Source organism: Lactuca saligna, chromosome 4, assembly GCF_052625555.1.
Source record: "Lactuca saligna cultivar CGN05327 chromosome 4, ASM5262555v1, whole genome shotgun sequence".
Taxonomy (NCBI): domain Eukaryota; kingdom Viridiplantae; phylum Streptophyta; class Magnoliopsida; order Asterales; family Asteraceae; genus Lactuca; species Lactuca saligna.
This window is the reverse complement of record NC_136420.1, coordinates 215,705,137-215,777,225: the sequence shown is the minus strand read 5'-3', so window position 1 is coordinate 215,777,225 and position 72,089 is coordinate 215,705,137.

Here is a 72,089-nt window from a genome sequence, read left to right as displayed (position 1 = left end):
TTTCAAAACTGTACAAGGTGCAAATAGTTCAAGTTTTTAGCTTTAAAATGGCTACTTGCACATCTCCATACGATTTTTCTACAATTTATGGTGATTTTTACAAAACTGCCTATCATTTCAAACAACAATCCGGACCAGTCTGTGATTATGGACTTTTTCACCCAAGTTAGAGGTCATTATAAATTGTGATAAAAATTATGAGCAAACTAGACACATTTTGTGAACTCTCAGAATTTACGGATCTAGTTTTCGACTTCGTATGATTTTTCTATGATTTTTCCAAAACAGGGCAGAATTGCTCAATTTTACCAACAGCATGTAAATATCATAACACTTTGTATTACGTTGAGCAAAGTGTATAATCATAAGTTTTAATGTTTGAATGTGTTTCCTAGTTAGTTTATCATTATGAACTGAAACTAAGACATTCATATTAAATATTATTCATTCATTTTGGAACACGTATTATTAAACTATAAAAAGTATAGTTTGATAAATTCACGACACTAATACATTTCCATAAAAGAATTCATACATATTACATACATTTTAGATAAACTATAATAGGTATAGTTTATGATACATCACTCTACGCACTCGTACAAGAAGGGTACATTCATACAAGAAATATTTATATTCACACACATTTCACGTAAACTTGTTATCCTATATTGTGAGTTTCTCTATTTTTCTTTCTCTCTCTCTCTCTCTCCCCGTACGTCCGAGTGCGGGATATAATTCCTGGTAGTTATAATCAGAATCTCCTTGAGGGAGAACGTGATACTTGTATATAGATCTATATTGGGATTGACACCCCACACCTTGCTGCTAGCTACAGTTGGACCTGCAGGTCTACGGGTGACAAATGTCATTTTATTTTTCGCGACACTGAGAACGTCGTGGCAGGTTCACATAGTCATAGTATGATTATAACGGCTCGCATAGGGAACAATCCATAAGTTTACGGGATTTTATTTTTAAAACCTAAATGAGTTTTATGTCGATTTAAAATCACCTTTTATCTCTATGGGTACAAATACAAAGTGTCGGGTCTCTATACAAAGTTATTATGATATTAAAACTATACTCCCTCTAAAATTGTTAGACTTCAACTATAGTCGCTGAGCGTATATGTTGAGTCATATAAGAATTTAGTCTTGATTGGCCTAGAATTGGTGGTGCCCGCCTCATCTCCTGTTCCTCATTGGGTTGTGGACCTAGGGCAGACCCACTATATTCAACGTTTTATCTAATTTAACCCTTATATAACTTTTATACGCTGGACGATTATAGAGGAACTCTACGGGTTACTCTAGGGTTCATTAATGCATCATGTAGGATTATTTCTATTCATACTTAACTAAGAAAATATTATATTTTCTGGAAATCAAACTATATCGATTTTACAAGGAAAAACGGTTTCTACTTCAAACAAAACTCTTATGAACTCACCAACCTTTGTGTTGACACTTTTTAAAACTACTTGTATTCTCAGGAAATGAGTGAAACAGGAAAACTTCATCGCTTTGAGGATGGGACGTTAAACCGTCAACAATTTATTTTGTCATCATAATGTAATTGCTTATGAAACATGTAAACATATACTTTGGTGTAACTTTTGCAATTATATATATATGGTGGTTGTTTTTACTTTGAGCACTATTATACACGTGGTTGTGATACTGTACATGAAGTCCTCCACCCCCGAACGTTTCCGCCATCCTTGGTTTGGGGGTGTGACAGATTGGTATCAGAGAATTGTTTATAGTGAACTAAGTATATCGAACCACATAAGATATACAAACTATAAATGCATTGGGACTAAGGTCTCTGATTTTATGATTCCAAAACCACTATACCTTTAAGAATAAATAACTTTTGTTAAAAGTATACATGCATGCATACATACTAAGGTCAGCATCATTTTAGGACAAAACAAAAGTAATGATTGTTGGATATCACAGGTAAGCCTGGGGATGTATGGTCAGTCTTGGGAGTGGCATAGCCTGATCAACTATGCTGGTCCGAGGAGTGATTAGCATATGCCCAAGAATGGTTGTGATGTGGCAACAAGTCTAAAAACTTACCAACACTACCACAATGAAATACCATAGGGGTATTTTGGCATTATTAAAATTACATCTGCGAGAACTAAATAGATCTTCATCAATAGGTCAATAGTTGCTTAGTGGATACATTAAAATTTTATGTATCCAGGACGTCATAAACTTAGAATCTATGGATCTTTGCTCTACTTCCTGTTCTCGTTGGATTGGGGATTTAGAGTTAGGGTCGCTTATTCGAAGGTCTATCCTGTCCCGAATACATATAATTAGTATGCACTAAACAATTTGTTGAAGTACCTGATAAAGATCATCGTATAATTAGCTAATTAGTACGTTTGCTTAATTATTTCTTATATCCCCATTTCTCGCGAAGATATCATGGCTCGATTTCCATCCACACGACGACCCATACTACCCTAACCACGATAATACCAAATGGCTCGGAGAGGAGCCAGAGAATGATTACCCAACCCCTGTAGATGGTCACCAAGCTGACGGCTATGCTGATGGTTCTGACTCCGACCCTGAAGTGGAGAACTTAACCCCGATGACTCTTGTTCCGAATCCTAACCCTTGTCCAACTTTCAAGGCTTGACGCCTCCTTGGGTAGAGTGCTTGGAAACCTGGAGCGAAGAACAAGACAAACCTATGTCGTTTAATAGAGAACGAAGTTTCTACAACATAAACGAAGGAAGCTCAGCAAATAGGATTTTTCCAATCCTGGTCCATAGAGTTGCCCGGAATGAGATTCAGGGTAGAACAACTCTCCATAGTATCGCAGAGGTTGATGCAAATGCAAGAATACATACAATCCGCACCAATCGCCTTGAGCACACTCATGAAAAATCTAAGAGAGACCACAAAACCCACAAACTCGTAAAGTTCATTCATATGGACTTCCCTTATGAATTATATATAAGGAATTCTTAAATCGAAGAATAATGCAGAAAAAATCAAATTCTATAACAACTGACTTGTCTTTACTAGTAGAAAGTTACCATCTGATCATTTTTCTTTTTGCAAACTCGTGACAGAACGATGCCACCAAGGAAAAGACCCAGACCTTTGGGCAGCACAGCGCCACCACCTCCGACGCCACCTCCCCAGTTTGATCCCGAAATGTTCCAAGCTGCAGTAACAGCAGCCGTGGTAGCTGCAATGTCACAAATTGGCACAAATAGCACTGGTGGTGCTGGATCTGGAGCCACAAACCCTAACCACGGGGATAGTGCAGGACGCACAAGGGAATGCACTTACAAGGACTTCACAAATGGCAAACCCGATTCCTTCGATGGAAGTGGGGGTGTCCTCGCACTAATTCAATGGTTCGAGAGGACCGAAGCAATCTTTGAGATTTGTGCTTGCCCCGGAGCGAGCAAAGTCAAGTACGCGACATTCACCTTCACCGGAAGAGCTCTCACTTGGTGGAACGGCAAGGTTAAGTCGCTTACGCTTGCAGTGGCTAACTCGTTAAGTTGGGAGGACTTAAAGAAGATGATGTTGAAGGAATATTGCCCAAGAGGTGAAGTGCAAAAGCTGGAGCAAGAACTATGGAATCTCAGAATGGCAGGCTCCGACCTTACAACTTACACCAACCGATTTTGTGATCTGGCACTCCTTTGTCCCGCTATGGTCACCCCGGAAGACAAAAAGTTGGAGCGTTACCTCTGGGGATTGTCCCCCGAAATTCAAGATAGCGTGCTCGCCTCAAGACCAACTACCTTCGACAGCGCCAAGGAGTTAGCACAATAACTCATTGACCATCATGCCCACCATGACACTATGACAACCACCCTTACCCAAGCAAGAGGAGGGAACAGCGAAAGAAAATTTTGGGACAACAAGAAGGACTAATCAACCCAAGGCCTCGCTAAGAAGCAACAGATCCTTGCTGTTCATGCTGCCACAACCCTCACCACGCCAACTCCCATGAAACCATACGCTGGAATACTTCCAAAATGCAACAAGTGTAACTTCCATCACACTGGGGCTTGCCGAAAGTTGCATTGCAAAAACTGCGACAGAGAGGGGCACACTGCTCATTTCTATAAGGCACCAGCACGACCCATCAACCAGGTACCTGGCTCTGGAGTAAGCCCAACCTGTTACGAGTGTGGAGAAACGGGACACTTTAAAAGGGAATGCCCAGGGACAAAAGATGCTGGTGGTGGTGGGAGGGTGCTTACAATCACCGAGGGAGAAACCACTCCGGAACTGCCCGCAAATATCAGTACGTGTTTCGACCCATCAACCAGGTACCTGGCTCTGGAGTAAGCCCAACCTGTTACGAGTGTGGAGAAACGGGACACTTTAAAAGGGAATGCCCAGGGACAAAAGATGCTGGTGGTGGTGGGAGGGTGCTTACAATCACCGAGGGAGAAACCACTCCGGAACTGCCCGCAAATATCAGTACGTGTTTCTAACATCGACATTTAAATCCTGAATTTCTTTATATGCTAAATCTAGCATCGATTAAAGCATGCATAGTAGCAATCATGTGGCATCGGGCAAGATATTCCTCACCATAATCAAATTCTTGTACTACGAAAAGTTATCCCCATCTTTCCTCTAAATTCCTGGATCCCCATTCGAAGTGCAAATTTCGGGACGAAATTCCCTTTAATGGGGGGATGATGTGACAACCGTCAAATTCTGGTCAATTCAAAGTCAAATAAAGTCAACAAGTCAAACCGGTCAGCTCAACTGACCCTTGTGTACTTGGACTTACGTTCAGTATTTACTAAACAACCCACTATTCTAATAAGAGAACATAAATAGAAAAGTACGTACAACTAGATCTCTTTAACCTAAAAACTGTAGTACGTGGCGAGCCAAACTGATAAAACAATGATGCATACTCATCGGGAGTGTGTAAGATCCTTAAACAAGGCTTAACAGGGTTTACGAACCATACATTGCGATGCCGGACACTCACAATTGTCACACATGGATCGTCTCTCAATCGTTTTCACTCTATCTCTCTCTATGTCAAATCTCTCCCAAATCTCTCCAAGTATGTGAAATCTCTCTCAAATATCTCTTTATATGAGAAATCTCTCCAAGAATGTCAAATCTCTCCCAAATCTCTCCAAGTATGTGAAATCTCTCTCAAATATCTCTTTGTATGAGAAATCTCTCCAAGTATGTGAAATCTCTCTCAAATATCTCTCTGTATGAGAAATCTCTCCAAGAATGTCAAATCTCTCTCAAATCCCTCCAAGTATGTGAAATCTCTCTCAAATATCTCTTTGTATGAGAAATCTCTCCAAGAATGTCAAATCTCTCTCAAATCCCTCCAAGTATGTGAAATCTCTCTCAAATATCTCTTTGTATGAGAAATCTCTCCAAGAATGTCAAATCTCTCTCAAATCCCTCCAAGTATGTGAAATCTCTCTCAAATATCTCTTTGTATGAGAAAAATCTCCAAGAATGTCAAATCTCTCCCAAATCTCTCCAAGTGTGAGAAATCTCTCCCAAATCTTTGGAATCATTCAGGTCATTCCGGCCCTTAACCGGGTCAAAAACGGCTTAAAACGGGGCGAAAACGAGAAAAATAGGCTTTAGGAACCGAAACCGGAATGAGAGGCTTCTTAGGACCAGAGACCGAGCCTCTGGTGGCTAAGAGACCAGAGACCGAGCCTCTGGTGGCTAAGAGACCCGAGACCAACCGAGCGATCGGTCCCTCTCGGTGCCTCTCGGTCCGCCTCCACTCTCGGTGCCTCTCGGTCCGCCTCCGCGCTCGGTTCCCTTTCTCTCCTCTCGGTTCTCTTCGCGCGCTCGGTTCCTTCTCTCCCTCTTCTCCCCTCTCGGTTCCTTCCCTTCTGTCTTCTTCTTCTCTCGGTTTCTGCCTCCCTCTCTCTCGGTTCAGCATAAGAGGGCCGAGCCTCGGCCATATTTCGCATTTTTGTCACTTTTAGCCCATTTTTGATATATTTAACATTTTAAGCCCGTTTTTCGTGATTTTAAAGCGGGATTTTCTCCAGAAATTATATTTTAACATTATAAACTCTAAATATTCATAATTTAAACATATTTTGATGAAAATCATTATTTAAATAATAAAAATCAAGTGGGTGAATTATTAAAGGTGGAGTGTTGACTTTGCCTTATCCAAAGTCACAAGCAACCACCTCACACCCACTCTTTGACTAACCACACCTCTCCACCTTACCTAGGTCACATCAATGTCTTTTCCACTCAATTATCCCTCCTTCCCACGTTTTTGAGGGGTGATTATTCATCTTCTCTCCTCACTTCTCTCATTTGCTCTCATTTCACAAGAAGATCAAACTCTTTCCTCTCTCACTTTCTCTCTCTTGAAATTCGAGATTCAAGGGCTGATATTGAGTTTTTCCCCCACATTTGGTAAGCATAATCCATTCTCTTTATGATTATCTCATTTATTTCCACTCAAATCATGGATATCTTAGACAAACTCTCTCATAATTGTGTTAGATCTTCGAATCTTCAAGTGATTCTTCAAGTGTTCTTGGGTTGAACACTTTCCTTCTTCAACACTTACCTACTGAAATCACTCAAGGTGAGTTCATACCCCTACATTTTCATGTTTTCTCAAGTTTTCAGGGGGGGAATACAAGTTAAAACACTAAGAACATAACTAAATTTCTCTAACAGCCTTCATCAGAAAAGTTCAACTCCATTCACGGACTGTTTTGGGCATCTTATATATTTTTGTTTTCAAAACTTTACAAGGTGCAAATAGTTCAAGCTTTTAGCTTTAAAATGGCTACTTGCACATCTCCATACGATTTTTCTACAATTTATGGTGATTTTTACAAAACTACCTATCATTTCAAACAACAATCCGGACCAGTCTGTGATTATGGACTTTTTCACCCAAGTTAGAGGTCATTATAAATTGTGATAAAAATTATGAGCAAACTAGACACATTTTGTGAACTCTCAGAATTTACGGATCTAGTTTTCGACTTCGTATGATTTTTCTATGATTTTTCCAAAACAGGGCAGAATTGCTAAATTTTACCAACAGCATGTAAATATCGTAACACTTTGTATTATGTTGAGCAAAGTGTATAATCATAAGTTTTAATGTTTGAATGTGTTTCCTAGTTAGTTTATCATTATGAACTGAAACTAAGACATTCATATTAAATATTATTCATTCATTTTGGAACACGTATTATTAAACTATAAAAAGTATAGTTTGATAAATTCACGACACTAATACATTTCCATAAAAGAATTCATACATATTACATACATTTTAGATAAACTATAATAGGTATAGTTTATGATACATCACTCTACGCACTCGTACAAGAAGGGTACATTCATACAAGAAATATTTATATTCACACACATTTCACGTAAACTTGTTATCCTATATTGTGAGTTTCTCTATTTTTCTTTCTCTCTCTCTCTCTCCCCGTACGTCCGAGTGCGGGATATAATTCCTGGTAGTTATAATCAGAATCTCCTTGAGGGAGAACGTGATACTTGTATATAGATCTATATTGGGATTGACACCCCACACCTTGCTGCTAGCTACAGTTGGACCTGCAGGTCTACGGGTGACAAATGTCATTTTATTTTTCGCGACACTGAGAACGTCGTGGCAGGTTCACATAGTCATAGTATGATTATAACGGCTCACATAGGGAACAATCCATAAGTTTACGGGATTTTATTTTTAAAACATAAATGAGTTTTATGTCGATTTAAAATCACCTTTTATCTCTATGGGTACAAATACAAAGTGCCGGGTCTCTATACAAAGTTATTATGATATTAAAACTATACTCCCTCTAAAATTGTTAGACTTCAACTATAGTCGCTGAGCGTATATGTTGAGTCATATAAGAATTTAGTCTTGATTGGCCTAGAATTGGTGGTGCCTGCCTCATCTCCTGTTCCTCGTTGGGTTGTGGACCTAGGGCAGACCCACTATATTCAACGTTTTATCTAATTTAACCCTTATATAACTTTTATACGCTGGACGATTATAGAGGAACTCTACGGGTTACTCTAGGGTTCATTAATGCATCATGTAGGATTATTTCTATTCATACTTAACTAAGAAAATATTGGATTTTCTGGAAATCAAACTATATCGATTTTACAAGGAAAAACGGTTTCTACTTCAAACAAAACTCTTATGAACTCACCAACCTTTGTGTTGACACTTTTTAAAACTACTTGTATTCTCAGGAAATGAGTGAAACAGGAAAACTTCATCGCTTTGAGGATGGGACGTTAAACCTCAACAATTTATTTTGTCATCATAATGTAATTGCTTATGAAACATGTAAACATATACTTTGGTGTAACTTTTTCAATTATATATATATGGTGGTTGTTTTTACTTTGAGCACTATTATACACGTGGTTGTGATACTGTACATGAAGTCCTCCACCCCCGAACGTTTCCGCCATCCTTGGTTTGGGGGTGTGACATATAACAACCAAGACTTACAAAGAACACCATGAGTTGTTATTCGTCTTTTGGGGTCTTTAATAAGCATTTTCCTAACCAAATCTTTAGCACTTTCAGAGATACTAGGTCGTGGATCTTAGGAAAAGTCGAGTTTACCCTTCAAAACCTCTTCAAAGATCTCATTTTCAGATTCTATCATGAAGAAAAAAAGAACATAAATTCAGTCATGGTTATCCAGCTTCATAATGATATCATGCCAAAATATAGAAGGGAGAATACCCACGAAAGAAAACATATTGACCAGTCAAATTGACAACATTTCCCCTTCGCTGCAGCAGAACCAACCGTGGGAGAATAGCAACAACTTCCAAATAAATAGAAAATGCCCAACATATCTGCACATTCCTAATAATATTAAAACTATAATCACAAAATAAAAAGATTTAACTTGAGTGGAAAATCCTAATGCTTACTCATTAAATAGACCATGAACATCAAGATCATTTCCCCTAGCTTTAGGCCAGTGTTGTACCTTCCAACCACATGCTCCTTAGCTGCAACAACAAACTTCAAATTTTCAATAACAACTTTACTGCATAAACTAGGAAAAAGATGAATTATAACCATATCAATAATATATCTTTTGTTGGTTATCTTTATCATTTATAATATTGATAATTCTTGACAACTTAGTAATTGAAAAGATCATTATTTATCATTTTCCTCTTAGTTGCTGTAACTTTTGGAGCTTCACTTAATGTGTTGTGAATACATGGTACTCTCTAATCATATAACCTAAAATACCCTTTGCATAATTTCTAATATTGTTCTTTATTTAGTTTTCAAGGTGCGATTAACAGGGGAGCAATCTCAGCAAACCCAATTTACTTTAATCTGAATACAAATTAATCAAACAATGTAACTTTGTCAATCCATGGAAGTAACTTCATATTCAAGTGGGAGAGGTAAACCAACAATCAGATCGGAAAATGATCGGATTTCTAGACTAAAATCCTTAGGAAATTGTAACAAATATTTTAACAATTTGTATCAAATATTTTAACAATTAAGTTAGAGAAAAGGTTTTAATTATGAAAACTATGGTGAAGAGCGAAACACAGAAGATAACTTGACAAGAGGAAACACTCAAATATAGAAGCCAAGGAGAAAAATATACCTGCAATGGTAAAGACACAACATTGAAGGTCGATTTCTAGGGGTTGTACTTGAGACAATTGTGATGCCAGGAGACAGCATAAATACTAGAAATGAGAAGGGAATTGAGGACTTACATTAGGGTCTGATTTCGAGGAGAAATTACAATCATACCCCTTAACAAGGTGTGGTGAATGCACGTGACTTCACATGTGATCATCGTGCCTCCACCGGTAAATCAAAGTTGTATCCGAGCATATAATTCCTGGTGTGCATTTGTATAATCAGAAACTTCATATATAGTATTGATGACTTACTCTATATGTCTAGATTATATTCAACTCAGGAGAATAATGGCAAAATGATTATGGAACTCAAATATATGATTTGCAATAAATTGTAAGACTTCCATATGAAATATATCCATGCCATGATTTCAATTGGAAAATCAGGATTGAAATAATCAGTCGACTACACATGATGACACGATAAAGAAAGTACCTGGTAAATGATGGGATTCACTGCAAGAAACAAATAACATAAGCTCTGCATTGAAGTAATCAGATCATAGAATGCTCACCTCCTACAAGTAAACCAAAGGAAATGTTCATAACAAGATACCTAAACACACACACACACTCAATCACTAAAAGACCAGACATATAAGAAATGGAAAAAATGGAACACAAAAATTGTATCATAGTTTTTTAGGGGAGGCAAACTAAAAAGAGCGCCCCAAATTTGGAAATTATGTTAACTTTAGAAATAGAAAGTACAATAAAATCCCAATCTTAATAATATAAGTAACAGAAAAATCAAAGGAATCATGGAGATCTAATAAGTAGCTTAACTTTTGATGATGGTTCACCAGGGTGATGAGTCAACTGGTGGCTCGATTCAGGTAGGTTTGAGTTTGCCCAAAAGATTGCCAGGTCAAACCATCTAACAAACATCAGGATGTTCATGCAAAACCTATAAGACTGATTAACAAGAGACATTTTCCCTAGTGACAAATATAGACTCCAAAGTCTTACTTATTATATGTGTATTATGATTGGAGACATATTGAAAATCTTGTTTAGATGGAAATTTGAAGAAAGAGGTATTTATATCCATCACATAATATAACAAGATACAAACCAATAAAATAATTGTAAGGCTGAAATAACTATGTTTGAATTCTTACAGAAGATGGTCAAACTTACCGGCTACAATCAAAGTCAAACAAATCCCGCCATGTTTCTTTGAGGTATTACAACGAGTTCTTGAATAAGATATTTCTTTGAGGCATTTCTACAAACAGGTTATTGGCAGCTGACAAGATGTCATTTGTATGAACATATGTCACCTCTCGCCCTCCCCAGTTCAACAGTTTGAACCTCCATATGTCACCCGACGCGTTGTCTAGAGAGAAAAGTAGCAACAAAATCGAAGAGAAAGAAAAGAATTAGATGAACTCGGTATAGAAATAAAAATCAAACCTTGAAAAGCATAAGACATGGCGACTGGAGCTCTTAATAGATGGTGACTCGACAAAAGGAAGCAGAGGCAGCAAGGCACGTTGCATCGGCGCTTCGAAGCAAGCAGTAGGTGGCAAGAAGTTTTGGGGGAAACGTCGACGCCAAGAAAGAAAACCCACCGAGAAGTCTCCTGCCTCTTCTTGAGGCGACATCTTCTTTTTCTTCTGATTTTCTGGCCAGGCGAAGTAATAGGGCAAAACCAAACTCGTATTAAGAGGTGAGTCGGCTATTTGAGGGAAAAGAGAGATGAGTTGGCTATTTGAGGCATGAAAGGGGAATCAGGTGGAGAATGGAGCTCTATAAGTGACTCGACAAAGGGAAGCAAAGGCACGTTGCATCGGCGCTTCAAATATGTAGGCAGATGACCGGGAATTGCAAGTCTACTGTTGCCTTTATCGATGGATGACCGGGAATTGCAAGTCACGATGGTCGAAGTGAGAGGGAAGAAGTAGGAGGCATCCATAATTTGGGTAAGAGGGAAAGGAGAAAAAAAGGAAGGCGGGGTTTTTAATTTTTTCAGAATTTCATTTCCCCCTACTGTTAAAGGATGGAACGCGCGTTCCATTATAAATTATAAAGCGACATCCTTAGACGACGCGCATTTTATTATAGGTGCCCTCCGTGTTTTTTTTTTTGTTTAGACACTAATTTAAGGGCATGCAATAATACGTGTCCTCTATTGTTAAATTTTTTGAAGACATGATACTTTTTTAATGTCACTCTCTTTTGCGTAACATAAATCAACGAGTGTCGCGGTTTGCGCGTCGTAAAAGGGTCTTTTTCTTGTAGTGACTTCAGAAAAAACAATAATAAAATTGAAATTCAACATTGCAAAATTGATGTAAACAAAAGAATTAGGTAAAGAAATGATGAACTACCTTTGATATCTTCAAGAACAAGCTTCTAGTCAAATTATGTAATCCACAACTCCTTAGGGATGTCTTTGGCCACAAAAAGTTGATAAAAACCTCCAGGATAAATTAGGGTTTTGAAAAAAAATGATCCAATATAGATTTTGAAAAACGATGCAACACTGCATGTTTTAGGATTGAAGACGCCGTGTTCTTCATTAAAAACGCGTGTACGACAAGGCAAAATTCTATTGGGATTTTCAAGCACAACATGTCGTGTTTGAGGATAATATGTCGTGTTCTTCTCTACTTTCTTATTTTTCAAAATCCAAGATTCAAGCTTCCATTTGCCAATTTTTCTTCGTTTTCCTTCCGAGCATGTGTTTGTTGATGCAAAAGATATTTGAAACTAATTAAGTACCTTTTGCTCAATATTTGAAAAAAATTCTACATAAAATATTAAGATAATGCATGAATTACATGATTAAATATTCCAATATCATGTTGGTTTCATTGGATCTTGTAGATCAAGACTTTGTTCACCTTGATCTTTCTCTTGGAGGTATGAACCTTGAATCTTGATAATTCATTTTAGTCACTTTAGTGCATAAAGTTTAAATCTTGAAAGTTTGTAACCTTGTAATGTATAAAGTTGGACACTTTATCCATCTAACATCATATTCGTTTAGATCAAAAGCTTAGTGACTTAGAATAAATGGATTAAGTTGAAAAAGATACACCTTTAATTTGTTTAAGAATTAAAAACAAGATCTTGGTCGTTTTGACCATTCTAATGGATAAAGTTGGAAACTTTATCGATTATACAACTATAAGGAACCATAAAAATGCGATCTTGGTCCTTTTATCCCTTTCATGCATGAGTTACGATCTCTTAATGGATTAATAAGTTAGGGTTTTGGCTTTTGGAGATTTTCTAGACATGGAAAGTCATAAATGTGGGAACTTTATGACTTAGAATGATGTTATGAGACTAACCCTAAGTGTTGGATAAAAGGACATAAGATAATAAGTAGTTAATGGAAAAGTGCCATTTGATTGAGTACGTTGGGCATACCTTTTAGTATAGTGTGCATACTTGTATAGGATCCTGATTCAGGATGGTAAGTACGCCATACGTGTGAGCTGGGTATGTTGGGCGTACTTCGTCTGAAGTTTATTTATTGAGTTGTTGACTTTGAATTTCGTTGAGCACTGACTTTTGACCAAGTTTGACCTTGTGCCAAAGTTGAGGATTTTGGGCTATTGATTAAGATTTTATGTGGCTCTAGTGTTAGTGGTTTCGCGGGTGCAAGCAGTGCATAAAATGCATCGTATTGTAGTGTTTCATAGTTCTTCGATTCAAGTGAGTTTTCTCACTATGCTTATGGGTCAAAGGCACCAATGTCAGTCTGCTAACTTGTGTATGTAGGAAGCTTGCTATCATTGTTACTTTTTTATGCTTTTCTGTGTATATACGTATTGACCAGCTGGGTCTTATTTGTTGTTATTATTATATGTGATACTATTTATGTTGAGATGTTTAGTAGTCTCCAAGGTTGTTGAGAACCCACCGGGCGTGCTGTTTGCCCATTGAGACTTCGGGTAATCTCCAGGGTTACTTGTAACCCATTGAGACATCTGTTAGTCTCTAGTTTTGCTGATAACCCATAACTGTTGATTGGTGATGTGTTGTGTGTGGTAATTTGGGGAAACTCACTATGCTTTGTGCTTACGCTTCATGATTTACATGTTTCTGGTTTTCTTATATTAAAGGAGGGGCATAGCTCGATTGTATCTTATCCATGGGGGAATTGTGTATATGAGAACCTTTGATGATACTCTGATAAATTTTTTGAGTTAAATAATTTTATCTAAGATGTTTGTGCATGTAATTGAATAAACTACTTAAAATTTTAATTGAAAATTTTGGTTTGAATTTTGGGATTATGCGCAAAATCGGTTAGGGAAAATACTATCTTAGGATCAATACATTTATCTTTCAATGGTTGCACCTACAAAAAGAATTCAAAAATTAAACCACTAGAAAATTTTGAGGGGTAGCATTGAATAGCTTGGGCATACACTATGACGTGCCCTTCTACATCTACCTTATGGGTTGGTGAAATTCATGATGGGTCTTTAAAAGAACCTAAAGAAAATTCGGTTATTATGTTTATTAAGAGCCTTTTTCTATTACAGTGTGTGGATATAAGCCATGTAGTATCTACAACCCTTGGCAAGACATTTTATGACCTTGATCATGTTAAATATTATAGAATCAACTTCTAGTTTGTTTTCATAAACTGAAAATGGATCTATCATTGGTTTGTTGATCCTTGTCATCTTTTTTTGTGCTAAGGATTCAAGCTTGGTTAGATCACAACAAATCCATCCCAAGCACAAAGTCAAACCTATTCAGCTTTCTTGGTACATAATCTATAGGGAACTTAATCATTTTCAAATTAATTACAATATCATTTATCGTATGATAGCGTGTACTAACTTATCATACATAGTCTTTGTTGGAAACATGCATACTGACACAAAAAATTGTAAAAAAAAAAAGATATGCCTATTCGGATTACATGCATGCTTAATTATGTAAGCAAAAAGTAAATGAAAAAAAAAACTAAATTATTAAGCATCAAATGTTGATGGATTACATAGAAAACAAAAGAGATCGATTTAATTGTATCAAATCTAAAGTTTAGTTATTAGATCAAATAATTGATATATTTATATGATAATTATATGAAATAAACTATCTTACATTGATTAAAAGGTTTCCATAGTTTAAAACCATTCTTATAAGCGGGAAACCTCTAAGGTTTTTGATTACCATGATGGTCTCACTAATTACATTGGAAGAAAATGAAATAGTTGTAAAATGTTCTAACCTCTTATCTCTCCACTGTATCAAAATACGTCATGTTATATGCAAATGCATTTGCGCTTGGAGACTGACGTTGGGCTAGTCAAATACGCAAGAGTTGTTGAATGGATCAACAATCCATTATTAAAACTTATGTGCAAAAACCTAAGAAATTCAAAGGTTTAGAATTTAGTAAATTTCAACAAATGATGTTGTTTTAGCTATCAAACTCTTTATGTTTCTAATATTCTAATTGAAGAAATTCCATCTTATTCTAATACTGAATAAAAACAAATACATCAACTACTATCCAAATGACCAAAGATCATGTAACGTCATACAATATAGAGTAAAAATTTCATTTTTGAATAGGATAAAGCCATTCAACTTCCAATCCATCAAATGATAATCAGAGTATAAGATGTTGTCTCAAACAAAAATTATCATGGAGACATAAAAATACATAATTTGGAATCTCCATTGGATGTGATGTGTGATGCAATCAGGTTGGGCTCCTTCCTTTGTATCCAGAACCTAACTGTCACACCCCCAAACCAAGGATGGCGGAAACGTCCGGGGGTGGAGGACTTCATGTATAGCATCATAACCACAATTTCAATAGTAATTCAAGCAAACACAACCAACATATATATATAAATGAAAAGTTACATCACTTGCATGAATTACATGTTTCAAAATCAATTACAATATGTTGTCAAAATATGAAAAGTTTGACGCCTCAACGTCCCATCCTCAAAAGCACTTGGTAACACGATTAATGCTTTCATGTGAATACAAGTTGTTTGAAAAGTGTCAACACAAGGGTTGGTGAGTTCATAAGCTTTTATTAATAATCTTATTAGAAGTCTTTCACATGTAAATGCCGCGTTGTTTCAGAAAAATCCGATATTTTCCTTGAAATCCGAAAAATGTAGCCTTACAACCAAATACTAGAACGTATGAAAAGTCATCGTTTCTTAGTAGGAATGTTGTGAGTTTAAAATGAATTGGAAAGTAAATTTATTTTATCAACCTAAAACCTACTTTGGTTTTTATGCAACCCCGTAAACTTTATGAATTGTTGTCTCCCTAAGTGAGTCGCTATAATCATACTGTGACTATGTGAACCTGCCACAACGTTTCTCAGGCGTCGCGAAAATGAAATGACATTTGTCACCCGTAGACCTGCAGGTCCCACTGTAGCTAGCAGCAAGGTGTGGGGTGTCAAACCCAATATAGATCTATATACAAGTATCACGTTCTCCCTCAAGGAGATTCTGATTATAACTACCAGGAATTATATCCCGCACTCGGACGTACGGGGAGAGAGAGAGAGAGTCTCACAACATAGGTTAACAAGTTTACTTGAAATGTGTGTGAATATAAATCTTTCTTGTATGAATGTACCCTTTTTGTACGAGTGCGTTGAGTGATGTATCATAAACTATACCTATTATAGTTTATCTAAAATGTATGTAATATGTATGAATTCTTTTATGGAAATGTATTAGTATTGTGAATTTATCAAACTATACATTTTATAGTCTAATAATACGTGTTCCAAAATGAATGAATAATATTTAATATTTAATATGAATGTCTTAATTCCAGTTCATAATGATAAACTAACACGGAAACACATTCAAATATTAGAACTTATGATTATACACTTTGCTCAACATAATACAAAGTGTTATGATATTTACATGCTGTTGGCTAACTTTATCCATTCTGCCCTGTATTTGGAAAAATCATAGAAAAATCATACGAAGTCGAAAACTAGATCCGTAAATTCTGAGAGTTCACAAAATGTGTCTAGTTTGCTCATAAATTTTATCTCAATTTATAATGACCTCTAACTTGGGTGAAAAAGTCCAAAATCACAGACTGGTCCGGATTGTTGTTTGAAAAGATAGGCAGTTTTGTAAAAATCGCCATAAATTGTAGAAAAATCGTATGGAGATGTGCAAGTAGCCATTTTAAAGCTAAAAACTTGAACTATTTGCACCTTGTACAGTTTTGAAAACAAAAATGTGTAAGATGCCCAAAACAGTCCGTGAATGGAGTTGAACTTTTCTGATGAAGGCTGTTAGAAAACTTTTGATAGGTTCTTAGTGTTTTAACTTGTATTCACCCCCTGAAAACTTGAGAAATCATGAAAATGTAGGGGTATGAACTCACCTTGAGTGATTTCAGTAGATGATTGTTGAAGAATGGAAGTGTTTAATTCAAGAACACTTGGAGATGCCTTGAAGGTTTTCGAGAATCTAACATCATAGTTAGGGAGTTTGTGTAAGCAACCAAAGATTTGAGTAGAATGAAGTGAAATAATAATAGGGAGGATGAATTTTTACTTACTAAGTGTGGAAGAACACTTGAATCCAGCCTTGGATCTCGAAAATTTGTGTAGAAGAGTTTGAGAGAAAAAGTGATGTTTGTTACTTAGTGGAATGAGAGAAATGAGAGAAAATGAGGAGTGTGGTTGATTGTTCCAGCTCAAAAACGTGGGAGTGAGTGAAATTCGAGTGTAAGGGAACATTGAAGTGACATAGGTAAGGTGGGGAGGTATGGCTGGTCATAGAGTGGGTGTGGGGTGGTTGCTTGTGACTTTGATTTTTTTTTTTTTTTTTTTTTTTTTTTTTTTTTTAACTTGCAAGGCACAATGGAATATATTACTCCTATAAAGGAAATTTACTCAATCAAGGACGATTTCACAATTAAAGTTCGGATCATACGTCTTTGGACTCAAAAGTCAAGAACAATGTCTTATAATTGTCTATATCCCATTTTTAGTAATTTATTCTCAAAGAACAATGCTATAATCTGTAATTTATCATCTTTTAGTTTAATTTTCTAAATATATGTGTGGTTGTCTATGTGTGTGTATCTCTTTAAAAATTCTGCAATTTCATCATTTTATGACCCCCATTTGCGAAGTTGAGTATTTATTTCCAAAAATGCGAAACTCCAGGGACAATATTTGAAATCTTCTGTTTTCTTCCCCAACTCGCATTCTACTGTGAAATACTTTGCATCTTCATTCTTACACCCTTCGCATCCCTTCGCATTAATCACCTTCGCATTTTGACCTAATTAATCAAATGCGATTCACAAAATTTTTCATTCCAGATGCGAACACAGTTTAGTTCTTGAACTCTAAACTTGCGAAATCAAAAATTCATATGTTGAACCCATATGCGAATATTAACCCAATTGACTTCAAATTGATTCATAGATGCGAACACTCGATTGTTTTACTTTCGCAAAATGAGCATCAACAACTCCACAATCGAGTTTTTAAATTCTTGCAAACAACAATTTCATAGCCCTTGACTTCGCGTTTTTCTTCACGAATCATCCCTCAATCATCAATCCAATTGCGAATCAAAACTCATATGTTCTTGCTTTATCGATTCATCGACTACACTCATACAAATGCGAACAATACTCAATTTCAAAATCGATTGAAACTTATAGCAAAGCTAAATCCAACTTCGCATTAATCACCTTCGCATTTTAACCTAATTAATCAAATGCGATTCACAAAATTTTTCATTCCAGATGCGAACACAGTTTAGTTCTTGATTAGTACGAAGGCTTAGGAAATTTTTAACACAAACTTTTCTCCTGTGATGTTTTCCCATTAACATAGCAAGTTATACAATACGAACATAACACTAACCCTAATACACAAGGTTTAATAGAGTTGACCGGCTTGACTTGATGACTTGACTTGACTCAAGATTGACGATTGTCACATCTTCCCCCCGTTAGAGGGAATTTCGTCCCGAAATTTAAATTCGGCTGGGACTTCAAGGGTTTGGGAAAAGATGTGGATACTTTTGCTTCATTTGATCTTCACGTTCCCAGGTAAATTCAGGCCCTCGTTTCGCGTTCCAACGAACCTTCACTATGGGAATGCGACTTTGTTTTGTTCTCTTGATCTCTAGATCCATGATCTCGACGGGTTCCTCCACAAAGTGGAGATTCTCATTAACTTCAATTTCTTCGAGTGGTATTACGAGTGTCTCGTCAGACAGACACTTCTTTAAGTTGGACACGTGGAAGATAGGGTGCACATTACTAAGTTCTTGTGGTAGTCGGAGTTTGTACGCCACCGGACCAATCCTAGCAAGGATCTCGAACGGACCGATGTACCTTGGGTTTAGTTTCCCCCGTTTACCGAAACGTATCACCCCTTTCCAGGGGGAAACTTTTAGTAGTACCCGGTCTCCGACCTGGAATTCTAAAGGTTTGCGTCGCTTATCCGCGTAACTCTTTTGTCGATCACGAGACGCTTTTAGTCTTTCCCGAATTTGAATGATCTTTTCTGTGGTTTCCCTTATGATTTCCGGCCCCGTAAGGGTGCTATCAGGGACTTGCCCTCTGGCTAGCTGAGTATCTCCAACTTCGGCCCAACACAGTGGCGACCTACACTTGCGGCCGTAGAGAGCTTCGAATGGGGCGACTCCAATGGTAGTGTGATAACTGTTATTATAAGAGAATTCGATAAGCGGTAGATGGGTATCCCATGCCTTACCAAAATCTATCACACAGGCTCTCAGCATGTCTTCCAACGTCTGGATGGTTCTCTCGCTTTGTCCGCCGTTTGTGGATGGTAGGCCGTACTCATGTCTAACCTGGTTCCCAGAGACTTTTGTAGGGACTGCCAGAAACGCGAGGTGAATCTACTATCTCGATCCGAGATAATGGATGTTGGTACACCATGTAGTCGTACGATCTCCTTAATGTACGTCCTGGTCAACTTTTCCATCTTGTCTGTTTCCTTCATTGGCAGGAAGTGCGCGGACTTGGTCAATCTGTCCACAACCACCCATATGGTATCCATCCCACCTGATGTCTTAGGCAGTTTGGTTACGAAGTCCATGGTTATTCGCTCCCACTTCCACTCGGGTATATCTGGTTGCTGAAGTAGTCCTGATGGCTTCTGATATTCCACCTTGACCTTGGCGCAAGTGAGGCACTTGCTCACATAAGTAGCAACTTCAGCCTTCATGTTTGGCCACCAGTATAACCTTTTGAGGTCTAGATACATCTTATCTGACCCCGGATGAATGGAGTATCGAGTCTTGTGGGCCTCATCCATTACAACGTCTCGGTATCCACCGAACTTCGGTGTCCAGATTCGATTCATGAGATAACGAGCTCCATCCCCTCTGACTTCCAAGTTCTTATCCATCCCCCTTAGTGCTTCGCTTGCCACGTTTTCTGGTTTCAGGGCTTCAAATTGGGCGTCCTTGATCTGAGTGGCCAGTTGGGAGTGGATGGTCATGGCTAGGGATTTTACTCGGCGACCCGAGTATTCTTTCCTGCTTAAGGCATCGGCTACTACATTAGCCTTGCCTGGGTGGTAGCGAATTTCACATTCGTAGTCATTCAGTAATTCCACCCATCTTCTTTGGCGCATGTTTAGTTCTTTCTGATTGAGAATGTGTTGAAGACTTTTGTGATCAGTGAAGATGGTGCACTTGGTGCCGTAGAGGTAGTGCCTCCAAATCTTCAGGGCGAACACCACAGCTCCCAATTCAAGGTCGTGGGTTGTGTAATTAACTTCATGTGTCTTCAGTTGTCTTGATGCATAAGCGATGACTTTTCCCCTTTGCATGAGCACACAGCCGAGGCCTTGATTTGAAGCATCGCAATACACCACAAAATCGTCAGTTCCTTCTGGAAGAGACAAGACTGGTGCGCTGCATAGGGCTTGCTTTAGTGTCTGGAAGGCGGCTTCTTGTTTATCTTCCCATTCGAACACCACCCCTTTCTGAGTCAAGGTGGTGAGAGGCTTAGCGATTTTGGAGAAGTTTTGTATGAATCTTCGATAGTAGCCTGCGAGTCCTAAAAACTGTCGGATTTCTGTCGGCGTTGTAGGTGTTGACCAATCTTCGATTGCTTTGATCTTCGAGGGGTCCACATGTATTCCTTCTTTGCTTATTACGTGGCCAAGGAATCCTACTTCTCGGAGCCAAAATTCACACTTTGAGAATTTAGCGTAAAGCTTTTCGGTCCTTAAAACCTCCAGAACTAGTCGTAGGTGATGTCTGTGCTCTTCTTCGCTCCTCGAATAGACCAGGATATCGTCGATGAATACGATGACGAATTTATCCAAGAAGGGTCGACACACTCGATTCATCAAATCCATGAACACCGCGGGCGCGTTAGTTAACCCGAATGGCATCACTACAAACTCATAGTGCCCATAGCGAGTTCTGAATGCCGTCTTGGGGATATCCTCTTCTTGAACTCGCAGTTGATGATAGCCCGACCTCAGGTCGATTTTTGAAAAGTAGCTGGCTCCTTGGAGCTGGTCGAAGAGGTCATCGATTCGGGGTAGGGGATAACGGTTCTTGATAGTGAGTTTGTTTAGTTCTCGATAGTCTATGCACATACGAAAAGAACCATCCTTCTTCTTTACAAATAAGACTGGTGCTCCCCAAGATGAGAAGCTTGGCCTGATGAACCCTTTGCTCAATAGTTCATTCAATTGGCTGGATAGTTCTTGCATTTCTGCCGGTGCTAAGCGATAGGGAGCCCTGGCGACGGGGGTAGCTCCTGGGATTAAGTCGATCCGAAATTCGACTTGTCTTGCGAGTGGTACACCAGGAAGATCGTCTGGGAAAACATCAGGGAAGTTGCATACTTCTGGAATTTCTTTGATGTCCTTCACCTCCTGTTTCTTATCTACGATGTGGGCTAAGAAAACATGGTATTGCTTTCGGAGGTACTTTTGGGTTTTAACACAAGAGATGATTTGTAGGTTCGCACTAGGTTTATTGCCATAAACGGTGAGAACGTTGCCATTCGGCAGATTGAGGCGGACGGCCCTTTCGTAACATAGAATGTCGGCATGATGAAGGCTTAGCCAATCCATACCAATGATTATATCGAAGCTTTTTATGGTGACCGGCATAAGGTCGATTTTGAACAAATGGTTGTCTAGAGTGAGAGTACACCCTATGTAAATATCATTAGCGCGCTCAACTTTTCCATTTGCCATTTCTACGATGTAAGAATCTTCTAGTGGTTGAGAATTTTGCTTAAGTATATGTTTGAATTGGTGACTTATGAAACTTCTTTCTGCCCCACTATCGAAAAGTACGCATGCATAAGAGTTATTGAGGAGGAACGTACCAGTAACCACAGAGGGATCCTTGACTGCTTCTCCCTGCCCTAAAGTTAGGACCCTCCCTACACCCCCAACATTAGGGGCTCGTGCCTTGGGGCAGTTCCTCCTGAAGTGTCCCGTTTCACCACACCCATAGCAGGCTTGGCTTGCTCCAGTGTTGGCGGTCGTAGAGACTTGTGTGGCGGGTTGGGTAGTCGTTCTACAGAATCGTGCAATGTGCCCCTTTTTGTTACAGTTATTGCAGTGTAACTCACGACAAGCACCGTTATGGTGGTAGTTACACTTGTTGCACTTGGGAAGAGTTCCTGTATACTGTTTCGGTGGCGCTGGAGCGGCAGCAGTAGTGGCGGCGCGAACAGCAACAATCGGTTGCTTTTTGGCGGGGTCCTGAATTGGTTGTTTCCTTTTATTTCCCCAGAACTTCCTCTTGTTGTTCCCTCCTTTTGTTCGGTCGGTGGTGGTTATCACGGTACCACGGCTAGCCCTGTGATCTATGAGTTGTTGTGCCAATTCCTTGGCACTCTCAAAGGTAGTGGGTTTCGAGGCCAAGACACTATCTTGAATCTGGGATGATAGGCCCCAGAGATATCGTTCCACCTTTTTCTCTTCTGGAGTGACCATTGTTGGACAGAGGAGTGCTAGGTCGTTGAAACGGGCAGTATAAGTTTCAAGATCAGTGCCTGTCATCCTGAGGTTCCAAAGTTCTTCTTCAAGTTTTTGTATTTCGCCCCTCGGGCAGTATTCCTTCAACATTAGAGCTTTCAAATCCTCCCAGCTGATCGCGTTAGCTACTGCAGGAGTAAGTGACTTAACTCGGCCATTCCACCAAGTGAGTGCTTTTCCAGTGAAAGTGAATGCCGCATACTTGACCTTGCTCGCTTCGGGACAAGCGCAGATTTCAAAAACTGCCTCGGTCCTTTCGAACCATTGCACCAGTGTGATGACGCCCCCGCTTCCATTGAAAGGATCGGGTTTGCCATTCGTGAAGTCTTTGTAAGTGCACTCCCTCGTACGCCCCGTGCTGTCCCCATGAATGGAATTGGTAGCTCCGGATCCAGAACCGCCGGAACCATGGGTTCCCATTTGCGACATTGCTGCCGCCACGGCTGCCGTCACTGCAGCCTGGAACATTGCAGGATCAAACTGCGAAGGTGGTGGTGGAGGCGGCACTGGGTTGTTGGAAGGCCTTGGTCTTTTCCTTGGTGGCATGGTTCTGTCATAAAAAAAAATGACTAGTCGGTAAGACTTCAATAGTGATAACGAGTCGAGTGTTATTGGTTTCATCCCTCTTGTATTTTATCATAACTTTATTATTCGTAATTGTTTGTGTGATCAGGTTATGATGTATAGTGTCCAACATTCAATAAATAAAATACATGCCAAATTTCATTGATAACTTTTAGTACATAACGCTTAGAGAGAAAAGTTTGACCTCATAGGGGTCTACATTACATCGTTACAAAGGGTAGTTTTTTTTTTTTTTTTTTTTTTTTTTTGGCATTACAAAACCCCTTTGAATAGTGTAATCACATAATCGCAGGGTCGACCTACATACGAGGAGTAGCACCAACGCGTACTCATAAAATTCTACTACCTAGACGGGAGAATAGCAACGAGCTCTAATCACTGCGACCCTTCTTTGACGGAGGCTGCGATGATGTCGATGCGCCCTGTAGTTCCGCCAATTTGCGTTCGGCTGCAACCATTCTCTCTTCGAGTGCCATGTATCTTTCCCGATACTCTCTTGTTTCTGCTTGAGCCGCGAGAAGGTCTCTAATGAGTTGGTCTCGGTGGTGGGAGTCTCGTTCCAGGTTTCTGGTGCGATCCGTAGCAGACTGTACAATGGCACTTAACTCCCGGACCTGATCTGTCGTTGTCCTACCACGATCATCCATTCTTGCCATTCGTTGTATCGTGAAGGGGAGAGCCCTATCAGCCGGTCCACCATGAGTGAGATCATAGTAACCTCGTTGGTAGCCATATGGTGACCGTTGGCGTTGTTGTCGGCTCCATCTTTCGATCGTTGTTACCCAAGGGGGTTCAGGTCCATTGTAACCAAAACGGTGCGCGGGTACCCTCGCGATGTAGGGAGGGTTGAATACTTCTGGTGATTCCTCCGCTTCGTTCCCAACCATGACTACCTCATCACCTTCCTCTTCTTCCTCTTCTTCCTCTTCTTCCTCTTCTTCTTGGTTGTCTTCCTCTTCTTCCTCTTCTTCCTCTTGTTCGTCTTCCTCCTCGGGCTCCTCCTCGGGATCCTCCTCGGGATCCTCTTCGGGATCTTCCTCGGGATCCTCTTCGGGATCTTCCTCGGGTTCCTCTTCGGGATTCTCCTCGGGCTCGTCTTCAATCCATCCCGCGTTTCCCTGATTGGGAAAGTAGGGGTCCCCGGGTATGTGAAATCCTGCCATGTCGTCTGCACGAGAAACGGGGTTAAGAAGTATGTATCGGAAAATAATAATTTGGCGCTATAGAAACGTACAAATACTCCTATAGTATTTTTAAATGTTTATATTTGGTTCTTAGCGTGTTCTTTATGGAGTGTTATTAGGTTTTCAGATTTGTCGCTCATTACGACTATTCCTTAGTGTGCGTAAGTTACTTCTTGGACGGATATAGTTGATCAGGCTATATCCTTCCCAGAACTGATTACACATGCTAAGGCGTATTAATAATGTTCGACTCCTCCTCTTTCAATATACGTTCTCCTAAGTTATGACACCATGCTAGTATAGAATGCATGCAAGTATACTTTAAAACAAGAAATTATTTGTTTTCTAAAAGTACAACTCTTTAAATCACTTTAAGAATCAGAGACTTTTAGTCCCAAATGTGTTTATAGTTTGTATATCTTATGTGGTTGATATACTGAATTCACTATAAACCGTGCTCTGATACCAATCTGTCACACCCCCAAACCAAGGATGGCGGAAACGTCCGGGGGTGGAGGACTTCATGTATAGCATCATAACCACAATTTCAATAGTAATTCAAGCAAACACAACCAACATATATATAATTGAAAAGTTACATCACTTGCATGAATTACATGTTTCAAAATCAATTACAATATGTTGTCAAAATATGAAAAGTTTGACGCCTCAACGTCCCATCCTCAAAAGCACTTGGTAACACGATTAATGCTTTCCTGTGAATACAAGTTGTTTGAAAAGTGTCAACACAAGGGTTGGTGAGTTCATAAGCTTTTATTAATAATCTTATTAGAAGTCTTTCACATGTAAATGCCGCGTTGTTTCAGAAAAATCCGATATTTTTCTTGAAATCCGAAAAATGTAGCCTTACAACCAAAGACTAGAACGTATGAAAAGTCATCGTTTCTTAGTAGGAATGTTGTGAGTTTAAAATGAATTGGAAAGTAAATTTATTTTATCAACCTAAAACCTACTTTGGTTTTTATGCAACCCCGTAAACTTTATGAATTGTTGTCTCCCTAAGTGAGTCGCTATAATCATACTGTGACTATGTGAACCTGCCACAACGTTTCTCAGGCGTCGCGAAAATGAAATGACATTTGTCACCCGTAGACCTGCAGGTCCCACTGTAGCTAGCAGCAAGGTGTGGGGTGTCAAACCCAATATAGATCTATATACAAGTATCACGTTCTCCCTCAAGGAGATTCTGATTATAACTACCAGGAATTATATCCCGCACTCGGACGTACGGGGAGAGAGAGAGAGAGTCTCACAACATAGGTTAACAAGTTTACTTGAAATGTGTGTGAATATAAATCTTTCTTGTATGAATGTACCCTTTTTGTACGAGTGCGTTGAGTGATGTATCATAAACTATACCTATTATAGTTTATCTAAAATGTATGTAATATGTATGAATTCTTTTATGGAAATGTATTAGTATTGTGAATTTATCAAACTATACATTTTATAGTCTAATAATACGTGTTCCAAAATGAATGAATAATATTTAATATTTAATATGAATGTCTTAATTCCAGTTCATAATGATAAACTAACACGGAAACACATTCAAATATTAGAACTTATGATTATACACTTTGCTCAACATAATACAAAGTGTTATGATATTTACATGCTGTTGGCTAACTTTAGCCATTCTGCCCTGTATTTGGAAAAATCATAGAAAAATCATACGAAGTCGAAAACTAGATCCGTAAATTCTGAGAGTTCACAAAATGTGTCTAGTTTGCTCATAAATTTTATCTCAATTTATAATGACCTCTAACTTGGGTGAAAAAGTCCAAAATCACAGACTGGTCCGGATTGTTGTTTGAAAAGATAGGCAGTTTTGTAAAAATCGCCATAAATTGTAGAAAAATCGTATGGAGATGTGCAAGTAGCCATTTTAAAGCTAAAAACTTGAACTATTTGCACCTTGTACAGTTTTGAAAACAAAAATGTGTAAGATGCCCAAAACAGTCCGTGAATGGAGTTGAACTTTTCTGATGAAGGCTGTTAGAAAACTTTTGATAGGTTCTTAGTGTTTTAACTTGTATTCACCCCCTGAAAACTTGAGAAATCATGAAAATGTAGGGGTATGAACTCACCTTGAGTGATTTCAGTAGATGATTGTTGAAGAATGGAAGTGTTTAATTCAAGAACACTTGGAGATGCCTTGAAGGTTTTCGAGAATCTAACATCATAGTTAGGGAGTTTGTGTAAGCAACCAAAGATTTGAGTAGAATGAAGTGAAATAATAATAGGGAGGATGAATTTTTACTTACTAAGTGTGGAAGAACACTTGAATCCAGCCTTGGATCTCGAAAATTTGTGTAGAAGAGTTTGAGAGAAAAAGTGATGTTTGTTACTTAGTGGAATGAGAGAAATGAGAGAAAATGAGGAGTGTGGTTGATTGTTCCAGCTCAAAAACGTGGGAGTGAGTGAAATTTGAGTGTAAGGGAACATTGAAGTGACATAGGTAAGGTGGGGAGGTATGGCTGGTCATAGAGTGGGTGTGGGGTGGTTGCTTGTGACTTTGATTTTTTTTTTTTTTTTTTTTTTTTTTTTTAACTTGCAAGGCACAATGGAATATATTACTCCTATAAAGGAAATTTACTCAATCAAGGACGATTTCACAATTAAAGTTCGGATCATACGTCTTTGGACTCAAAAGTCAAGAACAATGTCTTATAATTGTCTATATCCCATTTTTAGTAATTTATTCTCAAAGAACAATGCTATAATCTGTAATTTATCATCTTTTAGTTTAATTTTCTAAATATATGTGTGGTTGTCTATGTGTGTGTATCTCTTTAAAAATTCTGCAATTTCATCATTTTATGACCCCCATTTGCGAAGTTGAGTATTTATTTCCAAAAATGCGAAACTCCAGGGACAATATTTGAAATCTTCTGTTTTCTTCCCCAATTCGCATTCTACTGTGAAATACTTCGCATCTTCATTCTTACACCCTTCGCATCCCTTCGCATTAATCACCTTCGCATTTTGACCTAATTAATCAAATGCGATTCACAAAATTTTTCATTCCAGATGCGAACACAGTTTAGTTCTTGAACTCTAAACTTGCGAAATCAAAAATTCATATGTTGAACCCATATGCGAATATTAACCCAATTGACTTCAAATTGATTCATAGATGCGAACACTCGATTGTTTTACTTTCGCAAAATGAGCATCAACAACTCCACAATCGAGTTTTTAAATTCTTGCAAACGACAATTTCATAGTCCTTGACTTCGCGTTTTTCTTCACGAATCATCCCTCAATCATCAATCCAATTGCGAATCAAAACTCATATGTTCTTGCTTTATCGATTCATCGACTACACTCATACAAATGCGAACAATACTCAATTTCAAAATCGATTGAAACTTATAGCAAAGCTAAATCCAACTTCGCATTAATCACCTTCGCATTTTAACCTAATTAATCAAATGCGATTCACAAAATTTTTCATTCCAGATGCGAACACAGTTTAGTTCTTGATTAGTACGAAGGCTTAGGAAATTTTTAACACAAATTTTTCTCCTGTGATGTTTTCCCATTAACATAGCAAGTTATACAATACGAACATAACACTAACCCTAATACACAAGGTTTAATAGAGTTGACCGGCTTGACTTGATGACTTGACTTGACTCAAGATTGACGATTGTCACACTAACAGCTTAGTGAGTTTTCCCAGATACCACATGTCATACAAATAAAGCGCCTAGCCCAACAATTATGTGTTAGAAAAGCAGTCCTATCTCACATAAAGGTAGCTACTCTCACACCATCGAACCTAAATAGTAGTCAAACCCCAGTCTACAACTTAAAACCTTCAGTCTAACTAAATGTCAAACTGGTAAAAAAAATCAATTATGAACGTTCAAAGTCAATGATCAGGCCACCTTCCATGGCAAGTCATCCATAAAACAAACATGGCCGAAGCCCGTCACCATGTTGTGACTTACCCCTCACCGCGCCGTGGAAAGAGTCCAAAACAACTTAATGGATTAAGTTCTTAACCCTTAAATCCATAACACTATAGCTCCTTGAATGATTCATGACATGAATAGATAAAATTTCCAACTTTATTCACTTCTTGACATCAAACAACCTAGATCTAAAACCTTAACTTCACTAATGGACTAAAAAGGGAATTATTACATTACATGGATCAAAATGATTGCAATGAATCAAATTTACTACACTTTAAGGATGATATAACAACTTTAACTTGTATAAAGGTCCTAGATTCACTCCAAATCCAAGAACCAAGAGATTAATGGCACAAAACCTTAAGATCTAACAAGAACTATATAAAAGAAACATAAAGTTGAGAACTTTATACTCACAAAAGGGTAGAGAATATTTGTATCTTGCATGAAAATACTAGACAACACCTTCTTTAACTCAAGAACTCCTTAACAACCAGTAAGTCACACAATGGAGGATGAAATGAACCCAAGAATACAAAGGAGATGCTAGGGTTTTGAAAATGGGTCGTTTTCATATAATCGAGGTAGTGAGACCCCAAACCCTAGAAGTTATAGCCTTTAAATAGGGACCAAAACCCGACACCTATGGTTTTAAACATAAGTTGCCACAAGGCAACGATGAGGACCTGATCGCCCAGCCACTTTAGGACGTGCCCCGCACCATCGTTCTAACTTTACTGTGTTGTGATGCGAAGAGAAATAGTTCTCAACTTAACAAAATAATGAAATATTTGTATCTCAAAATGGATGTTACAACTTATGCTCGCTTGAACTAGATTTCATCATTGAAATCAACAATTGCAAATAAGTTTGGGTAATAACCCCACATCTCCTCATTAGGATCCTACATCCATTTGAAACCCTTATGGTCCTACCACTGCACACCCTTCTGGTGCTACCACTACACTTTGGAAACACATTCCACCTTGTTACACAAGGCCTTCATTTTCTTATTCAAGATTGAAATTGGTCTCTTCACTAAATTTAGATGTTCATCCACCTGAAGGTTGCCAAATGGCACCACATCTGATCATCAGCTAAAAACTTACGAAGCTAAGAGACATGGAGAGTGTTATGCATCTGTCTAAGCTCCTTAGGTAGATGTAAAAGGAAAGTGTCACACCCCAAAAACGGAATGGCGGAAACATTCGGGGGTGGAGGACATCATGTCAAGTATCACGAGATATGTATATGGTAAGCAAGTAATGAACTACCATTTCATTTAGAATGAAAGTGTTTACAATGTGTGTGTTCACAAAACATAGAATTCATAAACAATTAACATAACAAGAATTGAAGCTATAATGCTCCATCTTCTGAATCCCCAGCACGAGTACCTATCTAATAGTCTCCTGAGAATACAAGTTATTTGAAAGAGTTGATTAGCAATTAAGCTGGTGAGTTCATAAGATTTTAGTGATGTGAGTAAGTTGTAAAATGTGGTTGAGAATGTATATGCACAAGTGATGTAAGCTGTAAGTTCTGTTTTGAAAAGTTCGCCTGTTCCTCTAGAAAATCCTATATTTCCTACTTTAATGGAAGTTAAGTAAAATGACACTACATGCCTTTCTATGCATACTAAGTGGGTACAAGTTATCTATAATTAGATTAAATAAACAATCGATTGTGCGCATCTGCCCTAAACTCACAACCCAACAGGGAAGAGCAAGTAAGGCAGATAGCACACAGTCCATTGGCTGTTGGATCGTTGTCATATACAACCTTGGAGTATTCACTCGTTACTCATGGAGTTATTTGTAATGGTTCCTTTATATCAAATAGAGAGTTCTTTTAAGAAAACCATTTCTCTTATAGTAAAATAATGACTACGGTGATTACTTTTATAATAGCTTTGTTTATAATACTATATATAATCTGATATCAGGTAGATAGTTAATTGGGGGAATCTTCCCTAAGCCAACAATCCAATGGGAACAAGACATCGGGGGAAAACACACATTTAACTATCTATTGGATATTAGTTTTATAGATAAACATGGTGTATAAACTAAGGTGTTATAGAGTTAATTCACCTAAAGTCTCTAAAACTATACTGGCTTAATAAAGTGGATTAAGCCCTTTTCTGGGAAATCTCTACTTTTGTATACAAAAAATACTGACTTTGATAAGTAAGTTTTGTACTAGAATAACTGTGCGTTGACTTTGTGTCCTATGACCTGATCCATACCTGGAACCCTTATGATGACTTAATGCATACTAAGCATACATACATATATATATATATATATATATATATATATATATATATATATATATATATATATATAGATTCGGGTAGATAATAGAGTGGGTGACCTCGGTGCAAGCCCACATCCAACGGGAACAAGAATTACAACGAAGAGCACACATCCTATTAGTTGTCGGAATCTACGAGCATATATGTATCATATAGCGTATACATTAAGGAATCATAAACTTAGCATCATGATCCTAACCTTTAATCGTAGCCTTCTACCAAGGCATATTCTGTTCTGAGTTAAACCCTACTGCTCCTTTGTCAAATGTAGAAGTATATTCTCCCTAGTTTATAACTATCTTGACTAGAAAATAGATCAACTTTCAAGTGGTACCGACACTTTATGAAAGTAATGGGAGAAGTAAGTACACAAATGTCATTTATAATGACATGTGGATGTACTAATAAGCTAAAAACGTATTTGTTTTATTACAGTCATAACGTGAAAGCTAGAACCCTACTAAACACTCTCAATGTAAAGAGATTAAGGGAGCCAAACGCGACCCCAACAATTCCTTTCAAGCCGTGTAATTCACATTAAAGTTATATGTGATCATGTATACCCAATATAATTATCACTAATGTGTTAGTGATTCATTTGTATAATTAGATCCTGTCTGTGTGTTCTCATGCTATAGCAACCTAACTTGTTTGTTATGTTCTATTTTGGTATTGTTTGATTCTCTTCACTATTTGTTTTGTTCCAGTACTGCTTGATTCACTTCACTGTTTGTTCTCTGGTATTGATTCCTTGTGTGCTTCATTGTACTAGAAGTAATGCATATCATTCTTCTAAACTATACCTATAATAGTTTACTAACACTCTACTTGGACTGTTACTGAGAAGACTCATTTCTCTACTAAGTTATGCTTTTACTTTACAAATGGAGTTTTGTATAACTATCAAGTAACATAACATTAAACGAGTTTTGAAATGTTTTGACATCTTATAATTATCATAAGTAACATTTTGAAAGATGTTTAAAAACAAACATTTACACAATTATCATTGTGCTCAACCTGTATTCCCCCCTTAAAATAGTTAAAATAGTTAAAAGATTCATTACGGGGTATGAACTCACCTGATGTGGATTCGAACGGGTATGCGTGTAAGGATGAGAAGTTCCACGAATGAAGTCCCGAGACACAATAAGTCCTAAATGATATATAAGGACACATATTGACATGAATATAGTGTTTATAAACAACTATATGAAAGGAAACACCTTTTGGGACTAGGAAACACCTTGGCTAGGTGTTGGAATCACATGTGATTCAACAAAGGGAAGTGGAATGGCACTAATTGGTGTTTACGGTTTTGTAACCAACTCCACTTGAGTTTACGGTTGTAAACCCATGAGTTTACAGTTGTAAACCCATGGTACTTTGACCATTTGGTGGTTTGAAGTCCTAGAAGTCATTTTCAAGCATCCTAACTTCAATTCTTAGCCTTAGGAAGTGATTAGGGCAACATATCACACCTTTATAGGGTTTACGGTTTTTCGACCATATGTCCTTGGGTTTATGGTAGTAAAAACAAATGTTTCATGGTCAAATGATGTTTTCAAGTCTTAAACACTTCCGGGTAAAGGTCTAGGCTAGTTTCGAAGCTTAAGGAAAAAGTTATGGGGCATTATAACCTTCATTCGGGTGTTTACGGTTTTGGGAGCTCCTCAAACCGTAAACACTTAAACATGGGACATTTTTGTGGTTTTCTTGTGCTAAACACATCAAAGGAATGTTCTAGGAAGGTTCTAGTTTGTTTCCAAGGTTTGGGAAGAGTTTAGGGGCACTTTGGCAACCTTTTTAGGGTTTACGGTCCTAGAAGATTCTTGGGCCGTAAACACCTTTGATCATGGCTTTCTTGGGCGTTTTCTTGGTTTTCCTAAGGTTAAAACATGTCAAGGGTTTCTTCTAAGATTGTTTCAAAGGTCTAAAGGGACATTGGGCATGTTCAAGGTCCAAGAAGATCTTGGGCTGTGAACACCTTTTCTTTGGGGTTTTTGGATGATTTCATGAAGTTTAACACTTGATCTAAGCATATTAGGGCTAGAAACACTTACAAATTGAAGATCAAGAAGGAAAATTCGGATGGTACTTGAGAGGATTTGAGTTTGGATCTTGGAATTGTGAAAAAGTGAGAAAAATAACCAAGTCTCACTTATATAATCATTAGGTTTATGGTCTATATACCATTTGGGCCGTAAACTCAAACTCTTAGAGTTTTTGGAACCTAATTGATGCATAATAAATACTAGGGCATCCTCTCTCCAGTTATCTCTTGAAGTACTAACTTTAAACCACTCAAACTTATTCCAAAAAGCTCGAAAGTTAACAGAATCAGTTTTGACTTCTATTGAAGTGGATAGTTGTACATAATTGAAATTTTTGGGTTGTCACAGAAAGCAACCCTTGTGAACCTAGTAATCACTGAAAAATGTCTAATAAATCGTGGACCCAACTTGCCATGCTTCCGAAACCGGATGAAACCATTCCAAGGTGACACCTTCAGTACAAGATCACCAACTTGAAACTCCGAATTCGTGCAATGTTGATCTGCTTAAGTCTTCTATCGACTTTAATAGATATGAAGTCTCCTGCACAGTTATTGAATATACTCAATAGTGTTGAGTACTATATTAGTATTCCTAATAACTATCTATTCGACCTCGCCCCAACATATCGGGGTCTGAAACTTTATCTCGTAAAGGAACTTAAAAGGAGTCATATTGATGTTGACATGATATTTTTTTAGGATAACTTGGCTAAAGGAAGATATGAATCCCAACTCCCATGTAAATCAATAATGCAGGCCCTCAACATATTCTCCAAGTTCAAGATAGTCTACTCACTCTGGCCATCTATCTATAGATGATAAGGATTGGTGAAATGTAACCGAGTACACAATTCATCATGAAATGTCTTCCAAAACCTAGATGTAAAATGAATGTCACGATCTGAGTCCATCCAAATAAGAACACCTTGATGAGTAGCCACCTCTCAAATGTATATGTTGTCTAATTTCTCAGCCAAAGAACTCTCCTAGATAGAATTATATTGCAAACTATTGGTCAAATGATCCACAATGACCCAAGGATCATCGAATCTTCTCATAGTCTTCTATGGGTTGGTGATGATAATGTCCATGATGAAGTACTGCAATTTCGACATGACGTATCCAACTGCTGCAACTATCCATGAGGCCGCTGTGTTTGGCCTTGAATTTCAGACAATTTAATTATTTATCCACATATCAAACTATATCTATTTTCACACAGGAGCATCACTAGTTGTGTCTCATCTCTCGGTGCATCTTAGTCGCACCAAAGTGAATAAAAAATTTGTAGTTTTGTGCCTCATCCATCAATACTTGTCAGGCCTCACCTAAATATAGAACCTAAACCGTACCATTAAGAGTACATATCCTTAACTGTCAATTTCAAAAGTAAAAATTTGACCCATGATCCTCTCGCTCTTTGTGTTCCCCTCCTTAACTTCATTGGTATGAGCCCCTTTGATGAGATCCATATGTGGAGAAGCATCGTTCGACCACCATATTTTCCTTTCCTAGGAGGTAAAGAATCTCACAGTCATAATCTTTCAGATTATCCAATAAACTATGTTGTCTTAAGGTAAGGTTCGGTTGATCCGTGAGATATTATAAACTCTTACGATCTGTATAAATAGTGTAGAGTATCACATACACATAATTATGAAAAATATTGATGGAAAAATGACCAGCCCCATCTCCAAATTATGAGTAGGATAATTCACCACATGAGGCTTCACTTGCATCAAAGCATACATAATCACATGACCCCTCTACATAATCACAATACCTAAACCCAAAATCGACACCTAGTAATTAATCACAATATCCTCAATGTCCTTCGGAAGCTTCAAAATTAGTGACTCACATAATTTTTGCATTAGAACCTCAAATGTTGTCAGATGCTCTATGACATTCCCAAAATCATGGTCATTTTAAAACTTTTATTTATGCTTATTAAAAAATAAGAGTATCCATTTTAAAAAATAATATTGTGGAATTTGTTCCCATAAAACATGATAAAGATATTATGAAACCATTTCCGAAGAAATATATTTTGTTTATATTAAAACATTGGGGTGTAATCGTCAATACAGGAACATAAGCAGGAACATACCATACATTCATTTACACTAATGATTTACATCTCCTTTAATCTCTCAGTGTAACGTATCTTCGTATCAATACCTGTGATACCTATAAACTGAGTGGGTCAGGTTGGGAAACCTGGTGAGTACATAGGATTTTCAACCTAAAATAATATAACTATTATGTCTAATCATCAAATAATTAACCGAATTTCCCATCCCACTTGTCTTCTTTATTCTTAAGGATCTACCATATGAATCATCTATTCTTCATTTATTTATTCCTAAGGATTGTCCTAAGGAATAGGCACGAAGTCCATCGCTGCCAGGCTTTATCTAACAGGCAATAAGTCCATAGTTGTCGATGTTATCTATTAGGCACTAAGTCTATAGCTGCCAATGTTCATCTATATGACACTAAATCCATAACTGCTATTGTTTATTTACAAGGCACTAAGTACATAATTTTCAGGGTTTTGAGAGTACATTTGGTGAACACGTCATTCACAAACACCTACAGGTTGCGAGTCTGCTAGCGTTCCACTGGACTGTCAAGAATAGTCCATGGTCATCATCTATATTCTACTAGATGGTTGTATCATCGTTTAAGTAAAGGTTTCTCGTCATCTTTCACCTCTCATCATCTATGTCATCTTTCATCTCTCATCATCCATATCATCTTTCATGTACCCATCTTTACCTAATATACTTATAGGTATAAAAATAGATATACAATTTAAATCAAGTAAAACGTGTATAAAGTGTTCATCTACCAGAGATATTATGAACATAGATAATAAGCACATATAGCATGTTTTAATATTAAGTAATCCATGTCTATGTGTAAGAAGAAAGTAACTATGCACTCACTTGTTAAAGTGATGACTCGAAATTCGGGTAACGCTTCGCTACTAACAATTGTCTTTTCCATTGTCGAAACCTAGTATTATTATCGCTAAATATTAGTTTTATATTTATTGCGGCTAGTTATTAGTCTAGGTTCGTCGTTAACTCAAAGTCTACTTCGTGAACTATTAAATAAGGATCAACCAAGTAGGAAAATTTGGATGCAAGACCATTTCGGTGTATAGCCTTTCTAAAATTCAACAACCAAGTCAACGTGACCATTGTAGACACTTTTCAGATAAGTAGATCGCTATGTATAATGACCTTGAGTAACTCATAAAAATTATTTATAGGTTCATAATATGACAATGAAATTAGACATAAGTAATACTTAAAGTATAGTAAGAATAACTCACTTATAGGGGGGCTAGCGAGAAACTGGGTTCTGCACGGGCAGAACTTGTTAGCTAAAAGATCTTTTCCTCGGGGCTTTCCGGAACTCCGGGCTTCGCTACTAACAGCTAGGAAGTGCTAGAGAAAAGCTCTTAGGACAATGGAATGGAAATGTGTGATGAAATGAGTAAAATTCAGCTATATTTATAAGTTATACAGGGGCCCCGCACATCGTGAGACTTGGATCTCACGTCGTGAGCTTGCATTGGCACCAAGGCTTCGCTTGGTCCTAACACATGGCACAAGACACATGTAAAATAGAAAATCTTAAAAAAATCATTATTTTTTCATACGAGCTCCATTTTTGACATTCTTTATATCCACGTCTAGGTATTGACAAGATATACAACCTTCATTTTGACCTTACTAACGAATTCTTGCTTGATTTTAAATTAATAGTTTTAGAAGATTACAAGTTAACGATTGTGTATAATTCCTAAATTCTACATACAAACTCCGTTTTTGGTTGTCCTTTTATCTTTGAACTCCTGTTAATCAAATCTTCAACTCTCATGTTGATCATTTCGGGTAATAATTGACTGGTCTAAAATTTGATTTGTGAGTTGTATACTACTATGCTAAAACTTCGAAAAATCATAACTTCCTCTTATGAAGTCAGATTTGGACGTTATCTATATGCATGATATCGATTCAACGAATGCTATGACTTTAGTTTAGATTACTAAGCCTAAAAAGTCGTTCATCAAAAATTCATTTTTTACGTTACGTAGAGCCGTACTTATTTAATTGTGAAATATAGACAAGTCATAACTTCTTCGTTATAAGTTAGATTTCAATGTTCTCTATATGCACAGAATCCTTTGTGACAAATAATATAACTTTGGTTAACATTATTTATCTTAAATAATGTTCTATCAAAAAGTCATTTTTCGCGCTTATTATCTCTAGATTGACTAGCTCGAATCTATGGGCGTTACAATTATCTGCCCCTTAGAATGATTACATCCTAGAAACGTCAATGAGGCATGGATTGTATAATAACTCTATATGTTGTCTCTTCATCCTAGGTTATAATCGTAAGTTTATGTTCCTTCAAATTAGTATCTAACTCTTGGACTTCTTGACTACATGCAGTGCTTAATCTTGCACCTGCTCTTCTTACTATGTTGGACTTTCAGTTGTAACCATCGAGTTACAAACTAGATATTTATTATAGAGTCCTGCTATTTCTTAATTGACTTAAATGAAGATATGTTCCTTACTTTGATTACCGTAATATACCGACGGGTCATGTTCCAATGATTTTTAATCATATGATGCAATGCTTAGACGTATGTCTTTTAGAGTGAAATTCCAAAATGGAATATACCTTCCAACATTTTCTAATGTGATGTAATCACAATCTAGCATGTAGAACTTCTGCCTACAAGCTTCTTAATTTAACAAAGATTGCGATACTGCTATTGATAGCTTCGATTATCATTCACTTCACTCTTCTGGATTAAGTCAGATGCTACATAGAACTTGATTCGCTGAACCACATAAGATACTCATCTTATTTGGACTTGATTTGATATGACCACTAGCGTCAGAATAACAATCATCTTCTTGGTCATTACCGAAATGATGATAATGACTGACATGAACAAAACATAATCAATTACTAGTGCCTTGGTAACCTTGTGACTTTCCTTGATCCAAGTGCGAGTCTTGTGCTTCTGGTAGTATACGCCTCTACTACCTTTCACATCTACTCATACTCATCCCAAGTTTTTTCCTTAAGTTCTCCAAGTCACCATACAATAATTTCACATACTCATTGAACACATTGGATAACATAACTAATGTTTATATTATTCCTTGAAACCATTATATAGGTATTTAAGTTCACCCTATACTATGCCTCTAGTATTAGACTACACCACATGACACTATCTATATGGCCACTTTATATCTCGATTTTTAGATATATAGATCCTTACTTCTGATCCATTGCATTGTCACCTGTTTCACTAAGGATCATCTGGAATGCTCTTGCCTTTGGCTTCAGCGACGCATTTGGCCTTGTTGCTTCATTTTTCTTTAACCAATATTTTAACATTTTCGCATTGTCTCCACATCAGTAACATACTTTATCATTATTCATACAATCCATGGAATAGGGACCGATCCTCCCACACTTATAACTAGTCACTTCTCTGTAGCATCTCCTATAGTGCTTCTTTTTGCACTTCTTGCACCGTTTTTCTTCATTGCTATCCCCATACCTCTTGTTGTTAATTTAATACTTTGGGAACCTGTTTCTCTTGTAGGATCTTGAATACCCTTCAATCATCCTCTTCTCTGCTACCTCAACTCTTTCCAGAAACTTTCTCTAAGTTGGGTCTCTACATTTTTGGCTACTCTAACGGTTGTCTTCAAAGTAGTTTCCATTTTTACCGTTGCACCATAGTCCACTAGTAATCCATTACCAAACCAATCTATCTTGGATAGTTCAACAGGCACCAAGTAGGAGAATAGCTTCATCTTTTCATTGAATGCGGTGACATACTCATCAACACTTGAATTCCCTTTCTTTTGGTTCTGATATTCATTGTCTAGGCCTATCAGATCTATCTCTGAGTAATATTGCATTTTCAACTACTCCATGATTGCATTCCAAGACATCCTCGGGGCTTGTGTTCATGGCATTGTATTTGCCAACAACTTCCACCAACTTAAAACTCAAGTCTTTAGATGTCTTACTACAAAGACAGTTTTCTGCATGTTGCTGCAATTGCAACTTTCAAATACCATCTCCATCTCGGAGATGTAGTCTAATATCTCCAATGGTTTTTGTCTTACAGAAAGATTTGGTGTCTTGGGACCCAAAAAGTTCTAATACATACCCCCATCGATGTCAATCCCTCTATTCGGGTCGTTCTTCCTTACAACTCAGGATTCAGCTTGACTCACTGTACGACTGTAATTTCCCTATACCGATAGTTCTGCATTTAGTTCGGGATGCACAACAGGCATAGTAGGTTCATCCCTATTATTTTGCAACATTTGTCACATCTCCTCCCATTTTCGGTCAACATAGCTAGAATCATTGCTTAGACTCCTGTCATCGTCATTGGCTCAGGTGCAACTGCTATCTCTGATGCACGCTTAATCACTCGTGGTTCACGCTATTGGTTTCCATTAGCATTTACTAATCCGCTATAATTTCTCACCATTTAGATCTATACCCTCTATAAGATGTTCATTGTACAGAAACGGGAATTAAGATATGGAATGCTTTATTTACGAAATACGTATAAATCTCCTTATAACCCCGAAAAGTTATATGCCAATTCTAACACCGTAATTAATCGTTTAGAAATCTGAATACATAAAATTCCCAGATCCTGTCGGCAATAGACCGTAGATCTAATAGCATCACAAAGCATATAAGGCATATTATAGCATAAATCATTTAGCACATAAGAGCAATTTAGGCATCTTTCCGAAATAAGTTAGTGCTCGTGTCTATTCAGACATACTTCCTAAATATAGCAAAAACTCATCTCACAATCATCGCTTAGCATTTTAAGTTTAAGTCTAGAAATTAATTCTTAGTCGTAGTTCGCTTAAACTAATGCTCTGATACCAACTATGACATCCACAGATTCACGGGCATATTAAAATTTTTATTTATGCTTATTTAAAAATTAGAGTATCCATTTTAGAAAATAATATTGTGTAATTTGTTCCCAAAAAAACATGATAAATACATTATCAAAGCCTTTTTGAAGAAATGTATTTTGTTTATATTAAAACATAACGATATCGTCATCAATATAGGAACATAAGCATGAACAAACCTTACGATCATTTACAATAATGATTTATATATCCTTTAATCTCACAGTGTAATTTATCTTTCTATCAATATCTATGATATCAATAAACTGAGAGGTTCAGGTTTGGAAACATAGTGAGTACATAGTGTTTTCAACATAAAATAATATAATTATTATGTTTAATCATGAAATAATTAACTCAATTTCCCATCCCTATTAACTTCTTTATTCTTAAGGATATACCATGAGAATCATCTATTATTCATTTATTTATTCCTAAGGATTGTCCTAAGGAATACACACAAAGTCCATTGCTGCCAGGGATGATTTAACAGACAATAAGTGGATAGTTGTCGATGATATCTATTAGGTACTAAGTCCATATCTACCAATGTTCATATACAGGGCTCTAAATCCATAACTGCCAACTTTCATTTATAAGACACTAAGTCCATATTTTTCATGGTTTTTAGAGTACATCTGGTAAACACGTTGTTCACGAACACCTACATGTAGCGAGCCTGTTAGTGTTCCATTGGACTGTCAAGAATAGTTTGTGGTCATCATATATACTCTACTAGATGATTGTATCATCATTTAAGTCAATGCTTCTCATCTTCTTTCACCTCTCATCATCTATATAATCTTTCTTCTCTCATTATCCATATCATCTTTAACCAATATATTTATAGGTATAAAAATACATATATAATTTAAATCAAGTAAAACATATATAAATTGTTCATCTACCATAGATATCATGAACATAGATAATAAGCACATATAGCATGTATTAATATTAAGTACTACATATCTGTGTGTACGAAGAATGTAACTCTTCAATGAATTGTTAAAGTGATGAATCAAATTTAAGGCAACACTTCGCTACTAACAATTGTCTTTTCCATTGTCAAAACCATGTATTATTATCACTCATTATTAGTCTAATATTTATTACGATTAATTATTAGTATACATTCATCACTAACTCAAGGTCTACTTCATGAGCTATCAAATAAGGATCAGCCAAGCAGGACAGTTGGGAGGCAGGACTATTTTGGCATATAGCCTTTTTGAAATTCAACAACCAAGCCAAGGTGACCATTCTAGACACTTCTCCCGTTAGTAAATCAATATGTATAACAAATTTGAGTCACTGATAAGTATTATTTATAGGTTCATAATAACGATAATGAACTTGGACTTAACTATTCATCATTTATTTATTCCTAAGGAATAGAAATGATGTCCATCGTTGTCTAGGTTTATTCAACATTAAATAAGTCCATAGCATCCAATTCTATCTATTAGGCACTAAGTCCATAGCTACCTATCTTCATCTATAGGGCACTAAATTTATAGTTGCCAACGTTCATTTACAAGGCAGTAAGTCCATAACTACCTTGATTTTTATAGTACATCTGTGTGACAACTGTCAATTCAGGTCATTCTCAGACTCATGCATCTTTATAAAAACCATTCATGCACAACATGCCATGGCCTAGTAGTAGAAATTAGGTCAAAATCTTGCATAAACTAGGATCCATCTAAGACCTAGGACTAATATACTTGACACTTATGGTTCTAGTAAGTTGCTTAACTACAATAGGAAATGCCAATGCTATAATTTGAATGAAACTTTCAAGCTTTGTTATAATTGAAAAAGGGTATAAAACCCTCAAAATAAATTAAAAGATTCTAATTATACTTCATTATGATGATGAACATCAAACAATATTCCAAAAACCCTAAAGAGCCCAAAATCCAAATTTATAAATCTTAAAGCTTAAAAACTTTATAAAATTTGGCTATAAACTTCGAAATATCAAATTTTATTAATCAAATTATGGATTATACCAATGAAATAGAAAAATAAATTATCATGCATTAATCATAATTAATTAGTTAAAAAAAGATTTTTAAATAAATCAAAAATTGCTTAAAGAAATCACTTTTATAAAAATTAGATTTTTATAAAAAAAAAATGAAGAGGGAAATTATTAATTTGAATTTTTGTAGAGAGAAGGCTCCTAATCCACTCAAAAAACGGCCATCTCCCCTCTCCCCATGCTCCCTCTTCCTAAAACTCAATCATTAGAACTTCTCCCTCACTCTACCTCTTCTCTCTTCACTCTCTCACACTCCACCCTCCTAACACACACAAAATCTCTTCCTCTCTCTCCCTCTCTAACTCACGAAATTCTCCCCATTCCTCTGCCAAATTTTGAGATTTAGAAGACCTTGAAGTGTTCTTACTTCCCTCAAGATCATAACCAAGGTAAACAACATCATCTTCTTCCATAGTTTCATGATTCTACTTCCTTTTCTTCTTAGTTTTCTCTTCTTTTCAGATTCTATGCCTTTCCATGGCTATAAATCTTTATTTTTCCCTTGTGGTTTGTAGATTCTCACTATAACACAATGCATGTGTTTGAAATGGTGAAAATTCGGGATCAAACCCATGCAAGGAGTGAAAATGATGCACATATGTTCATGTGACTTAAAAAACAAGTATTACATCTTCTTCTCCATTTCTTTTGTGTTCTTGCATGATCAAAAGCATTTAAACCATTTCTAGTACATCTTGGATGCTCATTCACTCCATGCATGTGCTAGAAATCAGACCTTATCAAAGGCATGCATGATGTTCTTGTCAAAATGTCCTAAGGATGCACTCAAAGCAATCATGCAATCTGCCAGATTACTTTATTCAGCTTTGAACGACCATACCTCGGTCATTTATTAACCAAATCATGATATTCTTTTTGTATTCGATAATTACATGAGTAAACTTCCAAACCCAACTGGTCTCAGTGTAAAATATTAAATATCCGATTTTTGGCAATTTTTACAAAATGGTTGCGCAAACAGCTCTTTTTCTATGATCACCATTTTTGCCTTGCATGATCAATGGCCTTAAACCCAACCATAAATCTGGGGAAAATACTTTATAAACTTAACATATCCAGTGAATGATGGTTGAAATTTTGTGGCTTAAAATCCCACTGAATTGGCTACATAAATTCATGAACTTCAGCCACATTTATATCTCATGCACCATTGCATGCAACATTTCTTAATTTGTTTGGGTTCAATACCCCTATTTCCCTTCTGAATAAATTTTGAACATTTTTCCTTTTGAAAGCCCTCACATGCATGTGATAATCTGTAAAATACCAAAAGTTTTTATTATTTCTTTGATTTATTAAAATTATTGCTAGAAACCAAGTGCATAAATCACATAAAATACTTCCAGAGGTCAATAAATCTGGAACAAATTCATGGACGACCCTTATAATGGATAATGACCCCTCGCTAAATTTCATTAATTTTTGTTGCTGTTTGGTATGATTTCCGATTTTCTTTTTGTTAGGATATAATAAATCACAAAACCACTTTAGAGAGTGTGAAAATTTTATCTAACATTTTTCGCATACCTCACCTGTGATGTATGACTTAGAAAAATAATTTCAACATTTTTCATCATGCCTTGCTATTTTTCCTAATTTTTGGTAATTATAATGGTTTAAAAATTGGAAAAATAGTTCTGATTATCCAAAATTCATGAAAATTTACCAGAAATTTTGAGGATTTTTCTCCACTGTAAACTATTTTTCTCTTAATTTCTAAAGTTAATTACACTTAAATTCATATAAATACCGAAAACCAGATTATACAATATGAAAACCACTTTTGGCATTTTTCTCAGGTTATTTATAGTGTAAATGATGTTACAAAAATTCTTGGTAATTTATTTTAAGTGTTTAATATTATTTCTTCAATTAATGATTATTTAAAGGAATAAAACAAGGAAAAATAGAAATACCCACTGAAAAATATATTTTATATTTTTCCCAGTCTATTTATGTACAATAACAGTTAATTAAAAAGTTTGGGTAATTTTGGAAACTGTTTTCTATTTATTTCAATTTTTATTGGAATAAATGCTAAACAATCATAAAATATAATTAAACATCTTGGAAATCCATTTTTATAATTTTCCCAGCTTAGTATTGTGTAATAGCAGCTAAATAAAAAGTTTCTGAATTTTTATCCTTCGAATGCTATTTTTCGTGAATTTATGTTGTTAAGAAGACTTAAAAATTTGAAAAATTATTAACCATATTAAAAATTCAAGGAAAATTTTCTGGAAAACCTCTATTGTATTTATAATGAAAATACAAGGTTTTGCAATTTTTGGAAACTGTTTGATAGTATTTTACATTTTTAGGAATATAAATCACTTTTAAATGTGCAGAAATAGCTTTAATTTATATTACTAAATCTGGAAAATTAATATTCCAAAGTTGTAATTAATCGCACGACTTGTAGAATTTCATTATTTTAGAGAAAGTGTAACCAATTAATATAAAATTCAATACTAAAACATAAATTGACATTTCACTATATGTAGAGTTTAGTATATTAGCACTAGATTTCGACATGGAAACTCACTAGTGTATGTTTGATGTCGTAGGATCCCAGTAGTAAGATGTTGGTGCATTCCGAGATAGTACTTGTATCTACTCGAAACATTGTGAGTATTCAGGCACTCCCCTATTTTCAGTTTTATGTTTTGGGGTGGAAAAGCATGTCCAAAAAAACTATTATTTGTATGTTGTATTTAAATTGATTTGTATCAAACATGATTGCTATTATATTGCTATGTTTCTTTATGTATGTCTATGCAACACGGAACATGAGAACTTATCGTACTAAGGCCCTTCCCTTATCTCTAACCATTAACTCTTTGATCCAATGGTCATTATGGATAGCGCTATTCATCCATGGAACGATAAGCATAGATCTCGATATGGTTTCAGTAATAGGTTTGGTTGAGACTCATTGTTTGCTCATACACATATGAAAAATCGTTCTCGTTATAGCAATAAACTTGTACTCATCAATAGCAATCAACTTTGTTTATCATTAAAGCAATGTACTAGAATTTACGAAAAGCCTTATTTCAAGCTCGATTTTATAAACTTGTGAACTCACCAACTATTTTCATAGTTGACGCTCGTTTTACATGCTTTTTCAGGAAATAATTAGTAAGTGGATATAAAGATTCATCATCATAGAGCATGTTGCATCGTGTTGAAGTTATTTGTGGAGTTTTCTTTGAACAATGTTATTTTGGAAAAACTTGTATTTTGTTTCTTTTAAAGCTATGGGTTATAAACTTTTAAATACTGCTATGGTGATGTATCATTATCTTTTTCAATGAAACCGTTATCGCTGTCATACCTTGCGTTTCCGCTTTAGCGGGGTGTGACAATCTGGTGAATACATCGTTTACGAACACCTACAGGTTACGAACCTGCTAGCGTTCCACTTGACTATCAAGAATAGTATGTGGTCATCATCTATATTATGCTTGATGATTATATCATCATTAAGTCATGGATTTTCATTGTCTTTTACCTCTCATCATCTATGTCATATTTCATCTCTCATCATCCATATAATCTTTCATCTACCCATCTTTACCGAATATATTTATAGGTATAAAAATACGTATACAGTCTAAATCAAGTAAAACATGTATAAATCGTTCATCTAGCATGTATATCATGAACGTATATAATAAGCACATATAGCACGTATTAATATTAAATACTTCATATCTAAGTGTAAGACAAAAGTAACAATTCACTCACTTGTTAAAGTGATGCTTTTATATTCGGGTAATGCTTCGATTCTAACAATTGTCATTTCCATTGACAAAACCTAGTATTATTATCACTTAATGTTATTATAATATTTATTGTGACTGATTATTAGTCTAGATTAACTAGTAACTGCAAGTCTACTTCATTAGCTACCAAACAAGGATCAGCCAGGACGGACAGTTGGGAGGTAGGACCATTTCGGCATATAGCCTTTTTGAAATCCAACAACCAAGCAAATGTGACCATTCTAGACACTTCTCCTGTAAGTAGATTAATATGTATAAAGAATTTGAATCACTGATAAATATTGTTTATAGGTTCGTAATAACGATAATGAACTTAGACATCAGTTATATTTAAAATATGGTAAGCATAACTCGCTTATAGGGTTTAGTGAGAAACTGGGCTCTGCGCGGGCAAAACTTCTGACAAAAAATCTTTATTCGTCGGGGATTTCTAGCGCTCCGAGCTTCACAACTAACACCTAGGAACTGCTAGAGAAAAGCTCTTAGGACCTTGGGGGTTTTAGGAGAGAATGAATGGAAATGTGTGATGGAATGAGTGAAATTTGGCTATATTTATAGGTTGTCCAAGGGCTTCTAACATCGTGACACTTGGCTCTCACGTTCTGAGATTGCGTAGGGACCAAGGCTTCGCCTAGTTTTGACACATGGAACATGGTGCAGGTAAAACAAAAAATCTTAAAAAATTCACAACATTCGCATACGAGCTCCATTTTTGACATTCTTCATATCCACACATAGGTATTGGAAATATCTAAAACTTTCCCTTTCATCCTATCGGCTACATCTTAGCCAAGTTTAAATTTAACAATCTGAGAAGATTACACTATTAACGACCGTGTAAAATTCATAACTTCTACATACGAACTCTGTATTCTATTGTATTTTATCATTAAAATCCTATTAATGAGAACTTCAATTCTTTTTTAGATCATTTTTGCTAAACATTACCGATCTAAAATTCAATTTCTGAGTTATATACTACTACGTTGAATCTTCAAAAATCATAACTTACCCTTCTATAGTCAAATTTTGATGTTCTCTATATGCATGCTCTCCGTTTAACGAATACTATGAATTTAGTTTAGATTACTAAGACTAAAAAGTAATTTATCAAAAAATCACTTTTCATGTTAAGCAGATATGTGCCGATTTAATCGTGAGACTTCGACGAGTCATAACTTCTTCGTTATAAATTAGATTTCAGTGCTCTTTATATGTACGAAATTCTTGTGACATATAATATAACTTTGGTTAAGATTATTTATCCTAAATCATCTTCTATCATAATGTAATTTTTAACACTTATTATCACTTGAGTTAGTAGCCCAAATTTGTGGGTCTTAAGTGCTCAGATTCTTAATATAAAGTATCACTATTCTTTTTCAAATAAGTGAAAAGAAAAAAAATCTCTAAGTAATCCTAAATGAACCTCCTATAATAACCTGCCAACCCTATGATACTCCAAATCTCAGATGCGGGGGTTGGAACCTCCCACTATATAACTAGCTCAATCTTAGTTAGATTACCCAAGATGCCATCATGTTGTTGCAATGACCCAGAAACCCTACTTCGTGCCACCATAACTCACATTTAGAGAATTTGGCATAGATCCTCTCCCTACTTAGTGTCTCAAGATCCTCACGAAAATTCTCCTTATGCTTCTCATTGGTCTTGGAATAGACCAAAATATCATCAATAAATACATTTACTGATCGATCTAACATCACCATGTAGAACCGGTTCATGAGGTCCATGAAAGATGTGAATGTACTCGTGAGCCCAAATGGCATCACCATGAACAGATAACACCTATAAGGAGTCTAAAAAGCCATTTTATGAATATACTCATATCATCCCTTATCTAGTGATATTCCTGTTGGATTAGGTGTCTAAGCCCATATCTATATTTGGTATGTATTTGACCCAATTGTAGCATGGAGAAACACGTTATTAAGTTATTAATATATTATATGAATAATATATTAAAAGAGAAATCATTTTGGTTAATTAATATTGGTCAAGAATTAGTTATGAAATTCATTTTCTGGTGAAAATATATTAAATGAACCTTGGGGACTGGAATTGCAATTATAAGATAATTGGATTTTGCGATGCGGATTCCTAAGGAATGTGATGGACTAAATCACGGAGGGATGCCCACCTTGAATACGTCTAAGGTCTTATTCTAGATGGTTCTTTGGACTGCTTAAGGCCCAAGAAATCCAATTAGGGTTTTGATTGAAACCGTAGCAGGTCACCTGTATAAACAACCATAGGGATTCATAAATCGGCTACACCTTGAACCCTAGAGATCAAGAGACGTTTTTGTGCTCCTTCCTTTCTCTACAAAGATCATCAAACTTTCCTTGGTGTTTGTGATCGATTAGACGTATTACATTTGTGATACTAGAGCTATCAAAGGTTGAAGATTCTTTCTACAATTGAAAGGTAATCATCTAAACTAGTTTTAGTTATTAATTTCGGATTTTATATGATAGTATTAGGTCTTATAAGCTATGGATGATTTGTATGTACAATCAGAGAAACCTAGATCTAAAGCTTTAGGGTTTGCATGTCCACCATATGATTGATGTAATGCTCAAAACCCATCAGCGGTATCAGAGCCTAGGTTTATTTCTATTGTATTTGATGTATTTTTTGATCATTCATTGCTTACAAAATCAAGTTTTCTGCCCTTTGACAGCTGAACTCGTTGAGTCACAAGATGAACTTGATGAGTCAGATGAACTCGACGAGTCTAGTCAGTGACTGGGCGAGTCGAATAGTTAGAGAGCAGATCTTTCGGGATTTTCGCTTATTTTTTATTGGGATAGTTACCAAAAACGTTTTTTGACTAATAAAATGTGATTTTTATTAAATTGATATGATTATCCTTATAAAAATAGAAGATAATTGCAAATTGATTAGATAATTATTGCCTTATATGATAACTTTAATTATTTTAATTATTTGGTTGCATTATCTTGCCATGAAATTGGATTATATCAAAATTTAGATAATCACTAATTAACTATTTAGTTAAATTATTTAAAATTTGATCTAGAAAGTTTTGAAAAGTTTCAAAACTTGCCCTTAAGTTTTTGAATTTATTTTGATTAAAAGTTTAATTTTGAAATATTTTAATTTTAAACCCTACAATTTTAAAATTTTAAAATTAACCTTTATATTATTATAATGTTATAAGATTAATAAGTATATATATATATATATATATATATATATATATATATATATATATATATATATATATATAAAAGATTAAGCGAGTACTACCGTTAGTGGTCCTAACTCACGAAGCCAATGTATAAGGGGGTATAAGGTTGCTGCCTATAAAATGGAAGTTTAATGGTTGTCCACTATCACCCACCGCATCCTTGATTGGTGGAGGTTCGTTAGCTGAATGGGTAGGATAGGGCCTCTAATTCATCATTAAAAGTATAATGAATTTATAAAGTAACTAATTTCTTTATAAAATTTCCAATCTTAGTTACTTTAGAAAAAATTTGAAAATGATGTTATTCCATGATATTACACTTTGTACCTTGCCAAGTCATTAGTGGAGCTTGTGTGGTTAATTGACACACTAATTTGGGACTAGCAAAGGTGGCAAAGTGTAGCTTGATGTTTATCATCGATCAATGGAGCATGTATGGCTAACTGGCACATTGATTAGGTGATTTTGTAACATCCAGAGTACCAAGTACATTTGCATGGCTATTCACACCTTGTTTGTGATCCTCGGTACCCCAGTCACAAACTTGAAGGGCATATCGAAATTTAAACATGCCATTGAAAAGTTCAATGAATCTCAAAAGAATCTAGGAATTTCAATTTGTCTAAAACTCAAAACTCTTTTCATTTTTCATGGTGGATTACGACAAGTCTTTTCTAAATTGTGAATAATTATTTGCATTCTAGATTACGAAAACCCTTTTCTAAATTGTGAATAATTGTGTTGGGTCCTAGCCCTAATTTCTCACTTGGATGTTTAATTGGGGATTCTTATCTATTCAAACTTTGTCTCTTTTTCTTTTCAGATGTCTAATTCAAAGACCAACGGTTCTAGCTCAACCCTTGCTGGCTCATTCTCGCACATGAATTTATGTGGGAGGGTGATTTTTTACGGGACCAATTTCAATGATTGGATCCGTAATACCTGCATGGTCACTCGCTACGAGGACAAAGAGTATGTTATGGACTAGGAGCTGAAGGAGGTTGACACCAACACTGCTACTCCAGAAGAGATTGCTACGGTCGAAGCTCACGAGCGAGATGCTACGAAAGTTCATTGCATCATGCTCACGACAATGGTTGTTAAACTTCAAAAGTCATACGAGAACTACTACCCCTACGAGATGCATCAAGATTTCATGGATATGTACCATCAAAGCGCGAGGCAGGAAATGTGACAACCGTCAAATTTTTGTTTATCCAATGTCAAATAAACTCAACAAGTCAAACCGGTCAACGTAGCTAACCCTGGTATATCAGGGTTTACCTTATGTTTAAAGTTATACAACTCGCTTTGTTAATACAAAATAATCATTTGAAAGTTTAATGTGTTTAGAAATTCTAAACCCTAATCGGGGTAAGTGATGAAACTATTCAATAAAACATTATTCCATACCCCTCGGGGGCGTATAACAATCATAACAAGGCTTAACGGGGTGTACAAACCTTGCGTTGTGAAGCTAAACATCCAAAAAGGTCACAAAAAAAGTCTCTCTCAATCTCTCTTTATCAATATCTCTCTCTCTAGCAAATATCTCCATATCTCTCTCATAACTCCCTCAACTTTTTATAATCATTTGGGGGGCATCCTGACCCATAACGGAGCCAAAAATCACACAAAACGGGAAGAAAACTTAAAAAAAAACCATATAGGGCAGAAATCCTAAGAAGCGAAACCCCTGAGAAGTGAGACCGAAGGACTGAAGCCGAGACCAGAGAACCGTAACTGACAACAGGGATCTAAACCTGCATAAGACCGAAACTACATATGGGACCGAACTCGCATGGACCAAAACCAAGATTACTTCGGACCGAGCTTTTGCCTTCGCTTCCTCTCCCTTCTTGCACGCGATACCTTTTGGCCGAACCACTTTTGGTTCTCACCAACAACTGAACTTTAGTTCTACTCATCCAAGGACCGAACTTCGGTACTCCCCTTGGATTTTTCGCTGAATTCGCACCAAGTCCCGGTTTTTGACCATTTTCACATTTTAAGCCCGTTGTTCATGATTTTGACGTGGTATTTTCACCCAAACTCATATTTTGACATATAAAACACTATATATTCATAATTTAAACACATTTTAAGGGAAATCATTGACTAAGAATAAAATCTATTGGGTAAGATATTGAGGTGGAGTGTTGACTTTACCTTTAAGTTATGACACAAGCAATCCTCCACACCCACTCCAAGGCCAGACTTAATCACTATACATCCATACTTAGTCAACTAGTTGTCCTTTCACCCTCTTTCTCCAGCCCATAACCAGATCAAAGGCTGGATGTTCTTATCTCTCCTCCCACTTTATTCACTCTTTCTCAATAAGAACAAACACACATCTCCCACTTCCTCTCTCTCTCTCTCTCTGTTTTTTTTTCTCTCTCTCTCTCTCAAACTCGAGACTCCAAGGCTATAATTGAGCTTCTCAATCACTTTTAGTAAGTATTTTCATCCTACAATTGAATATCTTACACCCTTTCTCTCAAAACATGTATTCCTTACACAGATATCATCATATTTGTTCATAAAACCTTCAAATCTTCAAGCATCTCCCAAGTATTCTTGACTTGTAAACTCCTTTTGTTCATCATCTATCTACTGAAATCAGTCAAGGTGAGTTCATACCACCACATTTTCATGTTTTCTTCAAGTTTCAGGGGGAGAATACAAGTTAAAACAACAACAACATAACTAAACTCAAACATCAGCTTTCAACAGAAAAGTCATTGTTCATTCACGAACTGCTTTGAACATCTTAAGCTTTTTATTATTCAAAACCATATTAAGTGCAAATTTGTTTTTACCATTTCTGCACTGATTTAGAAAAATCAAAGAAAAATGTTAAATTCGATGAGGAGCTACCCATAGATATCATTCTACATTTCTTACCTCCATGGAACAACTAGTTTCGCATGACCTACCACATGTACAAGGAGGATGTCACTCTAAGAAAGCTTCCAGACCTGCTAAGGACTACTAAGTGTAGTCTAAAAAACAAATCTATTGCATCAACTCCTACTGCTACCGCCCCCATCTTGGCCATTGGGGAAAGGAATGGTAAGAAGAGGAAGGCTCTTTCTAAGAGCCACTATAAGGGAAATCCCCACGATGACACCTCTTCATGTGGAACCAAGGTTGGTCCCGCTGCATCCTCCTCCAACCAGAAGGATGCAGAGTGCTATTACTGCCATGAGAAAGGGCATTGAAAACAAAGTTGATCGAACTACTTCCAAGATATCAAGGATGGGAAGGTAAAGCCATCCTTTGCAGGTATTTATACTATACATTTTAACAACTTATCACATGCTATGTCTTGGGTCTTTGATACTGGATGTGGTTTTCACTTTGTTTTTTTAATTTGTGGAGCAAAATAAGAAGTAGGGATGTGGAGCATGGGAAGATAAACTTGATTATGCAGAATAGGATAGCGTCGTCTGTTAACAAGATTGGAGTTTACTCTTTACTTCTTAGTAGTGGGTTAGGTTTAGATTTAAATAATTGATGTTACTCACCAGAAATGACACAAAAATTTATTTCTTTTCATGGTTTGTATAAAAAAGGTTTTATATTTTTGTTTGATAATGAAAAAGGTTCTATTAATCCTTTATTTAATGGTTGTTTCTATTTTGAAGCATTACCTTGTAATGGTATATATGTAACTGTGATGGTTGTAGACAACTTAGGAAATAATGTGTTACATATCGATTCTTCCTTTATTTTGGACAAATTATGCTTGTGGCATTGTCGTCTTGGAGATCTCAACAATAATCATGTAGCCTAACTCCAAAGGATGGAGTGCTGGAGTTATTCGACCTTAGGGATGATGACATTTACGAATCTTGTTTACTTGGAAAGATTACAAAGTCACCCTTCACATGTACTTGTAAAAAGGGTAAGGGTTTATTGGATCTCAAATGTACCAATGTATATGTGCCCTTTAGATCCACCACAAGGAATGAATGCCGCTTCTATGTGACTTTCACCGACGATTATAGCAGATATGGGTATATCTACTTAATCAAGCACTAGTTAGAAACCTTTGAAAAGTTCTAAAATTTAAGCAATAAGTGGAGAATCAGTTGGGAAGGAAAATCAATATTCTTTGATCCGATGGTGGTTGTGAATACCTTATTCTTAAGTTCCACGATTACCTCAAGGAATGCGGAATTGTTTCTAAATTGACGCTGCCTAGGACACCACAACTGAATGGTGTTGCTGAGAGGCGCAATCAAACATTGTTGGACATGTTTCATTCCATGATGAGTTGTGCTTCATTGCCTATCTCATTTTGGGGGTATGTCTGAGAGCTTGCTGCCCATATCCTTAATCCAGTCCCTACAAAGAAGGTTACCAAAACACCTTACGAGATGTGGAAAGGGAAAGCTCCCTTGTTGACACATATCAAGGTTTGGGGTTGCGAGGCTTTTGTAATACGACAGACTCACGACAAGCTCGAACCTTATAGTGATCGGTGTATTTTCATCGGCTATCTAGATAAGTCCTTTGGCTATCTCTTTTATAGACTGAGTGACAATGTTGTCTTTGTTGCAAGAAGAGGAGTTTTCCGAGATCGAGAACTCATAAACCAAGAGGACAGTAGAAGGAAAATTGATCTTGAAGAGCTTCAAGAGTCAAGCGTTGAAGGAACCTATAACGTTGGCATTCAACCCGAGGAGTAAACTCTTGTTAAACCGATTCACGAGTCCTTACCTCTTAGATGTTCCCGCAAAGTTAGTGTTCAACCTGTGTTTTATGGTTTTCATACTTCCACGGAGGGTGATACATTTATTAGTGATAGTACAGTAGTGAATTTGGATGAACCTAACAACTACAAGGAAGCCATGGCAGGCTTGGAGTCTGCAAAGTATAAAGAGGCTATGGACAGCGAGATTCAGTCCATGTATAACAATCAAGTTTGGAGCTTGGTTAACAATGTATCGGGTCGTAAGATGGTCGGTTGCAATTGGATTTTCAATAAGAAGACCTACATGGATGGTAAAGTGCCAATTATAAGGCACGATTGGTTACAAAGGCTTTATTCAAATTCCCGGAGTTGACTATGATGAGACCTTCTCACCAGTAGTGATGATAAAGTCTATAAGGGTTATGCTAGCCATAGCTACATTTCATGATTATGAAATATGGCAGATGGATGTCAAAACCGCTTTCCTTAATGGGAAGGTGGCTGAAGATGTTTACATGAGTTACCCGAAGGGTTTTGTCGATGCAAAACACCCTAATAAAGTGTTTAAGCTTGAAAAATCCATTTATGGATTGAAACAAGCGTCTCGCAGATGAAATATTTTTTTCGATGTAAAAGTCAAAGAGTTTGGTTTCTTGCGAAGTGTGGATGATTCCTATGTATATGTCAAAGCCATTAGGAGTATGGTTAGCTTTCTCATTTTGTATGTCGACAACACACTGCTCATAGGAAACGACGTCCCAATCTTGCAGGAGGTTAAGTCCTGGCTTGGGAAGTGCTTCGCTATGATGGACCTCGAAGAAGCTGCTTATATTCATGGGATAAGTATTGTTAGAAGTAGGAGTAAAAGACTAATAGGACTTAGTCAAAGTACTTACTTGGATAAGGTACTAAAGCATTTTAGTGTGTAAAGTTCCAAGAAAGGGGAGTTACTGATACAAAGCAATACCATGTTGAGTAAGACTCAAAGCTCGAGTACGAAATCCGAGATAGCAGAGATGAGAAGAGTACCTTATATTTCTGCAGTTGGCTCAATCATGTATGCTATGACGTGTACTCGCCGTGATGTGGCATTCGCTTTGAGCATGGTCAACAAATATCAAGGGAATCCTGGTAGATCACATTGGACCATAGTCAAGAATATTCCTAAGTACCTTTGGAGGATTATGGAATGGTTTCTTATCCTCGGTGGGAGTGATGAATTAAGGGCCCGAGGGTATAGTGATGCCATTGTTCAAACCGAACGAGACAACTTTTGCGCACAGTTGGGCTGGGTGTTTACCTGGAATGGAGTAGCAGTGACTTGGAAAAGTTCCAAGAAGGAGACCGTAGCTGATTCAACATGTGAATCAGAGTACATAACAACGAACAAAGCATTAAAGGAGGCGATATGACTAAAGAACTTCATTGGAGACCATGGAGTTGTGAAAACCATAAAGGAGCCTATGAAGATTTTCTGTGATAACGAAGGTGTGGTTGCCTTAACCAAGGAACCGAGGGATCATACATATCGAGACATATCGACATGAAATATCATTTTATTAGATATCAGGTAGAAGAAGGACTCCTCGTAGTGAAGAGGGTATTTTCAGAAGAGAACCCAACATTTCCCCTTACGAAGGGATTAAGTTGGGATAAGAACTTGTAGCACGCTAGGAGCTTTAGGCGGAAGGACGATATTAGTTCTTCTGATTAGATAGCCATAGAAACTTGTAATAGATAAATTGTAATTGACATTTTGATGATTAAACGAAGGATTTTCTGTAATGAATTGGTTTGTAGAAAGAAGACTGTCATGAATTATTTACTATTGTGTCGCATTACATGTTTTGACATTCGAAATAATAATATTATTTAAACGGTCCAAGCCGATCATACGTTAAAAATAAGTATGAAAGAAGACTGTCATGAATTGGTTTGTAGATTGTCTAAGCGTCTAGACATAACAATGGTTTGATGCAACGTTCGTTAGTACTCTTGAAATAATATTTGAGTATTGGATTAACCCCACAGTCACTTGAATCACTTCATGCAATTTAATCACGAGTGATTGTGAGATGATAATATGATATAGTCTTTATACCTTGATATATTGTTTGTTTTTTGCGAATCGGTTGTCCATAGATAATGCGTAAACGCATCAGTAACTTGATGTTATAAAACGCATTGGTGTGTATGATTTGATGAGTGAATAGTAAATCCATATACGTCGAAGTTTATTTTTTCAGTTTATCCTATAAGGGTAAAAAAGCGATATCTTGGGCCCCTCGATGATTTGGTTTGACTTATGTGTCGGGCCCGGTCAGGAAAAAACTAATGTGTTCAATTAAGTTCTATATCAGACAGATCAGAGATCCAGAAACAAACTATTGGCCAATATGTATGACTATGTTTCATCTAATTGTCGACACAATATCTTGAGAATGGAGGACTATATGATCCCTTGTCGAAAGGAGGTGTCAGAGTTTGATAGCGGCTTTTGAGAGCTACGATTGCTAATCGTATTTTGAAGTCATACTTGCATCTATAGTTATTAGACTTATCCAACTAGGATTCTATTGGATTAGGTGTCTATGCCCATAATTATATTTGCTATGTACTTTACCCGATTGCAGAATGGTCATTTTGGGTTGCCTTCACCAGAGCAACTTGACTAGATGATTAATGGAGAAAGAGGTTATTATGGTTTATTAATATATTATATGAATAATATATTAAAAGAGAAATCATATTGGTTAATTAATATTGGTCAAAAATTAATTGAGAAATTAATTTTATGGTCAAAAGATATTAATTGAACCTAGGGGATTGGAATTGCAATTATAAGATAATTGGAATTTAGGCTGAGGATCCTTAAGGAATGAGATGGATAAAATCAAGGAGGAAAGCCTGTTGGATAAGGTGTCATAGTTCAAAAGTATATTTGGTATGTATTTGACCCGGCTTGGCATGGTACATTTGAGTTGCATGGCATCTCAATAATTGGATAGACAAATTAAGAATAACGACACTTATGATTTGTTAATATATTCTAATATATTAATATAAAATCATATTGTTTAATTAGTATTGATCAAGAGTTAATTTGGAATTAATTTTGTGATCAAAAGACACTAATTAAATATATGAGGATTGTTTATGTAAATCTTTCATTCTTATATAGTGGGCTTAAAGTCCATGATTCACTCGATTAGGCTAGGACCCATTCGATGCTCCATGGTTTCTCCATGAAGGTTATAAACCCATGGATCATGGTGGAAATGAAAAGCCATGCACATTAGGGTTTAAATTGTGTGACCCTACATGTGACACACTATATAAGGACCCTCATATGGAGACAAACCGGCCACTAAGACAATAAGAGTGAGGGCTAGCCGAATGTTTGCTCAGGTGTACTTCTCTCAAGTTATTCCAAGTGTTGTGGTGTAGTGTGAAACATTTGATGGCTCACATTTGGGGTTCTAGGATCACAAAGTCTTTAAGAATCCAAGGAATAACATAGGTATGTCATTCTACTAATATTTATATTACAACTACCCCATCCTATGCTAGTTAGAATGAGAACCTTAGCAAAATCATATATGCATGTACATTAGAGAAACACATAGATCCAAGGTTTCTAGGGTTGCATGTACACCATAGGAGTGTTAGAATGCATAAAACCCATCAGTGGTATCAGAGCCTAGGCTTTTTTTCTATTTACTTGATGCAAATTGCTTGAAAAGAGTGAAATTTATGCTAATTGTTTAGTGAACTCAACGAGTCCATGGGGGACTCGACGAGTCCAAGTGAAACTTCATCCTACTCGTCAAGTAGGTTCTTGTACTTGGCGAGTAGGAGGTCATGTTTGCAGATTTTTTTGTTTTGTTGTTGGAAATGGACTAGGATCATTACCCTAAAGTATTTTGGACTTATGAAACCTGTTTTTTGATGTGGTAATTATTATGATAATCCATTTACAATGGTTATTATCAAATTTTCATGTTTATATATGTTTATATGATTCTTGAAATTGTTGATTTGAATGTTCATGCTTATTAGTTTTAGTAGATCATAGGAATTATTTTCTAATTGTTTGTTAGTGTAATTCTTAATCTTAATGCCAATTAATGGACTCCATCACTTGTCCTCAAGTTATGGAATTCCAAAAGTCTTTTCTTTAAAGCTATTAAAAACTCATAAGTTATTGAATATGAAAGGTTTTGAATATTTTCAAAACATGCCCTCAAGTTTTGGAATTTGTAAAGTCACTTTAGAAAACTTTAATTCCAAACCTTAGAGTTTTAAAAGTTAAAAGTTGGTTTTACCATTAGTAGGCCTCATTCACAAAGCTGGTTTGTAAGGGGGTATAAGGTTTTTGCTTATAAAATGGCTGCTTAATGGGTGTCCACTCTCACCCCCCCTTACTTGACTAGTGGATGGTCGTTTGCCGAACGGGTAGGACATGGACTATAACTCTCATTAAAAGTATAATGATTAATATAAAGTAACTAAACCTTTTATAAATTCCTAATCTTAGTTACTTTAGGAAAATGTTAATTTGGTGCTATCCCAAGAAATTACACTTTGTACCTTACAAAGTCGTTGGTGGAGCATGTGTGGGTAACCGTCATACTAACACTGACTAGTAAGAGTGGAAAAGGGTGACTTGATGTTTATCATAGATCGGTGGAGCATGTGTGGGTAACTGACACATTGATTAGGTGATAAAGATTAAGGGTAACTAGGTAAATTACATGGTTATTCACACCATATTTGTGATCCTCGGCATCCCAGTCACAAACTTGAGAGGGAAAAATGAAGATTTAAACATGTCATTGAAAATTTCAATTAATCTCAAAACATCTAGGAGTTTCAATCCAATTAAAACCTAATAATTTATTTCGTTTTTCATGGTGGAAATTGTTGAATCGTCATTCGCCTACCTTCAAATATTTTATAGCTTGGATTACGGCATCACTCTTCTAAGTTATATAGTATTGTGTTTGGTCCTCGCCTTAATATTACATTTGGGTGACTTATTATGGATTCCATATCTAATCTAAACTTGTCTTTCTTCTTTTCAGATGTCTTCCAACAACGATGCTTCTGGCTCAAACCCTACGGGCTCCTTCTCTCTCATGAACCTTTGTGGGAGAGTTATATTTGATGGTCACTCATTAAAAGGATAAGAAATATGTTCTTGACAAGGAGCTAAAAGAAATTGGTGAGTCTACTTCTACTCCATAGGAGATCACTGAGTTTAGAGCACATGAGAGAGATGCTACCAAAGTGGCATGTATCATGTTGACAACAATGACAGTTGAACTCCAGAAATCCAATGAGGACTTTTACCCTTTTGAGATTCACATAGATCTCATGGAATGCTACCATCAGAGTGTTCATTAAGAGAGGTATGATATCAACTCTTCCATGATAACAACCTGAATAAAGGATGGTGAATCCATCACAGGCCACTTATAGAAAATGCAAAGGTATGTGGACCGTTTGCTGAAGTTGAATGTGAACGTCCCTAAGTAGTTGACTATTTACATCATACTGCACTCCTTACCTAATTGTTATGATCAAATCTGAATGACATACCACATGAATAAGGAGGAGCTCACACTCAGCAAGCTGTAAGGACTTTTGAAGACCGCCGAAAGTCGCCTCAAAGGTAAATCGGTTGTTACTACTACTACTCCTAACACTGCCCCTGTCTTGGAAATTGGGCAAAGTAGTGGGAAAAATAGGATGACCCCTTCGAAGGCTACCAATGGAAAGTGTCTTGATGGATCATCTTCAAGTGGAACCAAAGGTGGTTCTGTCACTCCTTCTTCCAACCCATAGGAAGCTCAATGCTTCTATTTCCAGGAAAAGGGGCACTAGAAATGAAACAGCACCAAGTACCTGCACGATGTTAAGGATCGGAAGGCGAAACCTACTCATGCAGGTATTTACACTATATTGTCTAATAACTCACTGCATACTACTTCTTGGGTTCTTTATACAGGTTGTGGTATTCATATATGTTCTGATTTGTGGTGCCTAAGAAAAAGTGAGGATGTGGAGCACATAAAGATAAACTTGATCATCGGTGCTTTTAATGTTTTTTACAATCATGTATTTTACTTTAAAGTATTACCTTGTAATGGTGTGTATGAAGTGGTGAATGTTGTAGAAAACTTAGGAAATAATGTTTTACACATTTATTCCTCCACCAGTTTGGATAAATCATCCTTGTGGCATTGTTGTCTTGGACATATTAGCAAGAAGTGCATAGGCCAACTCCAGAAGGTTGGAGTCTTGGATTCATTTGACTTAACGTCAGATGATAGTTGTGAGTCTTGTTTTCTTGGAAAAATGACAAAGTCACCCTTTACTAGTACATATGCTAGGGGTGAAGGTTTGTTGGTCCTCATAGACACAGATGTATGTCGACCCTTCAGAACTACCATAACGGATGCTAACCGCTTCTATGTGACTTTTACTGATGATTACAGTAGATATGGTTATGTCTACTTAATCAAGCATAAGTCATACACCTTTAAAAAGTTCAAAGAGTTTAAACATGAAGTGGAGAATCAGTTGGGTAGGAACATTAAGATGCTCTAATCTCATTGAGGAGGAGAGTATCTAAGTATAGAGTTCCTTGACTATCTTAAGGAATGTGGAATTGTTTCAAAATTGACACCTACAAAAACACCATAGGTTAATGAGGTGACTGAGAGGCGCAAAGTAATTTACTCGAACTTCGGGAGTTGACTATGATGATACCTTATCGCCAGTAGCGAAGATTAAGTCTGTTAAGGTTTTGCTATCCATAGCTACATTTCATGCTTATGAAATATTGTAAATGGATGTCAAAACCGATTTCCTTAATGGAAAGTTGGTTGAGGATGTTTACATGAGTCAGCGAGAAGGTTTTGTTAGTGCAGAGTACCCTGATAAAGTGTGTAAACTTGAGAAATCCATCTATGGACTGAAACAAGCATATCGCAGATGAAATCTTTGTTTCGATTAGAAACTCAAAGACTTTGGTTTTTCGAGAAGCGAAAATGGGTCCTATGTATATGTTAAGGCTAGTGGGAGTATAGTTAGCTTTTTGGTGTTGTATGTAGATGACACACTACTCATAGGAAATGATATCCCTACCTTGTAGGAGGTTGAATCGTGGCTTGGGAAATGTTTCGCTATGAAGGACCTTGGAGAAGCTGTGTATATCTTGGGGATAACGATATTGAGAGAAATGAGTAAGAGACTAGTTGGACTTAGTCAAAGTACCTACTTGGAAAAAGTTCTGAAAAGGTTCAGCATGCAGGATTCCAAGAAAGGTGACTTACCAATCAAGAGTAACACCAAACTGAGTAAGACTTAGAGCCCGAGTATAGAGGCTGAGATGGTTGAGAAGAGTCGTGTACCGTATGTTTTCGATGTAGGCTCGATCATGTATGCTATGACTTGTACTCTCCCTGAGGTGGCCTTTGCTTTGAACATGGTCAACAAATATCAAGGGAATCTGAGCAACGCTCACTGGACTGCGGTGAACAATATTCTCAAGTACATATGAAGGACTAGGGACTGGGTCCTTGCCCTCAGTGGGAGTGATGACTTGAGAGTAGTGGGGTATGGTGATGCTATCTTCCAGACTGATAGGGATAATTTACTCTCTCGGTCGGGCTGGGTCTTTACCCTAAATGGAGGAGCAATTACTTGGTAAAGTTCCAAGCATGAGACAGTAGTTGGTAATCTTGCGAATCAGAGTACATAGCAGCAAGCAAAGCATCAAAGGACGCAATATGGCTTAAGAACTTAATTGGAGACCTTGGAGTTGTTCCAGCTATTAAGGAGCCTATGAAGATTTTTTGTGATAGTGCGGGTGCAGTTGCCTTAGCTAAAGAACCAAGGGATCATGGCATATCCATTCACACTGACTAGAAAATACCACTTCATTAGACATTGGATAGAAGGAGGACTCAACGTGGTAGAGAGGGTATCATCGGATGAGAACCCAACAGATCCCCTCACGAAGGGACTGTGTAGGGTTGACCATTTGCAGCATGCGAAGCGCATCAGGCTGAAGGATGATATTATTTTTGCATTAGATAGCTATTTTTGAGACTTCTAAAATTTAATTGAAATTTGATGATTAAATAAAAGTGGTGGTTTATTTATAAGTAAAGTGTTGCTATCTTGTGTCAATTGCTTACTATTGTTTCAATTTTGCATGTTTTAACATCCTGAATAATTACTTTATTCAAACTCTTCATAGTCAGTCCTATGTTGGATGTAGGTATGAATCAAGATTGTCATGAATTGGGCTTGTAGATGTCTAAGGTATTAGACATAGTAAAAGTTGCTACAACATTCATAAGTGCTCATATGTTCTGAGTATCGGATTCAACGCACGCTCACTTGTATCACTTTAGGGAATTTATCTTAAGTGATCGTTAAACGATAATATCATATAAGTCTTTAAACCTAGAGATATGAGTTGTTGATTATGAGTTCATTTTGCATTGATTGCATGAAAACGCATCAGTAACTGGATGTTATAAAATGTGCTTTTGTGTATGATTCAACAAGTAGTTAGTACAGGCATATGAGTCGAAGTTTATATGTTCCTTTTTTTCCTTGGAGGATTAAAAGTGATATATGGGATTTGTACAAGAATATGAGTCGAAGTTTATATGTTCCTTTTTTTCCTTGGAGGATTAAAAGTGATATATGGGCCCCTTGATGATTTTGTTTTGACCTATGTGTCGGGCCCATTCAGAACCAAACTGATGTGTTCAGTTTTGTTCTACGTTAAACAAATCAAAAATCGGGAAACAAACTGCTGGACAATAAGTATAACATTGTTCCGTGTATTTGTCCTGCTGATATCTACAACATAGGATTATATGATCACTTATCTTAAATGGCACATCATCATCTTAGTTCAACGAGACTTTAAAAGAGCTATGATTGCTGGTTGGTTCCTAAAGTCATACCTGTAACTATAGTTGTTAGACTTATCCAAGTGGGAGACTATCGGATATGGTGTCTAAGTCGCTAACTATATTTGGTATATACTTGACCCGGCTTGGTATGGTCCATTTGGGTGTCATGGCATCTCAACAATTGGATAGACAAAATGAGTATAAGGAGACTTATGATTTGTTAATATATTCTAATATGTTAATATGAAATCATATTGTTTAATTTGTATTTATCAACAATTAATTTGGAATTAATTTTGTGATCAAAAGAGACTAATGAAATATATAAGCATTGATTATGTAAATATTTCATTCTTATATGGTGGGCTTAAGGTCCATGACTCACTAGATTAGGCTAGGACCCATTAGGCGCTCCATGGATGCTCCATGGTGGTTATAAACCCATGGTTCATGGGGGAAATGAAAAGCCATGCATGTTAGGATTTACATGATGTAACCCTACATGCGACACACTATATAAGGAACCTCATATGGAGAAAATCATCCATTAAGACAATAAGAGTGAGGGCTAGCCGAATTTGTGATCAAGTGTACTTCTCTCAAGTTGTTCCAAGTGTTGGGGTGTTGTGTGAAACATTTGAGGCATCACATTTGGGGTGCTCGGCTCAGAAAGTCTTTAGGAATCCAAGTAACAACAAAGGTATGTCATTCTACTAATTTTTATATTAGAAGTACCCGATGCTATGCTAGTTAGAATGAGAACCTTGGAAAAATAATATTTGCATTTATATTAGAGAAAACATAGATTCGAGGTTTCTAGGGTTGCATGTACACCATAGGAGTGTTATTCGTCCAAGTCCTTATTTTGGAAGGTTCTTTGGACTGCTTAAGGCCCAAGCAATCCAATTAGGGTTTTGACTGAAACCCTATCAGCTCACCTATATAAAGGACCCTAGGGCTTCATAAATCGGCTACACCTTGAACCCTAGAGATCAAGAGTCATTTTTCTATCGCTTCCCAACTGTTCAATGTTCATCCAACTTGCCTTGGTGTTTGTGATCGATTAGAGGTATTACATTTTTGATACAAGAGCACTAGAAGGTTGAAGATTCTTGCTAAAATTGAAAGGTAATCATCTAAACTTGTTTTAGTTATTAATTTCGGTTTTAATATGATAGTATTAGGGCTTATAAGCTTTGGATGATTTGCATCTACAATTAGAGAAACCTAGGTCCAAAGCTTTATGGTTTGGATGTGCACCATAGGATTGATATAATTCACAAAACCCATCAATCCCAACCTCAAATCTATCTTGGAAAACCAAGACACCTCCTAAAGCTTATCAAAAAAATTGTCGATCCTTGGAAGTGAATAACAGTTCACTGTAAGCTTATTCAGCTCCCTTTAATGAATACACTTATAATACGATCAATACTTCTTATTAATGAACAATATAGATGATTCCAAAGATAAACTACTAGACCGGATAAACTACATCTTGGGAGGCACACCCCAAAAATCCTCGAAAGATACATTGGGAAAATCCAGTGTAATAAGAACATCAGAGATGGTCTTCTTCTGTCTGACCCTGACAATCCACTACCAATGAGTGTTTTAACACTCGTAAAATCACATCAAACCTCTTGGAAAAATCAAGAGATACAAATGATCGACTAGCCCCCGAATCAAAAATAGGAGAGCAGGTATAACATTGACTAAGAACATCCATAATCATAAGCAGAACATATAATAAGCATACATAAGAAATGCATCAATACATAAAGCGGGAACACGTACCTTAAAAATGGTCGGTGGTCTTGGCCATATTAGTCATCAATTAGAAATCTTGGCTCCTCACCATAGTAGTATCTTCCTTGCCCTAGCAGCCATACGTGATGATCAATAGGGTTGGAGAAGGTGCCCTCGCCACTCCACCAATCAAATTCGGACAATCAACCATCCTATGGTAAATCTGATTGTTGTGAAAGCATATCAATGTCGCCTGCTTGCATTCCCGAGTAAAGTGCCTCATTTGGTCTGACTTGAAACACTCTAACCCAGTCGCACATCAAGCTTCCTCGCGTGACACTCCAAAATTTTCACATCGGTTAAGACCTTGCTAACCACTAGTACGTGCATCAAAGGTCTTGAACTTCTTCTCTAAAACCACTACAACCTAAGCCTTTGGTTTCTTGTAATGGGTTTTCTAGGTTACCACAAAAGGATTTACATAAGATAATTTATCATAAACGCTAATATGAACATGCAACCTAGAACAATATGGAATTTTCTCATTTTATAGTAACATATTTATGAAACAAAACTTAATCTATGAAAATAAATAATCATGAGGCTAGAATTCATACCTTTTGCAACAGTCTAGTGATACAAGAAACTCTTTTATTAAACTCCTTGGAAAGCCAGCTTCAATAGTGTGGAAGCCTTTAATGCATCAAACTGAAAACCTAGAGAGAGAGAGAGAGGAGAAGGAGGAGGAGGAAGAAAGCAGATTTCATCTTGAGTACGGTTATGGATCAGTTTTGAAAGGGATATGATCATTTGATATAGTTGTAAAATAACCTAGTAACCCTAGATTTGCCTATAAAAATAATAGTATTTTAATATGATTCAAATCTTGTTTCTTTATGTAACAACCCAAAAAATCAAGTGTAAAAATTTTGTTTCTAATATAGCTAAAAGATCGATACCATTTATTTCAAACATTTCAAATCATCACTAAGTAAAACATTTATCAGAGTTCACCCAAAAATCATTCATTGCGGAAATCATAGGTGTGTGCACTGCGATCAATCTGAGTTCTTCTTTTGCAAATCGATGATATTTGAAACCCAAAACTATAAACCGTAAGCATAAAACTTAGTGAGTCCCCCCAAGCGTACCCCACACACAATCCACATAACACATTCCATATTAGCTGTAAAAGCTACATATATCACATAATCTGTGCATACAAACATATGGGTTGCCATGGAAACCCTCCAATGTCTTATACCATATGCCATGGGAACCCCCACAATGGTCACAATTAACTGTCACAAGTACCCTGGGGTCTCTACTACCAAATACAACGCATGCAAAAAAAAACGTACAGGGATGCCGTGGAAACCTTCCAGAGTCTTGTACAATGTGCCATCCGAACCCCAACATGATCACAACCCACTACCACAGGAACCTCTCGGGGTCTTCCATAAGAGCATCACAAAGACAACTAGTATATCAAATACCACACAATTAACTAGCATACCACATATAACTAATTACCATGGGAACCCCCACATGGCCATATACATAATATGTAATGTATCGGTAGCACATTCACAATAATCATCACAACTAAATAAATGAGCCAGCCTTGGTGCCATAGACCCATTGGTATAGTGAGAAGACTCACCTCGCACTGTTGAAGCTTTCTGCATGAACTCCTTAGTTGCTGCCTCGCTAGCTTCTTAAGGTGTCACTACCAGTCAATATATCCTTAATCCATGCATGGGGTAAATTGACTATTTTACCCAAGGCCCAGTATGATCCAAAGCTAAGGCCTAAATCCATAACAAAGCCCAACATTATAATGTCCATAAGACCATGAATGGCCCAATTTTTCAAACTGGGCTCAGACCTTTCTAATGGTCCGTATACTAAAGCCTAATATTCTCCTTAGTCAATAATGATGTTCCCAATTGGCCCACGAAGACGCACAATAATCTAATCCAAGTCTTGGCCTGAACCGAAACACAAAAATTTGAAAATCCATTTTTAAATTGCGCCAGAAAGCCCATTAGGCCCAACTATTACAACATTGGCCTAAGATACAACCAGACCCAACAAACCGCAAATCTAGGCCCAAACGTCCGAAGTACACTAAGGATTAAATCCTCCAGAGAGCATACACCCAACATACCTCTTCTATACGCTTAGCGTACTGGACAAATGGATAGTACACGCAACGTACTACATAGTATGCCCAACGTACAAACAGATCATGCCCAAAATCCATTAAGTGCTTAATACTTGATCCCATCAGTCCAAATCAAGATCTAAGATATACTTAACATCTAAAACCATAAAGTCACTGACTTGGTGGCTTTGCATGCCCCAAACAAACCCAAACTCCAAAAATGGCATTTTATCCCGTAAAAGTGACCCTAACTCATGCATGAACCCATTAGTACCTTCAAGATGGCAACTTTCTGTCTTAGGGACTCAAGTAGCATCAAGGGTGGCAACCCCAACTCTAAGAATCGAATTTGAACTATAAAGCTTGATCCTTGGGACCAAAAAGGAACCAAAAACCAAAAATGGTAGATCGAAGAGATGAATGATTAAGTTTAAAGCTTTATACCTTCATCAAGAAAAGTATGAGTCCTAAAATTTAGATCCATAAGCTCCTCCTTGATTCCCATCTTTGCATCAAACTACATCTTCTTGAAAAATGGATTAAACACCCCAAAAATGGACTCTATAAGCTCAAAATGCCACCATGTATGAGATAAGGAGCTTAAATAGGGTCTAAGTCCCTAAAATACGGTTCTGATCTGACTGGAGTACGCCCATCGTACTCCGGGGAACATTCGTGACCATCCTAGTCAGTATGCCCAGCTTACTGTAAGTTACGCCAGTGTACTACCTTTTTCATTGTTATTCCTTGCATAATCTTTGTGTACGCCCCGCGTACTCGGTTAAGACTGAAAACCACGAAACCTCCAAAGGCCATAACTTCTTCATTATAAGCCTGATTCTGAAGATCTTTTTATCCACGGAAAGGTGACGAGAATCCCTACACTTCTAAAAACTCAAACCTTTCTTAAGACTTTCCAAACAAAAATCCATTTTCCACAAAAGCCTAGACTACCAATTTACCAAAATACCACTAGGCTCCAAAACAACAACCGAACACCTGTATCACTTCTAATACATCACTCGTACCCAAATGGGCCTAGATCTTACCTTCCCAAAAGCCATAATCCTTAGATTAGGAGTCAATTTGGAACAGAGCGTTACACTTTATCCAATTCATGATGCTTCTTAAGGGTTTTGAGCATTCTAACACTCCTAAGGTGTACATGCAACTCGAGAAATATTGGGTCTATGTTTTACTAAGATACATGCAAAAAAGATTTTCCATGGTTCTTAACCAATCTAGAATAGCATTGGGAACTTTTAAACATAAATTATAGAAGAAGAACATACCTTTTTGTAGTTTGGGTTCCTTGAGAACCTTATGAGCTTAGCACCTCAAGTGTGATGCCTCAAATGTCTCACACAACACTACAACACTTGGAATAACCTTGAGAGAATTACCCTTACACTCTAAAATTGGCTAGCCTCTATCTTGTACACATAGTGTCAATTTTGCTTGCTTAGGGGCCTTTATATAGTTGTGGCACAAGTAAGGTTACACCATGTGAAGCCTAATTATCACGGGTTTCCATATTCCATGATCCATGGGTTTGTAACCTCCATGGACTATCCATGGAGCATGTTATGGGTTTTAACCCAATCTATACAAACCATGGATCATTAGCCCAACTATACAAGAATATATGTTTTACAGAATCAACCCTATATTTAATTAGTCTCTTTTTGATCACTTAATTAATTCTTGATCAATACTAACTAAATAATATTATTAATATATTAGAACTTATAATATATTAATAAACATGTAAGTGTTATTTCTCTCATTTAGTCTATCTTAGGGTTGCTATGCCATGTAACCCAAATGGACCATGCTAACCAGGTCAAGTACATCCCCGTAATAGTTATGAACTTAGACACCTAATCCAACAACTTCTAGAATCCTTCTAGACCTCCTCAAAACCAACCACGGTAGAAAGATTTTGGAGTTGTCTTCCTTGCTTAACGATTGAACAATTTCAATTCAGCATTTGCACCTTTAAATAATTCTAATTAATCCAAAATTTATTTCCAATTAATGATGATTTACTATTAATTAACTATTAACTATTTCTAGTTAATATAATAGTCATATAATATTTTAACAAATCAACTTGACTCTATCAAAATATTAATCCTAGCTATTTTCTTGGTTGTGAGGCCAACCTAAAAAGGTCTTTACTTTTATTCAACATGAGTATACAAATTTATTTAAGACCTTAGACACTTAATCCATTAGTATCTCACTTGGATAATTCTTTAACTACAATTGTGGTTATGGTCTTTGAATAACTGGTAAAGATTGTTTTCCAAAGTCATAGCAAGAATGTGATTAAATCAGACTTCAACCCACAGAGAAGTTATAAGTCATCGCATCGTTCTTCCATATATCATGTGGACACAAGACATGGATATGAATCAATCCAGTGGTCCAAGATTCCATTTGTCGATATCCCGATTTATGATGATATCATTAGACTATGAATTAAAAACCTCAATTTGGTCTTGGATGGGCCCAACACTACAAAGTGAACATCAAATCACCAAGGGGTGTAAAGATATCGCATTTCGTTCATTGGTAGAAGAGATGAAGAAACATTAATTATATAATCATATATTTTACTCATCGTATCATACAAGGAATTACATTTAATGATATTCAATTGTGTATGAGTTGATCCAAATTTAATGTAAAATAGATTTGAAAACTATGACTTATATATCTCTGTTTCCAGGACAGAAGATATTATCTTCCTAGAATTACTCATGAATGAATCCATGATGTAATCTAGAAGAGTGGGTTTGACTAATAATTAAAATCCCAATTTTCAAAGTACTCATGAATATTGCAACAATCTCTATGCAATGTCCAATAACCATGGACAATCAATAAATTTCCCATGACAGTCTTAAATCAATACATACTTCCCAAAAGTATGTCTGACTATGGTATTTCAAAAAAATTGTAATATTCAGGATGTAAAACATGAGAAGTGAAACAAAAGAATAAAAAATTGAAGATGGTAGTCTGAACTCATAAATAAATCTTTATTATTTAATCACAAAAACAATTACAATATATATGGTTGTTAACATTGTTTCAAAACTATAAAATAATTACTAAAGTTTAAAATCGAATATCATCTCTCTGTCTAATGCTTATAGCATGCTTGAAGTGACTGATCTTGCTTAATCCCATTATGAGAGGATCAAGTAGATTCTCCTTAAATGATACACGATTCACCACGTGTTTTCCTTATTCAACTTGATTCCAGATACAATGGTATTTTCTTCCAATGTTCCTTGATCTTACATGATCTTTTGGTTCTTTGGTTAAAGCAATATCACATTGATTGTCATAAAAAATCTCCATGGGCTCTTGTATTGATGGAATAACTCCAAGGTCTCCAATGAATTTCTTTAACCATGACGCTTCCTTTTCCGCCTCACTTGTTGCAATGTACTCTGATTTACAAGTATAACCATCCATTATTTATTGCTTAGTAGTTTTCCAAAACACTGCTCCACCATTTAATAGAAATACCCATCCAGTTTGCAAGTAACTATTATCCTGATCTGTTTGAAAGGTGCCATCACTAAAACCACTCCCATTAAGTTTATCTTTACCACTAAAAACAAAGTTCACATCTTTTTTTTCCACAAATACTTAAGTATATTTTTCACTATTGTACAATGTGCTCCACCAAGATTTCCCTGATATCTGCTAACCATGCTTAATGCATAAGCCACGTCAAGGAAAGTACAATTCTTAACATACATCATTGATCCTATAGCCAAAGCATATAGGACTCGAGTCATTGCATCTATTTCATTATCACTATTGGGAAATAAACCTTCATCAATTTTACAGTATGATAAAAAGGTAAACCCCCTTTGTTGGAATTCTCCATATTAAACCATTTCGATATCTTATCCATGTAAGTACTCCTTAAGCCCTAACAAACATCCATATCTATCATTATAAATTCTTATTCCAAGAGTATCTGTTGCCTCACTTAGATCCTTCATAGCAAAACATTTTCCAAGCCAAGAAATCACATCTTGTAAAGTTGGAGTATCATTTCCTATAAGGAGTATGTCATCAATATACAAAACTAAAAAGGTCACATCACTCCTGCTAGCTTTGTCATACATACATGACTCATGGAAAGGTCACTACACTCTAGCTAGCTTTGACGTACATACATGGATCATACTTGCTTTGAGAAAATCCAAACTCTTTGACCTTTTCATGGAAACAAAGATTATAGCTGCAAGATGCTTGTTTAAGTCCATAGATAGACTTCTCACGATTGCATACCTTATTATGGTATGTTCCATATTAAAAACCTTCTGGTTTAGCCATGTAAATATCCTCAATCAGTTTCCTATTAAGCAAAGAAGTTTTAACATTTATTTTCAATATTTAATAATCATGAAAAGTAGTTATGACAAGCATCTATTTACGATACCATCAATGTTGGTATTTAATAATCATACATTGATAGATCTTGTTGTCCATTGCCTCTTGCCACTAAGTAGCCTCAGGTTGTGCCATGGCTTCCTTATAGTTAGATGGCTAATCCATATTTACTAGTGAGTTATCAATGATAAACATGTCCTCACTCCATTATACGGAAACGATAAAATGAGGGTGGCGTGCTAACTGTACTAGGTCAATGAAGAGATAGAGAATTGTCAATAGGTTCAATAGGCATTTCATCCCTAGTTAAGTGCTAGTGTTATCTATGGTTTCTTCATTGGATGACCCTTCAAGATTAATTGTACTCCCACATTCGTATTTGACTATGAGATCTCTCTTACAAAAGACTGTTCTTCGACCTACGAAGAAGACATTATCAATAAGTATTTAAATAAGTACCCAAACGACTTCTATGGTTAACTAATGAAAATACACCTCTCCACTCTAGACTCCAATTTTTCATGGGTCTTGTGTCTTATAAGAGCCGCATAACCTTAGAACTTGATATGTACTAGTGAGTGAGTTTTCCTTGTTCACATTTCATCAGTTTTTTTGGCAACATTCCTCGTAGAAATAATATTAAGGATATAGGTGGTTGCCTCAATGGCATACCTATAAAACGATATAGTAAGTGAGCTCGAATCATCGTGGCACGAACCATGTCAAGCAAGGTTTGATTCTGCCTCCTAGCTACACCATTATGTTGTGGTGTCTTAGGAGGGGTCAATTATGAAACAATTTTACATTCCTTAAGATAGTTGTTGAACTCAAGTAAGACATTCCCCACCTCTATCAGATCAGAGATTCGTTATCTTCTTGCCCAATTGATTCTCTACCTCATGCTTAAGCTCTTTTGACTTTTCAAAGGTTTCCGAATTATGGTCGATTAATGTAACATCATGATTTTTCACACAAAATTTTTTATTTTAGAAAATTCATTTAACAAAAAATGTTAGCATGAGTGTAATTTTTAAATTTATGAAAACATCGCGAATGTTGCTTTTATTACTAAAAACATAATTCAACAAAATGAATATTCATAAACTAATCCAAACCAAGTTCGCAAATCTAGTGTTATGAAAGCTCAATGAAATTTGTATAGTTTCGAATGCTATTGTGAGGTGTCGAATATCTCTTAGTTGTCTGTAATATCGAAGTTAGTTTGTAATATTATTAC